The sequence below is a fragment of the Calonectris borealis genome, chromosome 1 (genome assembly GCF_964195595.1).
Source record: "Calonectris borealis chromosome 1, bCalBor7.hap1.2, whole genome shotgun sequence".
NCBI classification, from domain to species: domain Eukaryota; kingdom Metazoa; phylum Chordata; class Aves; order Procellariiformes; family Procellariidae; genus Calonectris; species Calonectris borealis.
In genome coordinates this window covers 87,221,446-87,276,583 of record NC_134312.1, presented here as the reverse complement: position 1 = coordinate 87,276,583, position 55,138 = coordinate 87,221,446, and the positions used below count along the sequence as shown (strand labels likewise).

The following is a 55,138-nucleotide window of genomic DNA, read 5'->3' as shown; positions in this document are numbered from 1 at the left end:
ACCACCCTCATTGTAAAAAATGTCTTCCTTATATCTAGTCTAAATCTACCCTTTTTTAGTTTCAAACCATTACCCCTTGTCCTGTCGCAACAGGTCCTGCTAAAAAGTTTGTCCCCGTCTTTCTTCTAAGCCCCCTTTAAGTACTGAAAGGCCGCAATAAGGTCTCCCTGAAGCCTTCTCTTCTCCAGGCTGAATAACCCCAACTCTCTCAGCCTTTCTTCATAGGAGAGGTGTTCCATCCCCCTGATCATTCTTGTGGCCCTCCTCTGGACCCGCTCCAACAAGTCCATGTCTTTCTTGTGCTGAGGGTTCCAGAGCTGGACACAGGACTCCAGGTGGGGTCTCCCCAGAGCAGAGCAGAGGGGCAGAATCCCCTCCCTCGACCTGCTGGCCACGCTCCTTTTGATGCAGCCCAGGATACGGTTGGCCTTCTGGGCTGCGAGCGCACATTGCTCCTAAGAATTCATCCCTGATAACCTAAGTGAGTATCACCGAAACACACTCTACAATTGAGTCTCAAATAGTCTGCTTAAGCACAGAAGCCTTATACAACCTGTTTAACAGACAGTAAGAGACTGTCTACCACACGGCTCTGAATGTATTGTTAGGTAAATAATGTCTTAAGAGCACTTAATTAAAGGCTAAATGTTGCTGAGCTACGGGGCTAGTTTAATCTCTTGCTATGTTTGTAACAGATGAAGGAGGTGCTCCCACTGGTGGCAGGGGACGGTCGTGGCTGGACGGTTTCTGTGCACATCACGCAGTGGACATGGTGGTGGCAGAGCCCGGGGAACGGGAGCTTGCTGAGCGCGCCTGCTCGCTGGAAAGGGGAATACCTTACTGACCAGCCCCATCAACCACGCTTGCCCAGCTACCTAGGAATGATGCCCACAGTTGGGGCAATCACAGCTGGACAAGATAAACCGGTCCCTTGTGTGCATGACCAGTTATTATTAATAAATGGACTTAAAGAGTCTGGCAAAAGCCTTCCCTCTTGTCATGCTGTACGGCTCCAGCTTCCTGAAACTCAAGACTTGACTTTACTCATCAACTAGGTTATTTCCAATCACTCTAAAAGAGCAATTTCTCCAGCTCCATTTTAGAAAGTGTTTATGTTGCACTGACAGCTGTTCCAGCAAATCTGCAAGCTAGCCAGTTCTTTAAAGGAGTTCATGATTACTTTAACTTAGTGTATCCCCTTTTTAAGCACTCCGATTCTAGGTGAAGTAAACTTTTCAGATCCCATTACCACTACAGTGATACAGGTAACTATTAACAGTGATCTTCTTTAAAAAAAAGAATCAAATCAAGTAATTTTTGACTGATCTTTTTTGCTACTTCCAGTCAAACTGACTTTATTTTGTTGACCTGGATTTCTTGCTTGTTTCAAAGAGAAGCAATTTACTTATCTGCTGTTTTAGTATTTCACATCTGGACTGCTGTGGCAGCCTTCTTGACATCGTTAAGGACCAGCACAGAGCTGGCTCTTTTCCAGCTTTGTAGGCTTTCCCTAGCAGTCCAGAGACCGACAGAGAGCAGACCACAGACGCCTTCAGGTGGCTTTCACAGGACGACAAACGCCATTTACCAAAGACTGCTGATCAAAAAAGCGTTCGCCCCAATAGATGCTATTTAAAATCCTCCTTACTGTTTGCCTAGGAAGTACATCATCCCCATATGACACCAGCACCAACACAGAATAAATATTTACAGAACACCTCCCCCTCCTCTCAATACAAACAATTCTGCTATCTGCAGTTGGTAATGGACATGTGCCATGTTCAATTATATCAAAAACAAAAGGCATTCTAAAAAAAGCTGCTTATGTTTCTAGCCTTATCGCTTATAGGCTTTGTTCCCACTGGGTTCATTTTTACACTTTGTAATTTCTAGCTTCTGCTGATTCTTTTATTTCCCCCCTTTGGTGATTAAATATTGCACAGTTACTGCCCTTATTCCCTCTCTTCCAAGGTTAGCTTTTAATTTCCTTTCAGTTGCATTTATACTTGTAAGCCATTTAAAAATTCTCAGTTATCATCCGTATTTTTGTCTAAATTCCCCCTTCCTGTAAGTCAGAGCATTCCCTCAGCTGCAGCAAATGTCCCCTGAATGCTCCACGCTGCTGGCTGAAGCACCCCTTCATCGGACAGAAGCAGGACGCAGCGGCAGGACGGGGGGTAAGTGGCAGCTTCCCGCCTAGCACTCCCCGCCGATTTCTGGCACTGAATCAGAACCCAGCCTAGGTGTTTCTCATGTGTTTTGCATTAAAAGTCACCGGGATATTCCAATTCTCAGTGTCCCAAGAAGCACAATGGTAACTCTGTGCCCAAGCTTTAGCCTGAAAACAGGAGTATTCTGGTCTACCTCACCCTCAGTATCCTACACGGACTGCAGAAGACCCGACACTTGCGTTTCCTAAACCAGAGCTTCCCTGAAGAGAGTTACTCCTGCGCAGTAAGCGGCATTCAGGCAATGGGCCATCTTGTTTCCTGGTTTGGTGTGCAACACACCCCTGCCCACTCACACTGCTTTCACATTACACCACATGCATTTATAAACCACTTGTTATCCTGCATCAGCAGTGGCTTCATTACAGGGCCACCACTTCAAACACCTCTTTAGCCCACAGTTCCTAGAAAGCTTGCTGCTAATGGTGGCCGTTACAATCCAGTGTCCTATCGCACCAAAACCAAACCACTTAGAGGAGTGTTTGCATCCTTTCTCACCCTTGCACTTTGCCCGAAGCCCATTTTCAAGTTCAGACCACATCCTCCCTTTGTTCTGTTAGTTGAGCACCCAGCCGACATCTGGATAAACCCCAACTGAAGAAATTTGTTCTCCTGCCACAGCCTTGTCACCCCCTGGATGATGGCACAGCACCTCCTGTTATGAAGACTGTACCACACACACAGCAGACATCTCCCAGGATTTACTTCCTCTCTGTTTAAGGAGGGAAGCCGCAGGAAAATGGTTTAAGACAATCTGGGGATTGAGATCCAGACTGTGGCATCAGTACCACAAACCATATGAGCCACGGCCTCGTTAAGAACTTACCTCTACTTTCTTCTGTGCAAAATGGGAACCCGAGCAGCCCTTCTCAAAGCAAAAGCAAAGACTGACTCAGTGCTAACTTGCGTGAATAGAAGACTTAACACCACCTTCTCAGCTGATGGCTTTGACGGGGTCCCTGTAAAATTACAAGGTGCTCTCCACTTACACAGTGCTCTGAATGGTTTTAATAATGATCCCCTAGAAGAGCTTTGGCTTCATGACTACAAGAACAAAAATGCTCCATTGATCCTCATACAAGTTATCTACGTGAGGAAAACATTTCACGTTTCAGGTGAAAAGCTTAAACCCTCCTGAAGAGCAGAGAACAAGCAGGAAGAGACTCAAGCTCATCAATCTCCAGGCCATGCCAATGGAATAGATAAAGGGGAATGTCAGTATGGATCATCTCCTCACAGTTACCTGCAGACACTACAAAGAGAGACACATCTTCACTGACTGTTTTGGAGCCTAACATTATCTTAGTAACAGCAGCTGGAGTTTCTGGCAACGAGGTGATCAAGGTGAAAGTGACCCACTGGGGAGCAAGTTAGCAGGATATCTGGAAAACCCATCCATATTCTTGGATGCACATGGTTCGTCTGGACGGCTTAATTTCTCAGCTGTGCTGCCCAACAGCCACAGTGAGGGCTGGCCTTCCAACCTCCACCTCTCCTCATTTGAGAGAAGACAACTGATGAAGTAAACAATCCAACAAAAATGTGAATAAGTGTCCACCCTCTTGTGGGGGCACGACTGAAGGGGCAGGTATTTTTCACAGCCACTAGAAAGCTTAGTAACCTTTTGCAAGTATATTAGGGATATTTTCAAGCCTGACTTAGGCAGAATGTCACTTATTAACGCTGTTCAGGATCGTTACATGAAAAAGCTGTACTACATTCATCATTTAGAATAAAAGCAGAGCTGAGAGAGAAGGAATAACTAAAGAGACCAATTGTTGCAGTTTACTTTTGAGGTGACAGCAAGGCAAACAGAGTATTTGTTTCAATGAACTTTATTTAATTCCTTATTACACAAGTGGGATCTGAATCCCCAAACTTCCCATCATCAACATAATGGAGAAGCCCCACTGCCCAAAAGGAAGGGAGAATTTTGGAGCCAGAAGACAGGCTAGATCAAGCCATTTCTCCCCATGTGGTCAGAAATTCTTCCTCCTTCACACAATGTGCTTCCCAGACCAGCAGGTTTACCCCAGGAATAAGAGAGACAAAGCTAGCTCTAAATACTCCTCCCTCCTCCTCCTGCTCTCCCCAATAAAAGAAGCTGCTCAATGCCAGTAGTGGAATGGTTAAAGAGAGGGAGTACATTAGGTTTTCAGTCTCTCAACCAACCCACTAGATTAAGAAGTGGCCTGGTTACTCCCTCTCTCCTAAAAGAGATCCAGGAAAATCAAAGACCTAAAATGCTGAAGACTTACCTCCTTTCCTTCCCCCATCCCATAGCCTTGTTCTCTAAGCAGAGAGTAGGCAATGAACTCTGAGGAGGCTGAAGGAAAGCCAAGGAAAATCAGGGGCTACCTGAATCCCTGGGAATCTGGTGGCTACCCTGGTGCCCTCATTCATTCCCTTTGAGGTTCAGAGACCTGTTTGGAATAGTACAGAGAGAGGGCCTCCCTTAGGGATTCGGAAGCAACCAGGGATACAGAACACACAGGAACCGTTGTGAAGGTACACACCATTCCAGGGATGGCCCAAACGACAAACAGGGCAAGACTCCCCCCAGCCAAGGCCCCAAGGGCTGGGGGAGCTGAGACGAGGCCCTGGCAGGGGGAAGAGAGCTCCTGCAGCAGTACTGAGGGCTCACGGGATTTTACTTCTTCTTCCTCTCCTGGGAACAGCGAGGGCAGAACCTGGTAGAAAGGGAAGCAAAAAGCCAGTGTTTAGGGCGTGACACAAACCTCGAACACACAGTCCCAAAGGACCTTGGAAAACCAAGATCCCTGACAAAGCCTGAATTCAAGTTTTCCTTGTTAAGAGGTCTTCTAAGTGTGTATATACAGTACTCTCCCTTCTGCCACCCAGGACCTCCCCTTTCCAAAGACCAATGGGCCCTCCAGGTTGCTTGTTCACTCACCATTTTCCTCGTGGTTTTGTTGTCAGACCCACACAGGCAAAATGAAACCATTCAATGGAACACTGTTGGGATGGAGAGCAGTCAGTTAAAGAGCAGTTTTCTTTTGAAATCATTGCTTCTGGGCCACCGGAGTTTCCTAGCATTTGATCACAAACTCCTAAATCCCTAGCAGCGATCAGGGAATGAAGACTCGCACCCAACCTATACGTTGTTAGCAAGGAAAACTCCCCTTCTCCCTTGCTAAGTGAGGGGGCAAAAAAACCAACCTGTCATTTTAAGGAAAACCTTGAAGAAAGAGGCACTTAAGAGGTCATGGCAAGCCACCCCTCTGCCTTTCCAAACTACCTGAGGTAAACCCTCTTCTTGTCACTGCTTGCTGTATCAGACCCCACCCAAGCAGGCCAAGACTTTCCATGCAAGACTCTCTCCACTCCCTTCTCCCCCATTTCCATCAAGTGCAAGCTCTTACATCTGGGTTGTCGCAGCCAATCATCTCCCCATAGGAGACCTGGTGGCAGAGGCAGTAAGTAGGCTCATTGGGGTCCACGGGCATATCCAATACATCCGAAGGGTGCACATTTCCAAAGGTGACTGAAGGCATCCCATACTCTGTGCTACTGCAGGACAGGAATAAAGTAGGTCAGCAAAATAACTGGCTTCGAGTCCCTTCATGTCTCCCAAGACAACGCCCTTGTTTGCCAGAGACAGCCACTTCGCTTTTTTTAAGCACATACACCCAACTCCACTGAAGTGACCTGCTTTCCCCTTTGTGCCACACTCCCCTGAAAGAATTAAGAAGTCTCCTTCCTCTTGCTTCCCAAGAAGGGACAGGGGACACACCATCTGGCCTGGGTGGGGATCAGATCCTTCACAGGGAAGTCTGGCTAGGCCTCCCTTGGCCTGATTTGCAGTGATGCTCCTCATTCCCGCAAATGTCTTAAACGCTTACGTGCGGACAAGCTTCAATTTCTTTTGGGCAGTTTTTGGTGCCTCCTCATCCGAGTTCTTCCCTTTAGAGCGAGCACGGGCAGCTTTCTTCTCTTTTTGGGCTCGGCCCTCTGGTAAGAAGAGAAAAAGGTGTTGCATCTGCCACCTCATCAAAATAGACACCTGATAGTAACAACCCCTCCAGCACTAACATACTTTGGAGTGTATATTGGCTTTGGGCCACGCACTCCAATTTAATTTTATCTAGCGGCCTTGAATACGCTCACACAAGAAGAGCCCAGGTCACCATCTTTTTACCTGTCCTTCAGATTCCAGCGTAACAGTCTTTGATCTGTACCACTCCAGTGCCTGCCTTCATCCCCACCACTTCCATAGTCACTTGGCTGCCTCCTGTATCAATCTGCAGCCCAGTGGTGGTACTCACTCTTCTTGCCCTTGCTGGAAGAACTGTCATAGTCACTCGACTCTATCTGCTTCTCCTTCAGGTCTGCTTCAAAGCGAGCGAGGTCTGTGTCCAGCCGCCGGATGTGCTTATCAACCTGCAAAGATGACAGTGACCAGCAGTTACCACAGAAAAGAGCCCAAGAGGGCAAAGAGAAGAAGGTATTGGGCTTGCCCTAAGAGCTGAGAAGCAAGAGTGGTTAGGGCCTAAAAAGAGAGATCAGGGCCTTCCAGGATTGAGGGCTTTAGTACAGTCTTTCATACAATAAGCACTAGACACTTCCCTTCATACCATCTCGTAGGTCTGCATAGCCAGCTGAACCTTGTCGTCCCCAAACTCCTTGCATTTCCCATAGGCCTCCTGGATTTGCTTGAGAAGCCCCAGTTTTTCCTCCGAAGACAAAGTTCGTGCATTGCTGATATACTCCGTGGCCAACTTATCGATCTCCGACTTGAGGTCTGAAACGAGTTTACCATTAAATACACAAATACACATACATACACACACACTACAGTGCCCTCCATTAAGAGAGACTGAAGGATCAGAGCAGCTGTAGGCTTCCTCCCCTGGCCTGAGATCCCCATGATAAAGGCAAAGGAAAGAAAAGCTGGTCAAGCTGCATCAACGAAACCATCTCTAATCCTCACCTTCCGTCCTCTGATCCAGATCTCGCATGAGCTGGAAGTTTCTTTGCAATTCAAATGGCAGGTTCTCAATACCTGCAGGGAAAGGAAGATACATGGAGAAGTCAGGTTCCCGTCCACAATGTCGAGGCAGGAGCAAAGCTAACTGATAACAACACATACACCACTCCAGCGATTCCCAACGCCCTTTCCTGGTGCACATTATGGTGCTTCCATTTGTTGTCAACTCCAAAGGAGACAGACTATAAAAACGTGATATATTTAATCCAGGAGCATAGTTCTATAACACATACTAGTTAACAGAAAACTGCTGCCATGCAGAAAGGCCTACATTAAGAAAGCAGAAAAAATTTGTAATGAAGTCAGTCGTTATAATACAACGTATCCATCCAAGAACTCCATTCAGTAATGAAAAAAATAGTACAACAGCTGGTAAATAATGCCATTTAGTTATTTCTATGCAAGGATGTCAAAACTAAAGTTGATCAAATGCTAATTCACTGAAAAGTGAGTCCATTTTAGTGTATCCATTTTACACATAGGCGACAGGAGACACTTTGTGCAGAGCCAAAGAGCAAGTCTGAGGCAGGACGGGGAGCAGTGAACAGCAGTCTTAACCCCCTGTCACGTGTTCCTTATTCTGCCTTCTGCACTGTAATCTCAGTGTGCTCTGTCCAACACCTGGATGGATTGTGAATAATAAATGTTTGTAGGGTTCTGATGAGCAATGTGAAGTTGATAGTTAATTAATTTTCAATGCACTATGCTACTCATCCCCCAGGCATCACCAGATGCTCAACTGACAAAGCTGATAAAAGCGATTCTCATTTTTCCATGCCTGTCTAATCAAACTCAGATTTAGTGTCACTGCATTAACCTGAAGTCCAAGCTTGATTGTTGTCACCTTTATATCTAATTTAAAAAAAAAAAAAATCTCTCTTGCAGGCTTAAAAAAAAAAGGTGGGGGGAAAAGCTCTTCAGAAACACACCATAAGCATGTCTGCTTCCTGAACCCACTCTCCAACACATAAAGAATGTAAATAAAGCCATGTCTACCCATCATCAAAACTGTCTAATACATCAGTCCCAGCAACTGTCTCTATTTTCACTGCCATGTGTTCCTACAGTAGAGACATTTCCCTGAAAAGCAATCAGCCGGCATGGAAGGTCTGTATGCAAGAGGCAGGTTTTAACAAGTTCTACACATGGGCCATGAAATTAATTCCTGTAAGAGGTAAAACCAACTGTGGGCCTCACTGTGCTCAGATGCTGCTCCCTTAACTTATTTTTTCACACAAATAGAATATAGTAAGTGTTGTGCTTTAAGCCGGCAGGCAGCTGAACATCACACAGCCGTTTGCTCACTCCCCACCGCCCCAGTGGGATGGGGGAGAGAATTGGGAAAAAAGAAAGTAAAATTTGTGGGTTGCGGTAAAGACAGTTTAATAGGAGAGAAAAGGAAGGGAAAATAATAATAATGATAAAAAAAAAAAAAAAGAAATAAGTTATACATGATGCAATTGCTCACCAGCTGCCGACCGATGCCCAGACAGTTCCTGAGCCCCGGTCGCTGCCCCCTGGCCAACACCCCCCATTTTATATACTGAGCATGACATCATATGGTATGGAATATCCCTTTGGCCAGTTTGGGTCAGCTGTCCTGGCTGTGTCCTCTCCCAGCTTCTCACTGGCAGGGCATGAGAAGCTAAAAAGTTCTTGACCAGTGTAAGCACTAGTTAGCAACAACTAAAACATCAGTGTATTATCAATACTATTGTCATACTAAATCCAAAATACAGCACTGTATCAGCTGCTAGGAAGAAAATTAACTCTATCCCAGCCAAAACCAGGACAGTAAGTTACACACAGAATCCTTACAAGTAATCAAGCTATTGCTTCAATAGATTTTTGTTGCCATTTCTCATTTAAATCTCTGAGAAACGCTCAGATAGTAGGTGCCCTTAAGTACCCACATACATAATCACACAGCACATACACATCACCCCCATGCATTCAAGGATAGTTAACAGTGCAAAATCAAATTCTCAAAAAATTAGTAAGCAGCAAAATTAAGGCTGTCTGCACATTCTTAAATTTGAAACTTCCACGTTTGTTTGGCATGACAGACTTCACACAAGGTTCAGGCAGCCTACTACCAGATTACATCCCTACAGCTCAAAAAAGCATCTCAGAAGACAACAGGGACACAATGCTGAAAATGATCATTGTTTATGGCACAGATGAAATCCAACTTGGGAATCTCAAGACCATGCCTTTTTCCTTCCTGCAATCCCCAGCCTCGTCAACTCCAAACCCTTCAATTTGTACAGCAAATGAAACATGCTACTTTTCATTCCTCTCCAAAGTATCCCCTGTAGAAGACAAGACAGGTATCCTCTAGAGGGAAACAGTACCTGTTCTTGCACTGCACACAATATGTCAAATTTACACCAAGTTTATTAATCCTGGAAGATCACAACTTCTAAATTCTTGACTTTGTAGTTTTGAAAAAAGGTTAATGTAATTTCTTTTTCTCTTCTAAAAAGGAAAGTCGATAAAAGCACAGATTCCACTGGGTACGGTCAGTTTTCCCTCAGCAGGGCTAGAAACCTTTTAGATAGAGCGAGCACCTGAGCTAGCACAAAAACCAGTAGGATGCTATTCTCCGGGCAGAACAACGTCACAGAGGTTACGGCCACATTTCACAGCAATGTTCTAGCAGCAGGAGAAACTCGGGCAGGAGTTTGCTTCTCCTACAGAATCTGAAAGGGACTGTGCTCTAGTTTTTACACCCGCTACTGTAAAAATCTGCCACCACCTGTCACTAATGCCAGCGCATGCCCTCGTCTGGAAAGCCCCAGTCCTCCCTTTGCCTCTACGTGCCCGGCCTCATCTTTTCAGCCCGGGCCATCGGCCCTTCAGAGACTCTCTCCTCCCGGGGACTCTCCCCTCACTGCCAGCCCCTCAGCCAGGCCAGTGACCCCCCTGCCCCGTTACCTGCCTCCGCGCCGCAGAGCTCTCTGCTCCCGGCGGCTCTCAGCAGTGCGGGGAGAGGCGTCACCCAGCGCTGGCTCTGGCCTAGCAGACGCTCAGCACAGACACGATCGGCAGATCATTCACCAGTCAAGCACGTACGAGCAGTGATCTTCCAGAGGCTCATTAGCTGGGCAGGTTTCCACGGGGACTGACAAGACAAGCCCCTGTCATTTGAATTCCTTCCCTGCTAAAACCAGCAAAATGATTTCCTAAAAACCCAGCAAAACGTTTCACTCTGCAAATCTATTATTGGACCAACGTTCTGTAATTGCATCGTCAATAAATTGGGAGAAAATGAAACAATTGACAGCACAGTGACTATATGATCAGAACTGTTATAAAGATGCTTAATCTAGTCAACTAAAAGTGGAAAGAAGCCGAGTACCACATTAAAAATTATGATCCAGAGAGAGTTTGGCAAGAACAAAAAGCATAACAAGACAAAGCTGCAGCCAAGCAAGTTTTAACTGAGCAACAAACTATTTGTATGGTATATAGTTTATCTAAGTATGGGGAAGTTTTCTACTATCTACAGCTTAACTCAAAAGCTCTCACCTACCCTTTTAAAAAAAAAAAAGTGATGCTCTGCATCACAGAATTTATCACAGTGGTTCAAAACACTTGCTGAAATTGCTTGGCCTGTGCTGTGCTGGCTATCAGACATCACCACCCTAACAGTCCCATTAAAAAAATAATATTTAAGTTTCCATTTCCTCACTCCTACTAACACAAGACGCTTTCCCTGTCTTTCTAAAAACATCCATGTTATTTAGGTAGTTTCGTTTCCTCCTGAATTTCTCCTTTTTCCTTTACAATTCATTTGCTCTTTCCTCTTATTGTAAGACGCACCTAAACTTTTCATGACTAAATACTATATATTGTAAAAAACCCAAATAATTCTCAGATTCTGAAATGGATCATAGTAAAGAAAAAAACACCCCACAGGCATCCTTGATCACTAGAGAAGAGGGCAGTGAAGGGCAGTCACCCTTTCCCAGACAGACAACAATCTGACAGAAAAATAAAGAAAAGCAAGGGCCTCTTTCAACACAAACGGCATAGCAGCAAGAGAGGAAGAGGATGGTGAGGATGTACAGCGAAGAACGTGCTAGCAAGGCCAGCAGCTTGGCCCAAAGTGTGGGCTGGCATTAATGCAACTGTGTTCATCTGCACAGATCCACGCGCAGCCCCGCCGTGCCCCGCTCATTCCTGTCGCAGCACGATTATCCTGAAAATCATCGGCGCAGGTCTCTCACTGAGTTTTTCCCACCCCTTCCTTTTCTTACCTTGTTTTCATTTCTTATCACAAGTTAAAAGTCTCTCTGCCTACCTTCGTCTTTCCTTTCCTCAATTCTTATCCCTTTACTACTCCCATTCTTCTTTCATCTCCTTTATTCTCCTCTTTCCTTGTCATTCCTTCCCCCATTCATTCTTCTGCAGGCATCCATAACCACGCCGTCTTGTCCCTTAAGAACCACGTGCTCTCACTCTCCAAAAGTCAGAATCCATCACAACCCTCCTTCCCCTCCAATTATTATTATTTTATTTATTTCTTTTTAGAAACACACGTGGGGTGCCAAGTGTAGGCAACTGATATTTAGACTTCGGCTATTTAGCTCAGATGTTAACTCTGCCATATACACACAGAGAGCAAGCCTACACAACCTGATAACTTTCACTATGCTTCATTCTCTCATAGCACGTCTTTTAACTGTGCCATAATGGGTCTGTGACAAGGTCCAAACTCCTAAAGAGAGATCCATTGCACCAAGCACTATACAAATACACGGTGCCTTTGCTGAGACATCTGTTCACCCACCATGTTCTGATGCATGTTTAAATTTATTAAAAAATGTGAAAATACATTTTGAAACATAACCACTGTTGCTTTATTGAACAGTACAGATTTCAGCAAACACTTTAAACACCACATTGCTGAAGGCAATTAAAAAAATCTTGCTTGTGCCAGGGACTGCCACAATGAGAGGGTAAGTTCTTTGCCCCCTGAAATAGGAAATTGGCTGGGATCTTGCAGGGAAGCACATAGGACTTTTCGGTACTCCATGATTCTCATAATTTTGTAGTATTTGACGTATACTGCAGGACAACTGGCTTACAGCAATCTACACGAGCTTCCTTGCTTCCTCATTAGGGGGAAGGATGTTTTTTATATCCCTCAATCCCTCCTTTTAGAGGGTATAACCCTTTTAAACTGCTGCTTCTACCCTGTCCTGTGTTCTCAGCTAATTATTTATCCTCCTACGCAGTTTATTGAAATTGGTGCATGAGCATAATATATACCTTTCTCTCTATTCATACATGGCTCAGCCCTACTGCAATATATGCATCCTAACCTGTAACATTATCCTTACAACAGCTCTATATGGGATAATACTACCTACACTTTTACAAACAGGGTGCTCAGATGCATGGTAGACTGACATAGCCACAGGCACCCAGGAATTTTGTGACCCTGTCATATACCCCAAGCTCCGGGCCAGCGCACTGCACGCTAGTCCACGCAGGCGCGTCTACTTCAGGCACTGTCCAGAGAAACAGGTATCAGTCAGCAACAACAGTCAATTTAACAGCCACAGAAACCTAATAACTCCCCCAAAGAATAGACCCTTTTCTTAGGGAGGGAGGGGCTCTCTTTGTCTTTTTCTTATCACGTTAGTTCAATGCTACAGCATCCACAGCCAAGATAGTAGGCAATGTTGTTAAGTCTCAGAAAAGGGGTCTTTATTGCTGTGTTAAAGATCAACCTTGATTTCAGAAGCTTGGAGGACTTGGAAGACTGACACGGCAAATGAGACTCGCACCACTCCAGAAATTTCCAGCCTGTCACAGATCTCCAAAGGCAGGGACCACCACCAAAGAGATCACAGGGCTATTTGCCAAAATGTTCACATCAGATTTGCTGTTGGGTAAGTGAAGAAATGCAGAGAAAATGCAGTATGCTTTGTCTTGTAAAGCCATCTTGTATCACCTCTGATAAAAATACCCGTCAACAACAAAATCAATTCTAAATAAACTAGTCATTAACAATAATAAATGTATTAGCTTAGTGTGGGCTGTGCCAGTAGCTTTCACACACAAACAAATGATGCCTATGAATCACTAAATCCTCTCCCCTGCATGAGATCTTTTGTAATTTTCCACAGATCATGTGTGCTGCATCACAGATGCAACTAATCCAATGCCTCAGTGAGGTCAAAGGCATCTTTCACTACACTAAGACGGCGTTGAATATAGAAACAATTTATTAAGAGATTTGCATATCTGCAGTATGATTTGAGAAACTTTAGAGGCAAGAACGGGAGGGTATGGCTACATGCTACATTGGGGAGGGGATAAGAGTAATGACGGTAGGTAAAGGGAGAGATAAAAAAACTGCTGGGGAATTTGGAATGCAGCCAGGACTGGTAAAGAATCAAGGGCTAGCCTACAGCAAGTTCTGACATCACACCCATGTCCTCTAAAAGTATTAAGATGACAATACACATCATACTCTCATTTGATGAAGCTATATAGAGGAAAATCCAGACAGATGTAGCTATTATGAAAGAATAATCCTATTTTACTGGGTTAGCTAATGTTATCAAGGAATGAAAGGACATTCCCATGTCAGTTGTAGGAGAAAGAAGATAACGACTTTCAAGAGGGTGTATGCTGCTCCTGTTGCTTTGTGCTTATGCTGGCGTAAGTTTTCTAGTATTGATAAGCCCTGAACTGGTGCAACTCTATGTGCCTACTGACATATGCAAATAGAAGGAGCAAAGGAACCTTGATGCCTCCCTAATCAGTATAAAAAAGGGGAAAAACCCAAAAGAAAATGACTACACAGTACCATGTTAACTTACCAGCTGAGGACTCCTCATCTAAGTCTGTTGTCCCCATCATCCTCTTCACTGAGGCAGATACGTCCTAGCGTCTGCTCCTGGAACAGGTCCTGACTGGTGGCCTCCAAGACAATGGAATGAATATCAAGCAGCCATCTGAGTAGACAGGCCAGTGACATCCTTCTACCGCTCAAGCTCACCAAGGTTACTAGCCCTCTGCTGATGACTCTCCCAAGCGTTTAGGTCTAATTTAGACCAAATGTTGGCAGAATCTAGTATAAAACTATGCAAACATTTTTTACTGTTTTGTTACCATTCCTTACCAACATTTTACACTGACATTTATTCAGTAACAGACCAGTTCAAGTATATGGAAATTTGAACTTCCTTCCAGTCTGGCACACACTTCCCAACTGGAACAACGTGTGCTCCCCATTCAGCAAGGCAAATAAAGCAACAGCCTCATCAGTCCAGGCAGGAACACACGTGGTGGACAGTGATGGCTGGAACCAGCAGGGAAGGTGCTGTTTGATTGCTTCAGAAAGCACACCCACAAACATGACCCTTCCATTCACCTCAGCTATCTGAGCAACTGGGCAGACATGTCCTCAGCAGTGGAGCATTGAGCAGAGAGGTCATTTCGTAATAAATTCAGGCACCAGACAGTTGAAGAGAGGTACATGCCTTGGTTCTGTTACCATAAAAGATAAACTTGTGTGTTGTCACTAAGTATACTCACTTTATTCTGATACCCACTAGGTGGGTAAACAGGGAAGCACTGATGGTGGAGAATACATGTGGTTGCACAGCAGTTCCCTCTACTATAAAGATAATCCCTACGCTCATGGCACATTGACACATAAACAGAGACTTGTAGAAAGCTATTTGGGACTGTTTTCTGAATATGTGTACTTCAATGATGTCTATTACAAAGAAGCTCTGTGATCCTCTTGAAAGTTCCAAACATGAAGAAAACTCAGTGTTTGCATCTCATCTTCTGGAAAATCTGTATTAGTCACCCTTCCTTCCTCCCCCTCAAAGCCTCCACGACAGTATTTCTAACCCAGTACGAGAGCAAATACTGAGCCAAGTACAGTAACTCAAGTTTGAGCAAGCACAAACTCCTCTAATGACTCTTCATGCCCATACAATCTTCTTATCACACAACATTATGTTTTCTTCCTTCTTATTCTTCCTCCATTCCTTTCTACATCTCTAGCTCCTTTACACCCACAGTTTTTCCCCTACTAAAGCCGCACTGCTTTCTTGGCGTGAGGGAAAGCGCTTCAGTATCTTGCTTTCTCCCCTCCGAAGCAGGCATAAAATGGTTTAGACACCAGAAGGAGGACAATATTTGAAGAAATGGAAATCTTCTCATGCTTAACTTCAGCCACTGAAGAGAACTGAGGAAAGAGCCATGCTCAAAGAAAAACACTCGTGAAGAAGGGAACTGGAACAAGAAACACTCCTCTTCTTCCCCTTCCCCGAATCCTTTGGCTCATTGAAGGGGCAGCTTCAGTAGGATGAAGGAAGGAAGGTGGTCAGAGTAGACAAGATACGGAGTTCCTCTGTCAGGATGTTCAGCACAGAAGGAACGTGCTTATTTTTCTGCTGCAAAAACATCTGTTAGCAGCGTAACACATTTCAGACAGATATGCTTTGCAATTAACAGCTTAGAGCAAAGGCAAGGGCATGTCTAATCCCAGGTCTAAACCCAGTTTCAAATTACAGCAAGGACTTGAAAGCTACTGAAATACCAGACCTAAGAAACTGCCAGACACCTTTTACTACGAGAACTGTTGTTAACTTGGCTATTCCACAAAAATGACCTGGAAAAGAACTTTAGACGTCCAAAGAAGAGGACTGAAAATTTATGAATTGAAACAACTGAGGCTGTATGCACAGCTTTGTCAGACCGCTTGTGCATTTTAACGTAGAGTTTTCAATTACCTAACCGCATGAGATTTTCATACAAGGCATTTCTCATTCCCAGTGGCTGAGCAGTGATTCAAAGATTTATTTTATTCTCTTTGCTCAATACAGAGTCACACACACACAACCCAAACCTCAATCTGAAAATTGCCTTGGTAATCAGCTTTTCAAGGTGTTCATTACTGTGACATTAGAATGCTTTTTCACAACGCTGCTGTGGAGTAACCCACTTCCTTTACCAATAAAATGAAGGTCAAGAGATTTACTGAGGCAAAGAGATGAAGGCCAAGATGGCCAACTAATTACAAACACACCTCTTGAAATGTCTAAAAATGCTACAGAGCCTGACTTTTCAGAATTATCTGTTCAAAGCAGACTTCAGTTGCAGCTATGAGCATTCTGCACATCTACTCCTCTGACTACAGATTTTCACTCATAATTTGAGGGAACCACAATCTATGCAAGGAGAACCTGTAAAAAGCGTGACCCCCAAAATAAACACAAACATCAAACTCACTTTGTCAGAGTGGTATTCAACTGCCTCAAGCATGAGGCCACCTTTTTTCTTCCTACAATCTTCACTTAATTCATTATGCACCTTCCTTTCTTCAAGGATTTGAAGAGGTCCTACAAACAACTGCCCTCTTTCATCACACACTCCTCATTCATTCCCTGAGCAGATCCAGCCAGTAAACCATATGAAAGAGAAACTCTGTGGGAGGAAAAAAAAATTCAGCTGAAAACCGTGTCTGCGTTAGCACTATAATACTAACAGAATTCCTTTCCAAGAAGTAAATGTAAATATTAGACATTTTTAAAAGAGCTGACCAAAAATTCTGGACTATTTATTTGTATCAATTTTCAGGAAGTTTTGGAACATTAGTGAACTACTTTAAAACTGAATTGAATGTTTTTAAAATACTGAAATAATGTAAAAAGAAAAAGGGGGAAGGAAGGAGCAAGTGGGAAACCAAATGCTGTCAGGCAGGCATGAAAAGAAATGGAATAGCTGATCTGAGTTCATCTCAATGAATTAAACGAGGGTGAAAATACAGATTAAGTGTTAAAACAAACTTGCCTGACTAGACCTTTTTTGGTAAGAATATACATTTCATTAGCGAAAATAATTTTTTTAAGCGATTAAACTACAACTTGCAGCAAATACTCAATGTAGTATCAGAAAGCATCTTGCATAACAAGCTAGAACAAGAAAAGAACAAACGTAAGATACATTAAAAGTACTTTAAATGGCTACATAAGGCTTTAGAATGCATTACAGAGAACTACCAGCAGTAGCTGCACCACTCATGCGAATCACACACGAAGCAGCGTGTGATTGATCCAACAGAAGAAAAGTCAGTCACTTGGAAGTGAGATACAGACTGGAAGAACGAGAATGGAAGGAACAGACCACTGGGACAGCAAGAGACAGCCTGGCTGCAAACAGATACTTTCCATCAAGTCTTATGGAGGGTAATACATTTAGGAATGAGCAATATAACTGATGGATAAAGGATGCTGGACCGTATTTCTAAGAAACAAAAAGACTCTATCATATCAATATCACGGTAGATAGTTACCTGAATAAAAGCTCCCAGCTGAAACGCAATGGCAAACAGGGATAAGGGCATACCCAACAGAAGAACGATAACCTGGCTTCTTTAGTTAGTTCCATGAAGAAGACTGGTTACTAAAGGACTGTATGCATTTTCAGAGAGTCAGAAGTTCACGTAGGATGTCAAAAGATTAGAATAGGCTTGGAGAAGAACAAGATGGCTAATTAGAAAACTGAAAAATATGTTATCACGGCCATTTTTTTTTTTCACTAAGTTACCAGTAACAATGGTTAAGATTTAATCAACTACAATCTACACAGCGAAGAAACTTTTAATAAGGGGTCACTGCAACATGGCAGGTAAAAGGCGTTATAGGTGCACTGACTAAATATTGGAACTGTGAAAATTAACTACAGACAAAAGTCACAAAACCATGACAGGAAAGCCTAGCAGCAAACAAACTTACTGAAGGCTGAGATGGATGCTCTTTGGCTGTAAGTATTACAATTCATATGATGTGCCTTTCTGAAAGAAATTCTAGATTAAGCACAGCAACTGTCTTACAATTAGCTAACAAAGGGAAGTAACGTTGCATATACTATCCAGGACACCAGACAAAATTGAAAAACATCTTAAGAGCTCTAAGAGTATGCAAAAAAGGCTAAACCATTGCAGCAAAGATTGCTTTGTTCTTCCTAACATCTCTGTAGCCAGATTTTTTTAAGTAATTTTAGACTGTGCACATTACTTTTTTTTAAGCAAGACACCTTAAAAATAACGGTCTATGCCACCATATTAATATCGACCTTCAACAGGATGGGAATCTCCAATTCAATTGCAGGACCACACATCTCAGCTGAGAGAGAAAATAAGAGTTTGTAATTTTCTCTGCATGCTTGTACTAGAGGGGAACAGAGGAGTTTCCAGGGGGTTCATCGATTTTAGCTGACAGTGACAAGAAGATCCAGAAGTGTTTGACTTTGGCGGGAGCACTCTCTAGCCACCAAGCTCATCTACAGCTTCCTTTCTCTCCGACTTGGTGTCTACCATACTTCTCCACACTCAGTGCTGCATCTTTCTCATCTCTGACTAACATCTGCAAATCCCAGTCTTTCACTCCTCTATCTTCACACTGCAGGTCTTACTCAAAAAACACTTACGCTCTCCCAGTAGGAAAAGCCTGCATCCTCCTCACGCACTTACTCCTTCTCCATCTGCTTCTTTCCCCTCTTGTCTAGCCCCCATCCTCCCAACTCCTGGCCATCTTTGCTGAGGAGCCTCAGTCAACTGCAGTCTTCCACAACAGAATGAGAAGAGCAGAAGAACATACATCTTTGCTCAGCAATCCTTGCTCCTCTCTAACAATCTGCCTCCTCATCCAACTCTTCTTCCTGACTTTTGCACCCTCCTTTCTCACAGCTCCTAAATCCTTGCCCATTCACTTCCAGCTTCTTTTCAGCTTTCACTGAAATTTATTATGGTTCTTGAACTTTCTTAATTTAATTCACAAGAGGTTTCCTTTCCTAATGGCAAAAGGAGCATTGCAGACACAAGGAATGAGATCCCTTGTCTCCATATCAACACTGTATCAGCTCTGAGCTGGAGGAAACCTAGTGTAGCAAAATTTCTGAAGAACCACGCTCCAATGTTTCCAAGCATATGCAGATGGCATATGGTATGATGGTGTATGCAGACGGCCAGGTATAGCAAAGTAAAAGACACATTGCTAGTACTACCATGCTTTAAACACACCGCCCCATCACCACGCTCCCCCATTTCTAGTGTTGACACCAAACCAGAAAAAAAATGTGAAAACAGCACTCATCAAAGAACAGGTTACTAAATCTTAACCCATTAGTACATTCCTTCAAAAAAACTCCTCTGATTAGTCTACCGACTATTTTAAGAACACAGGGGAAAACCACACATTCAAGGTCTCATTCCCCAAAGATCTGAGTTTCACAAAGTTAGAAGCACCTTAAGGCAGGATGATATCGTAGGAGGGCTCAGATAATGTCACCAGCTCCATTAGTATTTACAGAGCACTTCTTCGACCAGCAAAACAGGACTGCACTTTTAAAAGGACAGCGAAGGAATCTATCGAAACTACCTCCCTACAGATAGGGACTTATCTTCGGTTTTATTTCACCAGCCCTGCTGTTTATCCCGGGAAAGCCATTGACAGCCAACCAGCCGCTCCCGAAAGGCGGCTGCAGCAGCTCCGGGCTCCTTCCTCCGGGGACAAGCCAAACGCTCGCCGCCGGTGTCGGCGCGGCGCGCTCCGGACCGCAGCGGGGCCGGGCTCCCGCAGGAGCCCCAGCAGAGCCCTGTCTCAGGGCGGAGGGGCAGCCCGCACCGGCGCTCCGGGCGGGCCGCCAGAGCCGCCGTTTCTAAGCGGCCCCGAGACGGCTCTACGCGGCAGGCGGGGCCTCTCCACACGGCCCCAGGACCGGGCGGCGGCGGGGCCCTGACGGCCGGGCCGGGGACAGCCGGGCGAGGCTGCCGCCCCAGAGGCTCGGAGCAGGCCGCGGGCGCCCCGGGGACCGGTCAGCCGCCGGGCAGAGCTCGGCCCCCGCGGGGCCCCGCCCCGAGCCGCGGTCTGCCCGTGCCCGCGCGGCCTCCCGCCAGGGCGGCCCCAGCCGCGGCCCTCGGCCCCGCCCCCGGCGGCTCTTACTATCCAGGTAGTGCTCCAGGTACATCCCCGCCGCCATCTTGGGCCCCACACACACGGGCGCTTCCGGCAGGAGCCGGACGCTGGCGCCCCCCCACCCGGAAGCAGCGCTGCCCGGCTGCGGAAGCCGCTTCCGCCCGCCTTCCCATGCGCTTCCGCTCCTGCCGCCATTTTGGGCTTTGCGGGTCTGCCCACAGCGGCCCGCCGCGCTGCCCCTGTCCCCGGAGGCGGGGAAAGACGGCGGGCGGCGCCGCCTCTTCGCCCGGCCTGGTGTCTCCTGCCCTCCCGCCCGCCGCGTCAGGGCTCCGCCGGCGGTCCCTCAGTAGCACCGGCCCTAGGGCCCGCCGGGGGTGACGGAGGGAGGGTGCCCTGCGGGATCAGCCGGGGCCGCTCCGCTGCTGGTTGCAGGGAGCCGGGGAGAGCAGGCCCGGGGCTGCCTTGATCCGACTCCCCTGAGCTGGGGGAGGATTAAATACCTGCTGCCTTCATCTCCGCGGTAAAAGAAACAGGCTTCGTCTTTTGGAGGCTACGGAGGTCTCGCCTGGCTTCACATAATTTTCAACAGCCTGGCTGGGCACTCCCGCTGGGTAATCTGGGTGAGGAAGTGCTGTTAGTTTGTTACGGCACTCTGTCTTCCCATTCACCGTGTAATTCGCCAGCGACGAGTAACTGCTATATTATAAACAGAGACTGTCTTTGCTGTAAAATGATTGTGGTACAAACTTAAAATACCTAACAAACCAAAAAAGCAATGAAATGAAGTTAAAACATGACCATGCTCTCTCTTCTCCATCTTGGCAGACCCACTTTCATAACCATATACCGTGAGTCAGATTAGATTAAAGATTGATCCTCCTGCTACAGAGTTCAGGAACCCTCCCCCAGATAGTCCTTTGCTAGTGATTGCACATGACACGGTATGGTATTGTGCTAGGTCAAGAGGGTGAGGTCATACGTGATTACAAAAGAACAGAGACAAAATTACCTTCTTTTGGTCCTCAGAGTCTAGAATATTCAGGATTGTTGTTTCAAGAAGTCAGTATTAATTTAGCGTCCTATACTGTTTAGGAGGCACTGGGTTTGTTTGGCAAATGTTAATGTTTCATCTGCCTTTCTCCTGCCCGCTCACGTATGTCATTCTGTTTTTTCCTGATAGACTCTGTAATGACAGTCATTGCTTAGGACTGCTTGCTGCTAGATTCTGGCCATGAGGAGAAGTGACCAGACTTGTTACTTCTCTTTCCTCCCAAAAATCTTCCAAGGCACTATGTCTTTATTTATATGGATATACCAGGATTAAGTTTTCCAGCAGCCTGCAATGCAAGACTGAGAGGCTGTTATAAAAACGAATTGCAGCTGTTTGAACTATCAACCATCTTGCTGTTACACTATTTGGTTAATTCGGAGATCCACTGTGTTCTGAAGATGCAGTGTTTTCCAGTCCTATTTCTATAGTCATTTAAGTTATTTATGACATATTTTTAATTATTCAAAACACATTTCTTATTCTTTTCAGTTCCCGTGTGAAGCAGCTGGCTTCAGTTAGCTGAACATTATTGTTAAGCCTCACTTTGTTTTTAAAGTACTTCAAAATTCTTGTATAAATTGCCTTACACTCTTAATTAAGGAGAAGGATGTGGCTGTTACGTAAAAAAAAAAAAAATCTGCTCCCTATACCCTGTCACAGTACTAAACCAGACTCCCCCAAATGCATCCTGCTCGGAGCTACCAGACTGAATGGAGCTGATGTTAAGAAACAGGCTTTCTTAGACATCGACAATTTGGTTAAGAGACCACCTGGGAATCCCATCTTTTCCTCCAAGCCAAGGCTAGGGAGATGTCAAAATACTAGACCACAGAAATGGAAAGACAAGCTCTCTCTGGGCTTGTTGCCACTGTTAATACAAAAGACAGGGAAAAGAGGAGACACTTGCCTAGAATCTAAATGGTAAGCCTTAGTAAAGTGTACAAAGGTATGTTTAACTTCATTAACCACCACTGTGAAGTTGGAAAACAAAGAGGAGAGGCAGTTTTGTGTACCTGTGTGGTCTCAACGGCAGTAAAAATTATAACAATCCAATCCAGCAAAAACTAGTTTCTGAGCTCTGAATCTAGAAGTTTGCTGTCTCTCTATTTTTGCTTTCTTTAGAAAGCCGAGGCACTGAGGTTCATGGAGAAGTGCATCTTTCAGGGTTCCAGAAGCATCCTCACCCGCAAATGGAGTGTTACCACGGCAGTTATTTGGTGAGAGGTATGATATTTTTTAGAGTAAACACTTCTGCAAGTGAAAGTCCTAGCATGCGCACAGATAATTTCACAGGAAGATGCTTCTCCAACTGGAATATGCTCTAGACGTATGTGACTATTTACGTTTACCCCCCACCCAGCCTCATACATCGATGCTCGGGTAACTATTGTAGTAACAAAGCCACATATGCTAACCCCAATGGTTATCACACACTACCCCCCACCCGAGTTTGCTACTTCAATTACATCCTATTGTTAAACTGGTAAATACCTCTTGGTAAGATGAAGGACCTGACTGATGAGTGGGTGTACTGCCCAGAAGGCCTACGCATCTCACAAAGGGAAGCTAAGCAGCCTACCGAAGTAGTCTAGAGTAGTGGTTCTCAACCTTTATTGATCTACAGATGCCTGTGTATTTTCCCTTGGAAATGTAAACATCTGCATACCAAATTTAAGCCTCCAGCTTTTCAGTTAACCTTACAGACCTCTTAAATGTTATCCAAGGACCACAAGGTGAAGGCCAGTGCTTGAGAGGGATCCTTATGCATACCTCCACAGGAGGCCTACAGAGTCTTGTTTGGTTCCCTTTTTGCTGTAAAGGTACACATTCAGCTCTTCCCTCTCTTTAACACTCTCAGTTCAGAGGTCCCTACTCTGCATTTCCTTCTCTTCAGGAAAGACTGGATATACCCACACTTCATTCTCACAAACATCAAACAATTGATCTGCAGCACTTGCCCCCAAGGTGGTTAATCAGCTTCACAAATGAAAGAGGATGCCAAAGGCCCCAGATTATAGCTGTGTCCGCGTTCCAAAAAATATCCTAATTCAGTAGCAAAACTAGGCATAGACTCTATTTCTTTGGTGTCATGATTTCTTTTCTTGCAGTTTTTCATTCATTACATAGACACTACATGAAATCGAAATGTTTGTTGGACCAAGTTACTACATCTCTCTAGTACTTTGGTGTTCTACGATACAGAAACAAGAAACCATGCACACAAAATTAATCTGTTGTACCTGAAATGACGATTGAACAGGTACCTAGCTTGTAGTTAAGGAAATGTACAGAGCAATTTCATTCTATGTTCTGAAACTGCACTAGTCAACTTGGGCAGCTTTCGGGTACATTACCTGCAAAATATTAGAAGAAAATCCTAAACATGATATATATCCTTTAGTTGATATAAAGATGATAAAATAATCAATAAAAATATAGAAGACAGGCAGAATCTCATAATTATATTCTATATTAGGAAGAAAGTTGGATGATGTAGACATCTGTGAAGTAATGAAATATTACCTATTGCCAATGAGATTGAGGAAGATGTTTAGTTCTACCCATTAAATAAAACATCCTAGAAGTTGCATAGCTAGAAACTCACAATCAATAATTTTAAAAGAATTATCTGGCAAGCAGATGGAAGCAATGGGCTTTCTTTTCCAAACAACTTTGGAGCTCTGAATGTGTTCCAGAAGACCAGCAAATACTTTTACTTAAAAAGTATTTAAAAAGTAAATGGGATCATCCAGGTTGCTGTAAGCCAGTTAACCTAACACTGATTTGGCAAAATCACAGTGTAATTGATATGGGTTGCACTCAGCTAAGAAAAGAAACATAATGCTATTTGTTTTAATTTAAAGAAAAAGATCTCATTAAAAGAACTACATATCCTTTTATGGCAATGTAAGTTTGGTGGCTCAAGATAACCGTATAGGCCTAATGTAGCAAGACTTATAACTGAACATTACACAGCCTGGTCATTCATAAAGGAAAAAGAAAGGCAATAGATAAGTACTACATGATGGAGCTAAGCCTTAGTGTGAGACACCTAAAACAGCTCAATTTAATTTAGCTGTTTGGAAAGATGAATACAGTGACTTGATCATGGTCTGTAATTCATTACAAAAGAAAAAAGACTTCTTATGGCAGAAGACTTTAATGTATTGAACAAAGGCGTAACAAGACCCTATGGGTTAAAAAAAAAACCCACTAGTAAAATAGAATGGCAGTTTTAATGGCAGTGATAACCAACAAAAAACTCTAATAAGGGACATGGTTGATTAACCGTAAGGCTTTAAATTATGAAAGTCTTAAATCTTTCTTAAAGATTTAACTGAATTATAGACCAGCAATACTATCATTAGTCACGGCTGAGATTCAGTTACTGTTTGTGGGTGACTTTTCTAAATGATTTCCAGCCTACATGATGTTTCCTTTTAAAGCAATGATAATTTGCAAAATCCAGCTAAGAACAGACAACCGATGCAGTAAAGGACAAGAAGAAAAAGTGCTACCACCTTCCAGCAAAGATACAAGATGCAACCTAATACAGAGCTCCAGAGTCATTGTCAAGTCTTTTTGGGTACAGAAACAAATGGATTGGCATCACAAAGAAAATGCAGGGTCAAAGAATTCAGGGGGCTGAAGAAGAAGAACCATGGGATCTTGTTAGAGAATCTTTCACTCTTGTGAGTGGGAGTTAAATAATTGAACCGTTGTTGGCTTGAGTGCACAAAGCTGAAAAGCTGCAGACTGTGGAACCTGAGGCTTCATCTCAAGAGGGAAGAATTTTGTATAGATGTTACACTTTGCATCCCACAGGTAGCAACTATACTTTTTAAACCACCTGAAGCACCTTGAATATGTTAAACAGCCTCGGGAATCCAAAGAGGAAGACCTAATCCAAACTCAAATAAGCGACAAAGATAATGAGAGCAAGGTATCTTCAATTAATTCTACACCAGCAACAGGACTCTCGGTAAACAGAGAAATAAGAAATTCTCCTTGATGTGAAAAAAAAAGAGACCTGGAATAAAGTGGCATTTCTGAAACTTGATGGGAAAGTCCCTTAGTAAAAAATTATTAGTTTCTTCCTGGGTGACAGTAAAAGCTATAAGAGCAGTGGCAAACTGCACAAACACAAGCAATACTACCTTTGAAATAACTGGTAACACAGGAATTGTACAGCCTTAAATACATACGGATCCCCATGCTCGGTAACAGGTTCCAAGAAGAGGAAGGATAGCAGACATTAGAAAACAGCACATCAAACCAGGGACCAGGAAAGGCGATTTCGAGCACCTTGAACATAGAAAATGAAAAACCACTGCAAGGCATTTTAACTTGTGACATATTCCCCAGGGAATTCAACCAGTTGGCAAAACACCTTTCCAACTTTTAAAACTGTAGCTTTCTTAATACAAGACCAAAACAAGTCAGTTTTTCAGACTTCAAGGTGATGCATACAAGACAAGATAGTAACTTGAGCAAGTCTCTGAGAAACCTGATCTAGTTGAAGATGTCCCCCCTGCAGGGAGGTTGGACTAGATGACCTTTAAAGGTCCCTTCCAACCCAAACCATTCTATGATTCTATGAAACTGGCAATTTTGTCCTGCTCATATGGAATAGGGACATGCAGAGGAGAGCCACAAGCAGTAATAAACCTGTGCTGAGTCTGTGCTAATTTCCAAGGTGAGCGAAACTATAAACTGAGTTGTCCATGAGAAAAAAAAAATAAGGCAGAAAAATGTGAATGAAACTCTTCTGTAAGAAAAATTTATTATGTGGCCAAAAAAGCCCTAATTCCACAATCAAGAAAGAGGAAAACTTTTGGTAAAAGCTCATCCTGGGTTCAGTGAGAAAGTCTGTGAGCAAGAAGAAACAATTAAAAAAAAAAAAACCTGAAACATAACACATGGAAAAGGGGAAGGCCGGACAGCAACCGACATAAATTAGACATTCTAAAATAGAGAAAACTGGTAAGGAAGGCTTTGCGGCTAGCAAAACTACTGGTAATAAAAAAGGGATTTTTGATCTTTCATTCCTTTCTTTAAATAAATAAGAAATCTTATTAATAGTACTGATCCATGCTAGATAAAAATGGTGAAAATTCTAGTGACACAGAACAGGGGAAATCAGTCAACAAATACTTCCATATTCAGAAAGAAACAGGATGTGGCAGTCGTACAAAAATAGCAACTTCTATCCAGTACCTTAGTATGAAAGTAGGAGATTAGACAACATCTGGTAGGGATGTATATTTTTAAGTCAGCAAAGAAACAGGAGTCCTAAAAGAGTTCACTAACAAGCTGTCTAGCCCATTGATTCAAATTTTAATTAAACTTGGGATATTAGAGAAATACCTTAAGACATTCATGACAGTTTTCCCAAAAGGCAAATGAAATGACTCAATGTCAAAATTATGGAAAAGCTGTTGAGATGAAGAATTAATGAATGAAAAATAAAACCTACAATCCAAAGGTTTTATGAAATATAGACTTTGTAGAAAAAAGAAAAGAAAAAATCCCAAACCTTAATCTCATTCTTAGATGACATCATTATACATTTGGTTTAACAAATGGGACTGCATAGGTGCAACATACTTAAATTTTTGTAAGGCATTGACCTAGCACCATAAGTCAAAAAGATTTACTGTACATAATCACATACTAATAGGATTAAGAAATGCCTAGCCTGCAAGTCTCAAAAAGAAGCTAATAAAAAGTTGCACTGAATGATGCTTTTCAAGTTAGTGTAGGTCAGATGCAATATAGCATTTTCAACCTGGATCCAAAAGTAAAAAATAACAACTGATACAGTTTGTGGGTGACAAAACTGGGGAAGCGTCGAGTAACCTGGACCATCAGTAAGCCAGGTCCATTCACACAAACTGGACTTCGATACAGCCTCACGTTAAGCATCTAGGAAATAGGAACTCAGACCATACCTGTAGAAAGGGGGAAACACTATCACGGAAAGCCGAGACTTCGGATGATCTAGGGGTCACACCAGACAAGCACCTAATGTGAGCTCCCGTATAATGCTGCGAGAAAAGGGCAAACGCAATCCTCTGCAGACTTAAGGCAAAGGGCAGGGGGACCTTGTCCATGGCACCGGGGCTTGAACACTCAATTCAGAAAGGAACATTTTTACAAGATACTGAAAAATTTGACAAGATGTAGAAAGAAAAGACAAGAATAATTCATGGGCTGGAGGAAATCCCTTACAGTGGAAGATTTAAGGAGTTCCATCTATTTAGCTTGTCAAAAAGTGGATTGAGAAGGGATATTACAGTGTTTAAGTACCAGTCCAGGGGAAAAAGCCCCACTGTGCTCTAAAATGCTCTGAATCAGCAGGATGGACGTATCCAGAACTAGTAACTGGAAGCCAAAGCCAAACAGATCCAAAGGAGAATCGGGCCTGAATATTTAAACAGCGAGAACACGAAGCCCTTGCAGCAGGCTACCAATGGAAGGGATTCTCTGTGTCCCAGTGCCTCAAAATCAAGCCAATGCATTTTGTCAACACATACTTCAAATACACATTAGTTCTTGGGGCTCAATACAGGATAAATGGGTTGAAATGTCACCTGTGAAATGCAGGAGTCGCATCAGACAGCTTCTTCTAGCCTAACCTATGGATCTACAAAATACTCTTAACTGTTCGCAGTCAACCCTGGTGACTAAATGCAGAGAAAAAGGTTTCTGCCACAGGCTTCACAGGTGCAGAGCACAGGGGGCAGAGCTCCTCGCTTCCCTTGTGCGAACGCAAGGCTGCCCAAAGGCAGGGATGTGCTACCCTCGCGTCCGCCCGCACAGCCGCTCGGGACTCACAGCAGCAAGATGCTCGTGCAGTGGTCTGGTGCAGGGGGAAGGAACACACGTCACAGGGGCAGGGTGCTCGCAGCAGCACCTTCAAGGAGCCTTTTACACCAATTTATTTCTATACACGGTGGTTAAAAAAAAAAAAAAAAGAAGCCCCTATTGGTTGTTCATACAGAAGTCTGGGATTCTATAGGCTTTCGGTGGGTGATTGATTTTAAATCCCAACAACACATGCTTTTTCCCTTGCCTTCTCATTCTCTTTCAAGTCAGCCTCCATGATCCAAAGAAACTAACAAGTGACACACAAGACTAGTAGTCATGTGGACCAACTGAAAAAAAAAAAAGGGAAGGAGAATTGAAGACGAAGAGAAAGGGAAAAACAAACGAAGATTGAAAATAAAAATTCGCCAGGATAATGCGTTTTATAAACACAGAGATAGAAACAGTTACAGCAAGGACAGAGCGGGCCGGGGTGGGGAATAGATATTTATATATATATATATATATATAAATTCAAGGGGCCTTCAGTTTATTCTTGTTGGCTCCCCCTTCTCATTAGATTGGTCTCTCTGCGGGGATCTTCATCCCCTTCTCTCCACTGTCCACCTTTTGGGGATTCTCTCCCATGACCAGGGTCCAGAAGAGGCCACCACTGCCATGTGAGTCCAGCCCGTCTTGGCAAGAGGGCGCCTGGGAGAGCACTCTGACGGGAGGCGAGCAGGAGAAGCTAGCCTTTCCCTGCCTCCTGCTGGCTCCTTGAAAAGACCGGTCTATTCCTCCTCCTCCTTCCCTTTGGGAAACTGGGGGCAGGACAAGCATGTGAGAGTCAGAACTGCTGTTGTTCCGCCTTTCAGGAAAGGGAGTAGAGAGAAGGGTGATGATTATTTTGGCAGTCTCTTACCCTCCCTCCAGTTGCTTTTTGGTTTGTTGTTGATGCCTGCAGGCTTTTCTGAGGAGGTGGGGGAGAAGCAGGAGGGAGAGGAGGAGGAGCACAAGCTGCTAGGACATCATCCACAACAGGCAGGAAGAGCAATGAGCAGGAACCCACATTCCTACGGGGCCTTGGCCATCGTACTGCTCAGACAGCTGGGAGAGAGAGGCAGCAGCCAGTTCAGACAGACTCCTCTCTATTGCTCTCCACCAGAGGAGGAGAAAGAGTGCAATACTCCACAGCCCTCGGTCAGTGTAGGCACCTGTCCGGCCCAGAGAACATGCCTCACCTCTCCCCCCACACTGGTCTCACCTTCCACTGGGGAGAAGGTTTCTCCCATCCGGTCCTTGGGGCAGGACGAGTGACCCCTCCTCCCTCTCACAAGCAGGAGGGACAGGAATGGGTATTTCTCTCTTAGACACTCAAGGAAATCCTCAAAGAACCCCATCCAGCTGTGAACCCTGCCACATTCTTCTGTGGCCTGCTGAAAACATGTGTCCGAGCCCCTGTACGTACAAGGACCGTCTCTCCATCCCATCCACCATGTCTCAACACACACCCTCCCTTCATACGCATCCTACAGTGAGAGAGAAGGCAAAACGGGGGCCTTTCTTTGGGTTTGAAAGGAGGGGCTCTTGCATGAGGAAGTGATCCCAGCACAGGAAAGGGGCTCTTGCACAAGGAAGCATCCTCCTACCAGGCAGGCTGTTGCACAGAAGGAGCACCCCCTTGAGACAGGCTGTTGGTTCAAGGGGCTGCCATGAACAGGGTTACACGGCCAGAAGAGGCTGTTGCAGGAGGAGAGGCCGGAGACTGTTGCACGAGGAGGGCCGCTGCACAAGCGGTGCCCCTGGGCGCAGGCTATGCACAAGAGGCTTTCTGCTCCCTGGGTTGAGGTCTCTCTAGGAGCTGGAGAGGTGCTCCACTTGGATGGCGCTGGTGCTGACAGTGAGGCAGATGTCCTTGTGATGCTCTGAAGTCTTGTAAGGAGTCAGGTCAAAGGAGCACTGAGGGGGAGGGTTGGGTTGGTTAGTGTCTCCAGAAGGACCCCCTGCTGCCCCCCCGCCCTGCGGCTGGAAGTGCTGCTGCTGCTGAGAGGCCTGGGCTTGCGCCTGAACCACCTGCTGCTGTGGGTCAGGGATGTTGTGTTTCCGCATGTGCTTCATCAGGTACGTCTCCTGCAACGGGAAGAATGGCGTGAGAGGAGGGGACGACGTTCGCAAAAGCCAAAGCCAACGGGGAGGGACACGACAGCTCAGGGGGCTGCTCCCATTGGATCTGGAGAAGCTACTCCCTGGGAAGTGTGTCCACTTCTGCTACCCTCCAGGGCAGCAAACACTCACCGAGGTGTAGGCCCGGCTGCAGATGGAGCAGGTGTAGACCTTGGCGTGTTTCACCGTGTGCGTAGCCAGATGTACCTCCAACGAGGCAGCATCCGTGTACGCACGGTGGCAGTTGTGGCACTTGAAAGGTTTGTCTTTGTTGTGCTGCCGTCTGTGGGACTGGGGGGCGGCAGCAGGGCGGAGGACAGAGAAAGCAAGCGCAGGGAAGGAAGCGAGTGTTAGTACTGGAGAAGGCTTTACCTCTGACACCCCCTTCCAGCCAGGGCCCAAGCTCCCTAGCCCCCGCCTGCTGAGGGCGGTACGCCTGGCTCCTAGCCTAGGGGACAGAGCTTCTCCTTCCAGCCCACCACATCTTCCCCACAGATGCCCTTTTTTCTCAGGCATACTAGGCATTTGAAGAGCAGAGTCTCCTAACTCTCCACAACCCCCGTCTTCTCAGTCTCCACGCAACTCTCTCTCAGTTTTTTCCTCTTCTCTCCTGTTCTGTCTCGCTACACATTTGCTCCCTGCATCTGTCACTGCCCTTCAGGGCAGGATCTGCTTTAACTGCCTGCAGGCATTTACAGCTCTTTGCCATTTGGCACACCCTACAGTTCCCCTCCTCCAGGATACTGCAACAGGACACACCACCTCTGCTTCCCTAAATCCCTACTCTTATGCCCTCCATTTCATTGTAAAACAAACAAAAAAACCAGTCAAATACCCAGATTTTATTCTGTGTGACATTTAGCAAAAGTCTTGCCCCAGCTAAGTTAGAAAATTCTGCACATGAGATGGGAGGAACTTTACCAAGGCCTCAGCACTTTCAAGTCAACTTTACAATTTTACAGGATGCGACTGTTCCTGTGACTTCTTTGGGTCACTAATGCCACAAAAGCCAGGAAACTCTCCCCTGCCCAGGGCTTCAACAGCTTCTCTGTATTCTTTCACTCTCCTCCCAGCTGCCCCAATTTCTCCATCTCCTCCACCACAGGCAAGTAGCCTCTCCTCCCACTTGACAGCCGCCCTTGCCACCCCCACTGGTGAGCAGGACCAGCTCAGCCCCTTACCTGCAGGTTGGAAAGCTGGGTGAAAGCCTTTTCACACCCAGGGTGAGCGCATTTGTAGGGTCGGTCCCCAGTGTGGATACTGTTGAGGAGGAAGAGCACAAATGGGAGGCAGTGAGCAGGCAGGCAGGGCAGACTGCCAGGGCCTGACGCTGTGACCAAATCTCACAGCCACTCAGGAGAGCAGGGAAGGGGATGATGTTGCCTCCAGATGCTGTTCTGTCTGGACAAAGAGAGCTCTGGCCAGCTCCTGTGTCCAGCTAGAAGTTAGAGAAGACAGGCAGTCAAGCAGATTTCAGAGAGTGACTAGGACTGAGGAGCAAGAGCTTATGAATGCCTGGCCAGCTCGGCATGTGGGCCACCTGAAAATGGGTTGGGAAGGGGTCTGGAGGTCCAGGCTCCCTGCTCCAAGCTCAGGAGTCCCATATGACCAAGAGGAATCTGTTCTCTTGCTTCCACAGTACCAAGAAAGCAGCTCTGTTCCTTCTCAGGATAGACACTCCAACACTTTTCCCTTTACATTATCAGGCTGAGATCACCTACAGCGTTCATCGGTCCCTGTCCCCCTGCAATGCCAGGAGAAGCTTCCACACACTCAGTCCAACCCCCGTGGTGCCAGGCTGGGATCCCCTACGGCCAATGCCTCTCTCTCTATCGCTCTCTCTCTGTGCCCCCCGCGGTGCAAGACCAAGGATCCCCAGGGACAGCACGTGCCCACCTCAGCCCTGACGTGGTCAGTGTCTCCTGCGCAGCCTCCACTCCGTCCACTCTGGTGGGTCACCTCCTTCTGAGGGTGCAGCCGGCCGCATTCCCCGCCCGCCCCCCGCATGCTTGGCGCGCGTGCTCCACAGGTGCATGCCGGCAGCGCGGGGGGGCCAGGGCCAGGCCCCCAGCCTCCTCTGGCCCTTACCGTGTGTGCTGCTGCAGGTGGGAGAGCTGGCGGAAGGCCTTCTGGCAGTAGCGGCAGGTGTAGGGCTTGGCCCCCGAGTGGATGCGGAGGTGCTGGGCCAGGTAGGATGTGTTGGCGAAGCTCTTGGAGCAGTGAGGACACTTGTGCGGCTTGACAATCGCCGTGTGGAGCTTGGAGTGGATCCTGCCGAAGAGGAGGAGGAGCAGCAGCAGTTGGACACGACCGCCATCTGGCTAGTGCTGATGGAATGAGGGCACAAAGGGGGTGGGACAGCACCACGCTATCTGCTACATGGAGGAACTCCAAACATGGCATGAGCTCGCTCGGTCTCAAACCGTGCTCCCCTTGGATTCAAGAGACCATGGTCTGTCCGCACCGGGGGAGGATCCAGAGAGAGGAACTATAGAGTTTGGACTGAGGGGCATTGGCAGAGCTGTGTGTGGGAAGCCTACGGCTGAAATAGCAGGGGGGCTGCAAGCCTGGACCGAGACGTTTGGCAGAACTACGCTGGGGTGACAGGGAGCAGTCCTCCTATGCCCACTCTACTCTCACTCTGACACAACCAGCCCTACCTTCTGACAGAAAGCGTCACTCCATTGTAGACGCCCCTTAGAGTGAGCAGCGCTAACCTCTGTGCACACCCAGCCCCTCACAGCAAGTGACAAGTCTCATGTGTCGGATACCACTACTGCCGGTTTGTTGTGTACGAGACCTGACCAGCCTGCGGAAAACAGCAAGGTCTCCCCAGGCAGTCGCCCACTGAGGGTGCTCACGGCATGCTGGGATGACGGCAACATGCAATGCGGAGGGCCCCCAGCCTCCTCTGGCCCTTACCGTGTGTGCTGCTGCAGGTGGGAGAGCTGGCGGAAGGCCTTCTGGCAGTAGCTGCACGTGTAGGGCTTGGCCCCTGAGTGGATGCGAATGTGCTGGGCCAGGTAGGAGCTGTTGGCGAAGCTCTTGGAGCAGTGAGGACACTTGTGTGGCTTTGTCTCCGTGTGGGACTTGGAGTGGATCTGCATCTCCGACTTGGAGTAGAAGGTCAGCGAACACATCCGGCACCTGGGACCGGGGCGAGGGGAAGAGACAGTGTCACACGGGGGCAAGTCCCAATATGTATCAACTCTAACTGGATGGGGTCTTCCACACTGAGTGAAGAAGGGACGTTCTCTCGCTATGTGGTTCTGGGGAGGTTTCACCTGGGACACTGTGCTCGGCTGCGAGTAACTCCAGTCCCAGGGGGACAAACTTAAGCTAGGAACTGGCAGAAGAGACCAAACGAGACCTTGCAGCCAGACAAGTAAAGGTCTTGGAAGAATCAAAGACGTTAATTTATTAGGCTTACAAGGGAGACAGGGCAGCACTTTGGAAATTTTCCAACAGCAATCTGGAGGGGACAGGAATAATAATTCCCAGACAAAAAACCACTTTGTTCATCTATGATTTATTTCAGTCAAAAAAAGGTTGGAAAACCTGGAAATCCCAGGTTAAGGTTCATCTTCATAATAAAAGTTAATTCCATGTACTGCAAAGTCTGCAAAAGCAGTTATGACCAAACCCACTTAACTCTGTTCCCATTTTTGGAGAAAACACTCCAGTATTTAGAATACAAAATGCTGCAAATAACAACAGTGCTGCTTTCCTAGTGGGTCTCACAAAGATACTCTGGATATCCAATGTGGTATTTCACTGGTCTAATGGGCTTTCATCATTTCTACCTTACTGATGTGATGCAAAATGTTTTGTCTAGGAGTTTGGACCCATCTGTTCCCATAACGATCAGAAACGTATTTGACACACAGACTCTTTGAACAGGAAGAAGCAGTTGGCATCTATCTGCTATGGATGCTGCTGTTAAAAACTGTTCCTCCATCATGACACCAGGCTGTTAAGAGAAGTTTGCACTGTTATACAATTCAAGATGGTAAAAGCTTTTGTGGTTGATAATTTGACAGAGAGAGAGAGGCTGCATCCAAGTTACTGGACTTTTTTTTTTTTTTCTCCAAATGTGTGCCAACCAAGGGGCAGAGTTAAGGTTTCTCTGAACTTAGTTTTTCTGTTTGCAGACTTTTCAATTAAACAAGATAAAATTGAACCTGCACTTGGAACTTCCAGGGTCACATTTGAGAGAAAAAATGCCACCCAGAAGGCTGGCTAACATGAATTCAACCTTCACAACAGGTTGACTTATGTTTTTGTCTGGGAATTTCCTCAAGTTTTAGAAGTGTTTAAAAAACTGCTCAGTGACAAAAGTCTCTGCAGGTATTACAAACTACAGAGAGTTGATCCTGCTCTTCCCCATATCCATCCCCTCCCAGGAGGATACTTCATTACATCTACTGTTGTGACTATTTACGTTAGAGCCAGAAGCTTTATGAAGTGTGCCATCTGATTAGCGTATGTAATGTAGGCAATATTTATCCAGCACCTACCTTAACTTTCACAGGCCCCTCCAAGCCACAGCTTGATTTTAAGCCATTTAACTGGAAGCCATGCTTCCCCTCCCACACACCTGCCATAACATTTTTTCCTCTCCATCATTGTTCTTTTACATTCATTATAATCTCTAACACTTGTTCCCACGTTTCCTACCTTCATCTTTCTCTTAATCCACTTTAATTGCAAACCCTAACAGAACATGCAAGCTAAATACATCCTTACATAAATCCTCCCTCACACATACACAACAATCCCTTCTGGAATCAACAAACAGAAGCAATTTGGCTGTTTATCCCTAGGTCTATTAGAGATAGGAGGAATAAAAAGGAACATCAGAATAATCTTTTTTAAAAAGTAGCTCTTGGTTTATAAACCCAACTATCTCCAAACACTTGTGCAGTTTGTTCCAGACTTTCCAAAATGTTTAAAGCTAGACTTGAATACAGCATATGTATTTTGCAGTTATCAAGTCATACTTACAGGATGAGGACTGTATCCTTGAAAGCAGCAACGCTAGAAAGAACTTTGAGGTGAATACTGAACTGAAAAATACCTCTGAGTCGCCAAGTCCAGTTCCCTATGCAATTAGGGCATAATCCCATGCACGACTTTTACCAAGCTCCTTCTCAGCAGATGCTTACTTCCATTACTCTCAATTGAACTCTGTTCCACAATATCAGTCCTCTGATAAGGAACCATTCAACTGAGAACAAGCTCCCAGTGCGATGCTGTGCTAATATGGCTAACCAAAACAAAGGGGAATAGCAGGTATCATTTTTGTAAACAGGAACGGTGTGACTATTCTTGCAACAGCATGTCTAATTCTGAAGTCCACATAGTCAACAATTATTGAAAAACTCTGAGCAGTTCAGCAAACTTAAAGAATGATGGCATGTGGAAAATCAGCTTCCCAGTAAAGATTCACTGAGCCCAGACTACCTAGATTTGGAGAAAAGCTTAAAAGACAGCTTGGTCAATACCTATATAAATCTATATAGGAAGAAAAGTATCAATTACTAGGGGCTTATTTTATGAGCAAAGAAAGGTTTAATGAGAAACAATAACTGATAGTAGAAGTTAAAAAATCCAAGAGGAAATAGCATCTTTCCAACCATGAGAATAACGCATCCTCGGAACAATGCTCGGAGGCTACAGTATGGTCTCAATCACTTGGCCCCTACAATCAATATTCTGAGAATCCAGCTATCTTTCTGAGAGAAATACCTTTCTAAAAGTTTTGCTCTAGTTTAAATACAATGCTGGCCACTAACCTCTTCTGTGCTGTACACATGACTATATATTTTAAACAGTCTATTCTGTTCTGAAAAATTCATAAGCTTTACTACGTCATCAAGTCTAAGTAGTCCCATGCATTAAATCTGTAGTGCCATAAAGCCGTCTACTTCATTTTCTGTAACTTCTGTGCATGCTTTCCTTTACTTATTTGCTTTGTCAGGTATCTGCCTTCAGGTCAGAAATTCCCTAGAATAAACTTTAATGAAGAGAAACAAACTGAGCATCCTTTTCCATTTTCAAAATAAAATTATAAAGAAGGTATTTCAAAACCTCTTTGGCACTTGCATAAAAATGGAAGATAAATCCAACTATTAGCAAAAACATTCCCCCTCCCCCAAAAAACCCCAAACCTCTCTTGTCTGAATTTAGCAGTTATAGACATTCCAGTATTGTTTTTCAAACAACATTTAAAAATAAAGTCTTGCAAGGACTCATTTTCCAATCATCTAATTAGCATCAGCCCTGAGAGGGCAAGAATGTTATGTAGCATTAGCAAATTCATGAAACTTACGAGTTAAAAAAAGCCCTGGAATATAGCAGAAAGCTGCATTTCAGAGAGTTTTGTATTGTGTGGTATCAGGCATTTTCAAGGAAACAAATGATCCATTTAATTAAGGGCTTCACATTCTGCCTCAGACAACATCAAATATTAAAGGGCAAGATGCAATCAGCCCTCTAGTGGGCAAATATGGATTCAAAAAAATGTTAAATCTGTATGGGTAATGAGAACATCACATCTGACACTAGCAGCGTTTCAGTATTCTACTTCAGTGAAATTCTCCTGGCTGGGGAGAGGAAAAGTTGCTAAGTCCATGCTAAGCATGAACAAAACGCTATATGAAATAATTGATATTTTTCCCCTTTGTTTAATATCCATTGTTAATCTTTTCTCCCCACTGTGCTTCTAAACTACCACTACTTCCACTGTATTCTTTCTGAGAGCAAGTAACAGAAATGACTGCAGCATTCCCATTGACAGTGTGACACAACATCCCTACAACTGCTTGTTATGGCTCTGCAAATTTAGACAGCCTAGGAGAACATATTCTTAATAACACAGAGGTGTATCTCTTCATGTAGTTAATTTAGTACCCACCCATATGCCAGAGATCAAAAGTAACCCCTTTCAATGTTTATAATCCTTTCTTTTATAGGGAATCTGCAGGGAAATAAAGTGAGACATTCAGAGAATGTTCAAGTTAGACAGAAACTCCCTTAAAATCACGAAATGCCAGTAAAAGGTGGATGTACTACTCTAATTCTGTTCCCATATGAAAATCATCATGATGAGTCATAAAAAAAATGATGCTTATAGCAACTAGACTACAACTCTGTGGCACACAGCGGCATATTTTTTTCCACTTTTCATGGAATGTTCTGCCTCATTCATCAGATGCTGTTATGAGATAAAATACCATTTGAAATACCAGCTCATAGTAAAATTTGCCTAGCATGGATTTAATAGTATTTTTCAATCAAGTGCTTAATTAATCAGTATCACAATTGTGAAAACTATGTAAGCTTTTACATGGCTTTGAGAATTCAAATTCCTAGTATCTACTGAGATTAGTCTTAGAAGTTAATTGAGCCCTTACTCCTTCTATTAGGCTACAAATACAAGTTAGACTACAAGTTAAAAAAAAAAAATCAAATCACGAAGGTCTGAAGTTAAACTAGATGATAAGAGTAAGTTTAGGTTGTCAGAGTCAGCAGTTCATTTAGCAAGGAAAGAAATGTACGCCTTTGCAATGCAGAGTTAATGAAGTAACTAACGCAAGCATAGCATAATAATGGATGCACAGTTCATGATAAATGCTAATTTAACCCTCGCATTCCCTGATTTTTTTTAAAGCTGAAGTTAAACATTTTCTTGCTAATATTTTATAAGAGGCAGGGGAAGGGAGACAGAACGAACATCCAAGAATCACAGCTAGAAAACTCGGATAAGACCTAAATAAAGCCAGCGAGTATGAAGATGCCAAATGAAAGCATATGAATTGTATCTCTGCTTCCACACTTCTACACCCAGCATCAACTCCTATTCAAAAGTTAACATTACGCTTCCATTTACCAATTTACACTACTGGCATGCATACTATCAAATGTATCAGCTGTGCTCAGAGATCTTAGTCAACTTATTTCCACAGTCCGTCAGTCACTTGGCGGCTTGATAAGGCTACAGAAAAATCATACTCTCCTGGCAAGGCAGCAAGTGTTTTTAAGTGCTCTCGCCTTATGGCACTTTTCCAGTTCTTAGATTTGAGGGCATTCCCGCATTTTGTCCATTTTTCCAAATGATCTTTTAAAAATACCAGACCCAGAATTTTGTGGTATTTCAGCACACTTCACAAGTTGCCTGTCTTCTTTTAATGACTCCAGCATTTATGCTTTCAACAACTGCATTCACCCTCTTCTGTCACAGCCTCGTACTGGGAGCTCACATGATGTCACTTAATTCCTAAAAGTCTTTTTCACAGTCATTGCTTTCCAGGATACTGTTTCCCCATATTCCTTATCCTTAGATCAAAGACATTCAATAGTATCCAACAGGACACTTCTGTCTGATATGGTTTTCCACTGTGTCCAAACACCTAGGCCTCAATCCCTGACTGCTGGAGAAGTCACACAGTATTACCCAAAAGGCTAAGTCTTCCATTGGGCTGTATTAAAACACATTTTGCCTGAATAGTTCCAGTTCAACAACCACACAAAGCTGCCCTATTTTTTTTTAGCTATCCACCAGCGTTGCTTCTATCTGTAAATTATCAGCCATGACTTTCTGTTGACCTTCAAATCATTGAACAACATCAGGCCTAAGACCTTGTCTACCAATTTCTGAATAGCAAAAAGACCAGCAAAACAATAAAACATAACAAGGGGTTTCCTAGTACAGTGATAACATGCAAAAGCTAAAATTAAAAGAATACAAAAGGCCCATGAGAAAGCACTAGCAAATTTGGAAACGCCAGAATTAAGGTCATCTATGTCACCATAATTTGGCTCCGCAATGCAGGTGCGTTCTGACACAGCCTTATTGACTTTTTCCACAGAACTGCATCCGTATTATGTTGCACAGACAGATACTTAGCAAGCAAGTGTTCAGTTTTTTTCATCACCATTCTGTGTACAGCCTCAAGCCTCATCAACCACATGCAATTCCAACCTCAGTGAGTAAAGCAGAATCACTCATCTGCTGTACCCACCACAGAAGTATCAGTGCTCCATAAGCGCTCATCTATCCCCACAATGTCCCTGTTTTATTTTTTTCTAAGGGAAGGGAGTGAAACACAGTAAGACAGACATACCCACTAATTCTGAGTGGCCAAACTGATACCTGTGACCACTTTTTTCCTTTAAAGGAAATTCCTATTATATACATTCAAATCACAGCTCCTACAGATTTCTATGCTACAGCTATGAGATGCAATATTTCTGCAAAGCAAAACACGGTCTGACATGTAACAGAGGGCTATTCAATGATACCTGAGAAAAGATTACGGTTTTGGGAACACCAAATGTTAATTATTTCAGGATAACTGTCTGTGGTCATTTTTAGCCTGCGGCAAATCCAAATCCACTGAAGACTAGACCTAACTCGTATTTGCATGCACTTCAAGGCAAGATTATCTGCAAGCCTGAACCACGTGGCTGTAGGATACCATAGCAAATCTGTGGCAGAGGCAAGCGTATCTACAATTCTTCAGACTAGCAGTCAAATGCCTTCCCCAAATCATCCTTCTCAATTCTGCAACCCCATGTCAATATATACATTTTTTTTTTTAAAACACTTCTTTCAGGTTCTCTAAGCAAACATGCAGGACTCTGAGAGGTCATCATGTACACAATGACTATAATCATATAATCAAGGATGGTATCAAAGTGCATTGACTCCACAGGGCCAAAATGAGGTGTGTTCAGATAAGATGTGCGACAGAAGAGTTGCGAAGTTCTCTCTCCTCAGTTGAAACTGTAACTGCCCCCCTCATTCCCTTGCACACACTCATTCCATTGACATGCAAATAACATGTGCTAAAATTAAAACTCATGATTGCAGAACCTTTACTGTTAATTGCTTCTGCTTGGCACTATGATGAACTGAGAGTGCGTGCACGCGCGCGCACAGAGTTACAACATCTCAGCAGAAGGGAGAGAACTTACCATAACGCAAGTTTTTACCTTATTATATCCTGAGGCACGTGGTCAGTCTTAACTCTGACATTTTCTAACCTCCAGACACAGCATTCATATACAAAGCAAAGCTTATGTGTACAAACTGCGTGTGTATATATGGATGTGCATGTGCACCTGTCCTCCTTAGAGTTTTGAGATCATAAGCCAATTTCAACCAAATCTGGTAAAGGGGTAAGGATCTTAAAGTCACCATAAGTCTCATAAAAATATGCAGCTGGGGAAAGAAGAGAGACCCTCTTGGAGGCCACTGCTGAGGGAAAGGCTAGTAAGCTCACCCTTGATTAGACATCAGAGAATCCACACAGGAGAGAGCCGCTGGAAACCAGGCTTCATTAGTTCCGCTGCTCACGGAACTACTTGTTAAAAAAAGCAAACAGAAATTCCAACATGTGGCATCATACTGACACCCATGTTGGTCATCAGCAATCTTAAGATCCACCGCACAGACCTCTGCCACTGCAGCTAGGATGATAAATGATAGCAATGGTAGTTTGTCACCTTTTTCTAGACTTAGAGGGGGATGAGGTTCTTTGCCAGAGGAGGTCATCTTCTTGTGCTAACATGAGAGACATGGCAAAATTTAGGAATATTGGGTTGAATATTTCTAGGCTTTGGAGGGAATGTGGTCAAACTTTCTGCCTGACACTTCAAACTTAATTCCCCCTTTGCCCTTAGCCTTCTAGCCTGTTGCAACCTCCCTCTCTCCTGCACCAAGACCCACGCCCAAGCTCTTTACCCACATGCCCCAGCCTCCTTATCCTCTACTGCCGTGGCTCTTCCCTGTTCCATTCTCCCAGTTACCTAACATCTGTCTCCTCTCCCCCACGCTTCTGTTTGTCTGTCCACATCCCATGCTGTTCTGCTAATTCTAGGTATCCCCTAATTTTCCAGCCCCTTAGCAGATCTGCCTCTTTCTTTCTCCCCTCAGTCTTGGTCCTTCATAGCTTATCTCTGTGCCATCTCTCCCTCGCAAATAGACTCCCCATCACATTCTCTGCTGCATTCCCTAGAGTTTGTAGGCTCTAGTCTTTTCTCTCTCCACCTTCTCAATTCCCATCTCTGCTCTACCAAGTTTCCAGACTTCCTGGACAAAAGCAGCTCCAAGCCCTGCCCATACCTCATTCTTGTCCCTACTATAATTGAACCAAGCGGTGTCTTCTTGCACCTTGCCTTTGTGCCCATCAGAGGGTGGAGGTTACTGTCAACACCGGGCACAAAAGACTCCCTTCTGAAGCAGAAGGAGCAGTTGTGACTGAAAGAAAAGCATGCTTGGCCCTTCAGCGCTAGTCTAGAAGATGCTTATTGCTGCAGAGAGGATATACATGTAGTCCAGTCTCATATAGAAACTGAGAGAGGTTAGAGTGCACTTATCTCTTCTGTGGAGATAGACAGTCTGGTCAGTGCCTGGAGTCATGCAAGCCTCAAGAAACGTCAAAGAGGATATAATCTTAGCATAATTCAACTATCAAACTACAAAGCATCTCAGCGCATGCTTGACAGATTTTTTCCAAGTTTATGACCTGGCCAAATTTGACCATATTTTCACATATATATGTGGCTTACAAAAGCCATAGTCACCAGATTTCAAATCTATTCAAAACCATAGGAAGTTCACCAAACAGCAATGCTAAATCCAGTATAGGGCAGAAAAAAGGCTTAAAATGAGACATGTCTGAGAATATACCCAACTGCTGTATTCAAACCACTGGCTCCCCTTGTGTCCCTATTTCCTCACTAAAGGGGGCCTCCATCCAGCTTCTTCGCACTCTACAGCTCAACTCTGCCTCTTGCTAAGCCTTCTCAGGCTTCGGTGCACTTTTTCACCCTAGATTTACCTCAGAAGCTTCCTATGACTCTCAGCTGCTTATTGTCTCCCAAACCCCCTGCTGTTCCCACAACCTAGTGAAAGTAGGGAAACTCAGAACTAGCAGTGGGGAACAGAGAGCTTGTTGGTTACAGTATGATGGCAAGGCTCTTCTCAAGCCTACAACTTTTCTGTTGGTGTCCTAGGCTCCAAAGCACAGCTTGCAAAACCATTCCAGACTATAAACTGGTATTCGTCCTAGCCTTTACAAACGTAACACTGGAACAAAGCAACGCCTATAAAGAGCTCTCTTCTTCTTGCAAAGAAGAAACTATTTAGAGAACTGTTTGTCAGAGAGAGAGAACTGATGACCTGGCCCAGATAGGCTGAACCACTTCATCAGTCTTGTCCACTGATCACATCACACGACAAACTTCTAAAAGTGCACAGGTTCGGGCACCAAAACAGTACAAAAACCCAATACTACTGTCTCCAGGACCTACGCTCGCTCTCTCTTCCTCAGCACCTTTTTAAGTACTTAGAAGAAGCCATGTGCTTCACACTGCCAGCATCTTTCTAGGAAGACTCTTGAGGCCGATCTCATTTTCCACAGAAAAAAAGATGTCAGGGAAGATTAACAAAGGCTGACAATGAATCCAGACAAGACTGAAGTGACATTACTCATGAAGGAAAATGCTTCACAGGACTGGGTTAGATGCTGTCCCCTGCAGGTGCAAGCATTCTTCTAATAGCACAAAGCAAAGCACCAAGGACTCTGCCAGACTAATCCTAAGGCTAGATGTCCAAGATCTGCAAGCAACACCATCATTAGCAAAAGCCTCACACCTCTTCTTACAAAGAAAAACCTAGTCACAAAGATTCTTGCACCACTTTCACACCAGACTACTAATTCATTTCTAGAGATGATACAGCAGCAGAAGAGCTGCCATTTGCTGGAGCAGGAATCTCTACATTCAGCAGAAAATGGGATGAGCTGCAAAAAAGTATCACCTTTGTGCTCCAATTCCTTCCAAGTTTGCCTTGCTGTGCTGCCCATTCAAGGCCTTACTCTGTCTTCACCAACATACTAGGTGTCAGAAATTAGGGAAATCAGCCACCTGCCCAGGCACTCAGGACAAGAGAGCTCAGAGAGCTCAAAAAGAAACTTGAAACCAAAAAACAGTTAAATTTGACAAAATAATCCCAGGCTTTAGGAATTAGGTATAAAAAAAAAAAAAAGGGTCATATTGATCAACAGAGTACAACTCCTTTCAGGCATCTAACTAGATTGTCCTCAGTGTATCTTCATAAGAATCAGTGAAATCATACACACGTAGACATATGAATACCACAAGCAACTCCTCCTTCAGCCTCAGAAAGGAACAGAGGTAGATGAACTTTACCCACAGCCTTAATTTAGCTAGGATATGTCTGCGTACTTAGTAACAGGAACTACCCATATCATCCTCTAGAATGCAGAAGGAACCCAGGAGACCTCAAAGTTTTAACTTGCAAGTCTATTCATATGTATATTATGGAGAAACAATTTCACTGTATTTCACAAAGGTTTTCTCTCCCACAGCTCCAAGAGAAGATAGCATTTTCCTTTATTTTTTCAACAATTATTTTTAGTTCCAAACTTGCATATGGAAAGCATCAGCCAAAGAGAAGATCCCAAGGAGGGCAGAAGTACTCCTTGGTGGTCTTCAGTAAATCTCAATTTAGCTATCTTGCACCTTAGCTCTGCTCAGAGGAAGGTGTGCTTGGGATGGAGGCTGGAGGAGGAGGCAGAGATATCACACTCGGATTAAACACGAAGACATGAAATCTTCCTGATTACATGTTCCTACATATAAACTCATTCATTTTTTTCCTGCAAAGTCTTTTTCATGAGCTGTTACACAGACTATGCGTGTTCATAAAGTTTCTGCTGAGTCACTCCACCTGGTCTTGGGCATTTTTTTCCCAAACTTACAAGTAAACAAGGAGCTATAATTAAAGCCTTGGTTCAGCTTTAATTCTAGTGTTCACTGCCAATTGTGTCCCCTGTAAATACATATTTAACAACCTAATTAGCAACCCAGACTGTAAGCAGCTTGAGTAGTGTGGAATTGTGGCTAAGGCCCAAAATAAATGGTGGGATTACAAATAGCAAACTACCTAACACTCCCACCCCTCTTCACCATACGCTGATTATATTTTCAAAGTGGAAGAACTGGGACATTGGGTAAGAGAATAAAAATGCTGATCCAAGCTCTGGTTTTGTACCCATTTAACTGGATTGATTTAAAAATGTAAACATTTTTAAAATGCTATAGTTAAAAATGAAACCGTGCCTGGGGTGGATGCACTGACTCTGTGTAGGTGCCTTCGTATTGTTATGACTTAATTCCAGAAACATAACTAAATCTGTACGAAAGAAAAGAGCATGTAGGATGGTTAAAGGGAAAACATTTGAGACAGGATCATGGGCACACAGTAGGGAAGTGAGAAGAGCCAAGGACCATCTCCTATTTCTGTTTCCATCTGGCTATTACTTTGCCTCTTATTGATCTTAATCACCCCTCAAAAACACCTATTACTTAAATACCCATAACGTGCTCCTGCTTCCCAACTAAGACAGACCATCATATTTCCTCCCTAGCACTTGCCTGCTCTGTCCAGTTCCCACCTTTTCTAACACACCCACATTCCTTATCCTCTGGTTTAAGTATTCCCTCCTAGTTAATCTCTCCCTTTCCACCACTCACTTGTAAACTCAAGCCACATCCCTCCAAGCTCAGAAAGCCAACCTCAGGGCTCAGAACTCTCCGCCCTCTTATCTGATACCCTTAGGGCTCAGAAATACCCTTATACCTAATTCAAAGATACTTTTTTTTTCAGTTTTGTTGGGAATGCTGAAATAGAAGATCACAAGGGGCAATGCACACAGGAGCAGACACTATCACCACAGTTCACTTCCTGCTCTGTGTGCCTCCAGTTTGTAGTCTTTACACTGGACAGACTGGAGTCCTAATTTGGGGCACCCGGGTACACTAGGGCTCTCAGCTACACTAGAAGTGCTCCAGTTACACCAGACAGCACTGCATTCTGCAGTTACTACCTGGCTGTGGCATCAAGGATACGGTTCAGCCTCCATAACATCCTGGTCATTAACTAACCTAGTAACATTAACATCTGTATATTCAGGAAATCAAGGTTGTCCACTAAGAAGGAGATCCTTAGTTTTGGGTCAACCCACCAGCTTGAAAACATTCCTGATTAGAGAGAAAACTCAACTCTTTCTGCAGCTGAAAGATTCTCTACTCAGGGACTCTACAAGGAAAAGGCAGAGATCTCTTCTTCCCCATGTAACCCTCTGAAGGGTCAAATGCACCCCCATCCCCATGCAATGTTACAGTCAAGGTTTAACGCCGCTCCCCACCTGTACGTCTTGCCATCCTTGTGCTGGTCCTCATCATCCTCGTTTGACAGCACAAAGGGATCACTCATCTCTGGCAGCCCCGACTCCTGCAATCGTTTCTTCTTCCGGCCCCGGGGTGGTTTGGGGGCAACTCCCCCACCCCCGCCACCCCCACCACCTTCGGAGAGGGTGGTTGTCCCTTTCTTGGACAGGTCAGGAACCACCTGGAGGGCTGCCTGGGAGCCAGGGGGTAGCGCAGAGACAATCATGGGAGCTGAGATGGGAAAAGTTTGGGCAGAGGAGGCTGTGGTCACCAGGGAACCTGATGGGGAAGTTATCACCAGACCAGGACCTGCAAAGAAGGGAAGATGGAGGAAGTCAGTTATTACATCTCTAATTATGTCCAACCTCCTTATCCCACAGAAGCGAGCTTTATGCACCTGCTTTTGATTACAACCCAAACAGAAGAGTAGCCTACACATTCCCAGTCTCCACTGCTGGAAGTCAAACTTCCATAGAGGGTGGATGCATGGAGTGCCTAGAGATTCACAGTGAAACCATGCCAAGGCAGTCCACACCATCAGTAAGGTTAGGAATAATCTAGAGCCCGAAAAGGATTTTCCAGGACCCTCCGCCCCCCCATCCCAGAGTCTCCTTCATATGTTGCCAAAGTCTTTGGAGTCCCCTACCTGCTGTCATGAGCCCAGCAGACTGCACTGGTACCACGGTGATGTTCTGAGTCACAGGGGCTTGGCTGTGGGGTGTCAGCTGCTCCGGCTTGGTGTCCGAGTCCATGGAGATACCAGTGGGTAGGGCCACAGAGGTGGGTACTGTCAGCAAGGCAGGGTAGTGGGGGGGAGCCAGGCTGCAGCCCTTCTCTGTGGGCAATAGCTGCTCCTTCATCTTGTTAATAAACATGGTGTTCTCAATCTAAATGGGTGGGAAGAACAGCATTTAGAATACCCTGGCACAGCTTCTCCCAGCAGTTGGCTGAGCAGGAAATGCAACAGAAACACTTATCCTGCATGAACTTCTCACAGGAAGCAAGACCAGCGTAATAGGCGGGAAGACAAAGATCTTACCTGTCCCGAGACGGTGGGCACTGCTGGCCAGAAGTACGGGGAGGAGTTGAAATGAGATTCTTCCATCCTAGCTGGGCACAGGGGGGAAGAGGAAAGGGGAAGGGAAGAGGAATGGAGGAGAAGGAAGACAGACAGACAGACACACACACACAAAAAGAACATTAAACCCAAAGAGACTCCAACATGGAACTGACTCAGTCTAACGCTGTGACAGTTCCTTAATCTCCCCTTTCTTACTTGAGCAACTTCTCCCCACTTTTGAGCTATCTGCTCAAATCCAAAAATTATTTTCAGGGGAAAAAGGTGTCTGCTATTCCCACAGCCTTGGGTCCATCTCAAACGCCTCTTGCCCAACAGTCCTCCATGCAAAAAAAAGGACTGACTACAAACCCAGAACACCTCCAAAACTACCCAGTTATCATCCACCCAAGCACATGGCATAAATTAGAAGTCTGTGCATCTGCAACCAGGCAAATACAGCTGAAAACCATTTTTCATTGTCACAGACAGTCTGACCCCACAAGCAATGACAATTTTGGACCCTGCCTGTCCCTCCACCCCAGCTCAACACTAAGGACCCAGATGCAGAAGGGGACATTAGCATTGTGTTATACAGGAAGAAGGACAGGCAGAAAGAGGGAAACAGACTTGCCCAAGATAACAGACAGCCACAGCAGACCAAGAAGTCAAACTCAGGGCTCCTAACTTCCTGCTGCCCACTGCTCTGACCACCCCAGCCTCACTCTCGGAAGAGACCCGGAAACATCACTCAATATTTCTGACAAACAAGATCCTCCTCTCTTATCCAACGAGACTAGGCAGCGGGAAAACCACCTGACTACTCTGCTCCTGAGATACCCTATTTCCAAGTGAGATCATGTCACGGCTCTCTATCGCCCATTTTACTCCCATCTTTGGGACAAGATCCTGTAGGACTGCCCCTAGTCAAGTGCCTACTGCTCCATCTCAACTCTCCATGCAGCCAGAGGACCAGTTAGACACCAAAAGATAGCCCTCTGAAGACAGACGCATAATATCTTTAGCCAGCTGAAGAAGCCCTTTCCATTCCAATCCTTACATTCCTCTGTGTAATAGCATTAGTGGACAAAGTTTGTTACACGTGAAAACGCTATTAAAAAACTAAAGAAATTCACAAAAGAATATTTTGTGAAAAGCAGTAGATGCACCCATTCCTGAACAAATATGCCAAAACTGGTTGGTAAAATACATGTGGTAAAAACTATGCTCAGAGAACATCTGGCAGAGCAAGCTGCTTAGAGAAAGCAAGCACTGTAGGTTTCCCATGCAGCTACCTGCAAATTGTCCCACTCCTATTTCTGTTATGATGTGGCAGTAGTCTAATTAATGAGTAAATATTGTTTCTGAAGGGCCTATCTCAATCATCAGATAAGCTGAGGAGCATGCCCCAAGTAGCATGAAACACTTACTTTCCAGAAGTATATTAGGGCAGAATAAATACATGTGGAATTGCTGCGTGTGAGCCAAAATGCAAAGATAATTTCCCTCTATGTAGAGAAGCAGTATTTAAATGAACCAAATTACCTGATAATTTTGGTTTTATGAATTGCTCACGCAACAGCAAAGCCAAGTATTCCCGCCTCACTCACTCACTACAAATCAACCAATAAACACCCTTAAGGATGAATTATTTACCTTGCATTGGTGGCATGCAGTCAGACTGCTAGCTGCCTGACTGAATTACTCTGGATTTACATTGCTGTGATTCAATCAGAATCTGATGGGGCAAGACTCTTACCTTCCTTCCTCTGCTTTCTTTTCTGAGCCAAATTAATTATTAAGTACACTGCCCACAGCAAGGCCCTATGTATGTAACACTTAATTACATGACTTTTTTCTTCCACAGGTTGGACACACATGAAGAGATAACGCATTCTTGGCAATTGAGCATCGCCTGAATCAAGAGGGGGTTTTTGTTTGGAATGTCAAGTTTGGGTTTGGGGTTTTTGGGGGTTTTGTTTGTTTGTTTGTTTTTGTTTTTAAAATAAGTAAGCCCTTATTTGCTCAGCTTCCACATCAAGAACATCAAAGTGAACCTGATTTTGTAAAAACATGAAGTCTCATATAATAATCAGACGCATTTTCCAAATAAACTTTGTAATTGCCTAAGACTCCCCTGGATTCAACTGCAAACTTCAGGAGTTAAACAGAAAGATGCCAATTTAAACAAAAATCTCACAACAGCTGTCTTATTTAAAGAGTACAAGGTATGAAAAGCAACTCCATTTCCAGATTCTAAAATCCAGACTAGCACAGGCAAGGGCACTCAACAGCTGCCCATCTCCATCTAGTCCCCACCAGAACTTCACAGAGCACCTAACTTTTGTTTGCTTAGTTTACAAAGTGTGCAAGTCAAAATAAGGCTCTTACTGATTCTCAAAAGATGACTACACTGTTTTCGTTAAACTCTCTTAGAATCCACCTCCCCATCCAAAAATCTTCATGCTTGAGCAGATATCAGGCCTCAAAACTTTTGGCTTGAAAGGCTGAAGTGTGATGAAGTTAGAAGAATGTGGAGGAAAAGGAGAAATGGTGTAAGAGTTGAAGCTTTCATGCAATCTCACTAGCAAGCCAGTCTTCCAAAGGGAGAAAACAAAGATAAGATTCCTCCACCAAACGGCTGCCCTAATACCCACAGCTGTCCCTCCCCTACCCCGCTTTTCAGGCTAAAGGATATTTTGAAAACATGCACCCCTATACGCAGCCCCCACTTTAACGCTGCTCACACTTACTTTACCAGAACTCTGCACGTAACCCTTCCAATTGCTCTATAACTACCAGACATGGGCTGGAGCTTCAACCCTGTACCACAGCACGTTCCCACTGCAGTGCCTTCATCATCCCAGCTTCCACAAACAGGCCAGAGATGGGACCTTCTTCCTATTCACCAGTCTAGTATCAGACAGATGTCAACGTACCCTCCTGATACAAACCAAAAACACCTTCTATGTACAGACCACAAATTTACATACACCAAATAAACAACCGAGTGAACCAGAGAACTCACAAGGGACAAGGAATCTGGAGTTTAGATCTCAGAGTACTTCACAGAATCACATACTTAATGTGCTGGACTTATACTTCTTTGCAGGTCATCAGTTTAATCATAAACACACAGATAAAAGCACGTGCAAGTATACGGTGAGGTAGAGGCTGTGTTTCTGGAAGGCACAATCAAGGTTGGATATGCAGGTATTTAAAGGTTGACTTTTAATATGGTTTTCTTTATTCTCCAGATACCTAGCTTTTATTTTCTACTCAGTGTAGAGTTTTCAGTTGACAAAAGGCCCTGAGTATGACACTCGGGAATGATTTACAATGTCATTTTATGTCTGCCCAAGATCTTTGTTCAATAACAAGGAGCTTTTAGGCTTAATTGCTGCAAAATGCTACTACTGAAGGCCACGCAGGCTATTGGATCAAATGCAAAAATGCCTTCACGAAGCTCATAAGCACCAAAAAGTTCAAGCGCCGCTACATCTTTAGGACAAGCACAGGAATACCCCAAACATGCCGGACAAAGTCCTGAATCCCAAACCTGCACACCAGAGCTAGAACAACTTTGGTGCTGTTCCCTGACACATGCGTAGCCTCCACCCCAACCGACTCAGCCTCTGTTGGAACAGGTGCCTGGCAGGGGACGTTCCTCCTCCTTCCAAGCAGTCAATCCCCTCTCCCGCACCCTGGAGCTCAAGTGACTTCAAGCCCCCAACACCGGGACCTGCGGCCCATCCCGTCCCGTCCCGTCCCCCCCGTGCGGCTGGAGGGAGCGCCCGGGGCGAGGGGCGGGGGTCACTCACGCAGCTCCGGGAGCTCCTTACCCCTCTCACTCTCCCTCCTCTTGCATTTCTCCTCCTTCCAGGGCCGGCTCTGCAAACAAACCGCCAGGGTTACGGGGGCGCCCGGGGCCCTGCATGACAGCGGGCGGCGCAACGCGGGGCCCCCGGAGCCGCCGGCCACGTCCAGCCCCCGGGGGAGCGGCCATGGGCGGGGGAGGGCGCTCCCCGCGGGGACCGGCCGGGATGGGAGGGGGGGCCCGGACCCACCTCCCCCCGCGGGGCCCCGCGCGCACACGGCGGCGGCAGCCGAGGACGGGGCGCGTCGCCCGGTCGCCCCCCGCGGCGCGGGGCGGGGCGGGCGAGGCGGAGCCGGCCCGGAGCGCGGCTTCCCCGCGGCAGAGCCCCCGGGCGCGTTCTGCACCCGACACCGGGACGGAGGGACGGAGGGACGGGCGGGCGGGCGGGCGGGCAGACAGACAGACAGACAACCCTCCTCCGTTTCCGCTTCCGGATCGCTTCGGCCCCGGAAGTCCCGCGGCCCCGGGTCCCCCCGCCCCCACACCCGCCACCCGGCAGATTACCGGGCACCACCCCCCAGCGGCGACCCCGACCCCGACTCCAGCGGCGGCAGCGGCCTCCTCACCGGAAAGAGGAGCGGCGAGTCGCTTCCGGATCAGGGGGCGGAGCGCGCCGCAGCTCTTCCGGGGCGCCGACCGGAGCGGAACGGCGTCATCGGCGGCTTCGCTTGAAAAAGAGGCGGAGCGGCAGCGGCTGCCGGCCCAGGGCAGGTTTCCCCTCAGCAGAGTCGTCGCGGGCGGCCGGGCCGGGCCGGGCCCAAAGTGGGAACCGGGCACCGGGCAGCGACGGGGGCAGAGGCGGGCGCGCGCTTACCGGAAGTGTGGGGTGCCGGCGCGCGGGGAGCCCGGGCTGGAGGAAGGGCGGAAGTGGCTGTGCCGGCGGGGGCGGGCGCGCGGCGTCCCCGAGCCCGGCCGCGAGACCGCTTCCGGCCGAGGCGGCCTTCCCGGCGTGACGTGCGCGGTGCGGGGGGGGGGGGGAGGGGGAGAGACAGCCGCCCTGATGAATATTCATGAGCGCTCATGAATAATTCGGCCGCCACCCCCTCCGCACCTCACGGCCCGCAGGCCGGCCCCGGCCCGCCGCCCTCCCCTACCTGCGGGCAGGTGTCGCTGGCCCCGCTCCGGCTCCCGGCTGAGGCGGCCTGGGGCAGGCGTGAGGGCGCGCCCGCAGGAGCGACCACCCGGCCTCGTGCCTCCTGCCCCGTGGCCGACGGCTGCCCGCTGCCTTCCCGCCCCGGCGAGGCCACCCCGCCACCTGCCTCCCAGCTGGCAGAGAGCACCGGCCTCGCCCCGGCCCGGCCCGGCTTCCCGCCAGCCTGGTGTGCCCGGTGGCTCTGCAGAGGGCCCGGCTGGAGCCACGTCCGGTGGCAGCGCCGGAGGGAGCGGCTGGGTCAGCTCGGGCGGCCGCGCCAGCCCGGCAAGATGGGGCAGCTGGGTTGTTCGAGATGAGTTGACCCAAAGGCTCCCCACCACCGCTTGGGGTGGTCCCTGCCGGCCCCTTCGCGTGTGCTGTCTCTGGCCGAATGCTGAACACCTTTGTCATGCTAACCCAACAGAAAGGGCTTCTAGCGAGCTGGTTTTCTGCCCGGTCGGCAAACTGGACCGTCTCAGTCCCGTGAGTACTGTAAGGAACAGTGCAGCAAGGCCAGGCGCGGAGCGGAGCGGGGTAACCCTCTTTCCATAGTTGCAAGCCAGCGGCTCAACATGACCACACCCAAATACTAATTTTTTTTATTGGTAACCGTTCTCAACTTGACCCCAGAGGGGGCTGCAACTCACCCTCATTCTCACTCATTGAGAATTCAGTTTCACAGATTCAACCCACCTAAGTTTTGGCTGGCAGTCTCCCGCAGTCTCCCGTGTGCTGGCACTACCAGGCACATTGCTGTGCAGCATGAGTTACCGCGCTCGAAGCAGCCGTCAGTCCCCTGAGCCTTGGCGATGGCGCAGGAGAAGGCATGAGGCTGTCCCTGGAGAAATCGACAGAGGCACTCTGCAAGATTGCTAAGCCGCTAACCCCCACACCAAATTGGAGACATCCCACGAGATCACCAAGCCAAGCTGGCTGTTGCAGCTCTGCTCTGGTTTCGGCTCTTAAAATTTTGGTGGAAAGAGACTTTTAGATATCATCTACTTCATTTCACTGCTCGTAGCAGGGCTAACTTCAGCACGGGGCCCACCTCCCAAGTCAGGTTAGGTTATCTTCCTCACCTGCGGTGAGGGACTGGGCACTTGGCTGAGCCGTTTCAGTGCTCTGACTTGGGAGGAATCTTTTTTTTAATTGTTGCATGAGTTTTCTGCCAGCTTGGCACGCTGGAACAGCTTTTTCAGAGCCAGCATGAGTAAGAGGGTGGGACCAGGGAGAGCACGACTATAGCAGCCAGCGGTTAGATTGGCTTGGGCGATCATGAAACCGCAACATCCGGAGCAGTGGGCAAAGGGAAATCTCCTGGCGGCTGAGAGGCAGGCGGCTGGAACCGCAGCGCCCGCCTGTCCCCAGAAGGTGCTGGGGTATTGGTCATCCCAGGCAGCACAAAACTTCCTCCTGGGAGGAGCCAGGATTAGCTCTGCGTTCTTCAGCAGGAGTCACATGAAGGCAATTGTTGATTTATTCAAATAAAAGGAGTTGGCAGCCTAATCAGTTTGGAAATTAATTTCCTTGTTAATTTGGGGGTTTTGACTTGCTCATGAATATTCACCAATGCTCATCTCTTTTTTTTTTTCCCTCTATGTAATTTATTTTTGTGATTGTCAGATCACCTCTGAAGGTGACATTTCTCTCATTCTGCAACGCGGCAAATGTATTCAATCTTACGCCTTGGAAGAGGAACTCTGGCCTGGCACTGACGTCTCTAGCCTCCTCTTTGCCCCAGAGTTCCCTGTAGCCTCACAGCTCTCCTCCTTCCTCTCTGCATGCTGCCTAGAAAGAAATAAGACCCTCCAATAAGAAATAAGTCTCCTCCAAGAAGAGGGCTGGGCTGGGCTTGGTCACTGGAAGAGCTTGTCAAAACACCCTATACCAGACAAGGAAAAGTTGTAATTGCCAGCTGAGGAGTGGGACAAAGAGGTTCATTTTTTCTTACCGTGCCTAGAGTTTTCTGCTCCCCCTCCCACCCCGCACTGCCGAGCACCCTTCAGTAGCACGTGAGGCAGCGTGACTAACATCTGTCAGACACTTGATTTCTCTTATCTCTTTTCCTTAGGAGGAGGCAAAATCAGAGAAATATGGGTGTGTGTCTCTGGAGAGTACAGCTGATCTCTCCACCCTCTTTCCCAGCTCTCTGTTGCCCCCCTTTACTTATCCTGCCTGCCCTTGCTCCTTCTCCGCAGCAGGGAAGAGCATCCTGGCCGCCACCGCAGGTTTGTCCCCGGTGAGGTGTGCCCGTATCCCACATGTATGTGCTTAGGGCTTCTGGCATTTCATAACGTCTACCAGCTGGGCTCGGCTGAGGACTGCGGCGGTTAAAAGCCTGTGTATAATCACTGGTGCTGGGGGCGGGAGGAGCAGCGTGGGCAGCAGTGGGGTGAAGAGGTGCCATCCTTAGCCCGTGCTCATGCACAGGGGCGAGCTTGGCTGAGAGCCGGCCCCCGGGCAAGTAGCATGATGCATGTAGCACAGACACCCAGGCACAGTGACTGCTTCCAGACCAGCTCATTTCATTAGAAAACTCAGCTTTGGTATAATCCCTATCTATACAACTTCTTGTTGTTCCGAGCGTGCCATCTCAGGGCTCGGAGCTGTGCGAGGAGGGGTGGCCACGCTGCACCAACCGTGGGGTTCTCCCAACAGCACTGCCAGCCCAGGCTGGTAGCTGGAAAGGGGATGACTGAGAGAGATTTACAATTATGCAGCAAGAAAATAAGCCAGCAGCTACCTAAAAGCGACTGCAGGAGGTAACCAAGCCCTGGAGGGGGTGATAGGTGGAGGTTAGTGGGGCCTCCTTCCTGGGAGCAGAAACATGCAAATAGTACAGCCGGGTGCTCACCTCCCGCTGAGGTTACCAGCTCCTGACAAGCTCGGAAAAGAAAATGTGTGGAGAAAGCCAGCTGAGCCCAAAGTTACCATGGCAGTTGCTCTCTCACAACCTTTGGAACAAGCTCTTCTACACAGCTTTGACCCAAGAGGGTGGCAAACACACACCTCCACGCTGGCTGCCTGCTCCATCTCCCATCCTTGTTACCTCCTCCACAGGCACATCTGCCTGTCAGATTCCCACCTCAGCTCTTCCCTTCTTTTTCAGCTCGCCTGATTTCTTCATCTCTCTCCTTCCTCGCCACCCTAACACAAGGCACCCACGCCTAGACCTTCAATAATGACTACAGACCATCCGTGTGTGTTGCCACTGTATGCTCTGTGCTTGAACACCTTTTGTCTGCTGTCTGTGTGTAAACTGCGCTCTTCACGGTGGCCGTCCCATTAATATAGGTGGTACTTTTTGTCATGGCATCCTGCTTGGCTGGCTTCTAGGGCTGGTAGACCTGGCCGGACGTGTTCAGTAGGTTGCCTCCAGTGGTACCTGAATTAGTTGGGGGTACCTGAGCAGTAGGCAGAGATGGACGGATGGGCTTGGAAGGTGTGAGGACGTAGTGACACACATTTTAAGGATGGAGGCTGTTCATTCTTGCCCAAATTTTCATCGGTTTGTGGGACAATATTAGGTTTATCCTGAAGCTGGTATTTTAATCTTGTGAGTACATTTCTTAGCAAGGCGTGTTGTCCTCACTCTTTCAGG

At 46.0% G+C, this 55,138-nt stretch overlaps 2 protein-coding genes and 1 long non-coding RNA gene across 40 annotated transcripts; 1 reads left to right on the top strand and 2 right to left on the bottom strand.

The window, feature by feature from the left end:
- Positions 1–4,047: 4,047 nt before the first annotated feature.
- Positions 4,048–20,779, bottom strand: ING4 (inhibitor of growth family member 4). 16 transcript variants are annotated; one of them, XR_012676099.1, is made up of 10 exons: positions 18,349–19,724; positions 14,076–17,742; positions 7,180–7,251; positions 6,824–6,990; positions 6,515–6,629; positions 6,092–6,200; positions 5,612–5,759; positions 5,143–5,204; positions 4,745–4,918; positions 4,048–4,651 (listed from the first exon to the last, which is right to left on the bottom strand). XR_012676099.1 is itself a non-coding variant. In XM_075165098.1 (10 exons), the coding sequence occupies exons 3-10, from the start codon at positions 14,113–14,115 to the stop codon at positions 4,879–4,881; spliced, it is 753 nt and encodes a 250-aa protein (XP_075021199.1). In that variant the 5' UTR covers positions 14,116–16,698; positions 17,567–17,742; positions 20,217–20,284; the 3' UTR covers positions 4,048–4,878. The 16 variants fall into 16 exon arrangements, 14 of the variants coding, with proteins under 14 accessions (XP_075021199.1, XP_075021208.1, XP_075021181.1 ...); XM_075165098.1 differs by lacking the exon at positions 18,349–19,724 and adding an exon at positions 20,217–20,284 and having other exon boundaries at positions 4,048–4,918; positions 14,076–16,698; positions 17,567–17,742; XM_075165107.1 differs by having other exon boundaries at positions 4,048–4,918; positions 14,076–14,176; positions 14,794–17,742.
- On the top strand, positions 20,721–25,300 carry LOC142089115 (uncharacterized). Its single transcript, XR_012676107.1, has 2 exons — positions 20,721–20,809; positions 22,363–25,300. It is a non-coding gene; the product is annotated as an uncharacterized LOC142089115 (long non-coding RNA).
- Positions 25,301–28,165: 2,865 nt separating this feature from the next.
- Positions 28,166–51,327, bottom strand: ZNF384 (zinc finger protein 384). Of its 23 annotated transcripts, none has more exons than XM_075164897.1 (13): positions 50,910–51,326; positions 50,371–50,419; positions 49,557–49,710; positions 49,282–49,471; positions 46,511–46,577; positions 46,118–46,358; positions 45,450–45,780; positions 40,497–40,577; positions 33,133–33,357; positions 32,299–32,481; positions 31,392–31,470; positions 30,343–30,501; positions 28,166–30,177 (listed from the first exon to the last, which is right to left on the bottom strand). In XM_075164897.1, exons 4-13 carry the CDS (start codon positions 49,332–49,334, stop codon positions 29,902–29,904), a joined length of 1,695 nt encoding a protein of 564 aa, XP_075020998.1. In that variant the 5' UTR covers positions 49,335–49,471; positions 49,557–49,710; positions 50,371–50,419; positions 50,910–51,326; the 3' UTR covers positions 28,166–29,901. The 23 variants fall into 23 exon arrangements, with proteins under 23 accessions (XP_075020998.1, XP_075021006.1, XP_075020967.1 ...); XM_075164905.1 differs by having other exon boundaries at positions 49,611–49,710; XM_075164866.1 differs by having other exon boundaries at positions 50,972–51,326.
- Between the last annotated feature and the right edge of the window lie 3,811 nt (positions 51,328–55,138).

Excerpts from the sequence above, each read along its gene's own strand:
- ING4 (XM_075165060.1), bottom strand. The coding sequence starts at position 14,115 with ATGATGGGGACAACAGACTTAGATGAGGAGTCCTCAGCTG. Across the intron at positions 6,991-7,179 it reads TCTGGATCAGAGGACGGAAG|ACCTCAAGTCGGAGATCGAT; the intron begins GTGAGGATTAGA and ends AACTCGTTTCAG. Across the intron at positions 5,760-6,091 it reads AAATTGAAGCTTGTCCGCAC|TAGCACAGAGTATGGGATGC; the intron begins GTAAGCGTTTAA and ends CCTGTCCTGCAG.
- ZNF384 (XM_075164897.1), bottom strand. The coding sequence starts at position 49,334 with ATGTCTGGTAGTTATAGAGCAATTGGAAGGGTTACGTGCAGAGTTCTG. Across the intron at positions 45,781-46,117 it reads TGCTGGGCTCATGACAGCAG|GTCCTGGTCTGGTGATAACT; the intron begins GTAGGGGACTCC and ends CCTTCTTTGCAG. Across the intron at positions 31,471-32,298 it reads CACCTGCAGCAGCACACACG|TATCCACACTGGGGACCGAC; the intron begins GTAAGGGCCAGA and ends CCTCCTCAACAG.